The 72,089-nt window shown below is 38.3% G+C and overlaps 1 protein-coding gene across 2 annotated transcripts; it reads left to right on the top strand.

Moving 5' to 3' along the window:
* The first annotated feature begins 11,609 nt into the window (after window positions 1–11,609).
* Window positions 11,610–37,955, top strand: LOC140830147 (ALBINO3-like protein 3, mitochondrial). 2 transcript variants are annotated; one of them, XM_073193434.1, is made up of 14 exons: window positions 11,610–12,162; window positions 12,723–12,829; window positions 23,498–23,625; window positions 24,299–24,370; window positions 29,240–29,341; window positions 30,098–30,157; window positions 33,926–33,991; window positions 34,407–34,454; window positions 35,877–36,053; window positions 36,143–36,198; window positions 36,272–36,389; window positions 36,576–36,665; window positions 37,410–37,519; window positions 37,645–37,955. In XM_073193434.1, exons 1-14 carry the CDS (start codon window positions 11,864–11,866, stop codon window positions 37,802–37,804), a joined length of 1,593 nt encoding a protein of 530 aa, XP_073049535.1. In that variant the 5' UTR covers window positions 11,610–11,863; the 3' UTR covers window positions 37,805–37,955. The 2 variants fall into 2 exon arrangements, with proteins under 2 accessions (XP_073049535.1, XP_073049541.1); XM_073193440.1 differs by lacking the exons at window positions 11,610–12,162; window positions 12,723–12,829 and adding exons at window positions 17,409–17,532; window positions 22,717–23,310.
* Window positions 37,956–72,089: the final 34,134 nt, after the last annotated feature.

The raw sequence follows: 72,089 nt of genomic DNA, 5'->3' as shown, positions 1-72,089 counted from the left end.
AACGTCTCTCAGGAAATATTTTCATAAAGAGAATATCTACTCAGGCCCTGATAGATTCAGGAGCCACCCATTCTTTTATCTCGGAAACGTTCGCCAGTCACTTGAATATCAAGACAATTGGACTCGACGTGAATTATTCAGTAACCGTCCCATCAGGGGAAGAGATGTCAGCTACTAGCGTGGTTAGGGATATTGATCTAGAATTGCACGGCCACCTGGTGTATGCTGATTTGATCGTCTTGCCGATGCCAGAGTTCGACATTATTTTGGGAATGGACTGGCCGACAAAGAACAGAGTTCTGATTGATTTTCAGAAGATGTAGCATCCCGAAAATTTAAAAGTTCACGCAAACCACATGCGCAAGTTATTAATTCCTTTGTGTTTCAATTAATTGTTTTAATTGCATAAATTAATTATGTTGTGCATATGTACATGTTTAAAATATATTTTTCTACATGATTGCATTAAAATGTATTTTTAAAGGATGTCCAAGTTGCGATCGAGGAACGGAGACCGATGGCTGAAAAACGTAAAAATGTTTTTATTGGTTAATTGTTTTTAATTATTTAAAATATGGGTGATGCTTTTTATTATTTTTGAAAATAAGGGGTTTGAGGTGAATTTATACGCCGGGACGTAAATTTTATCGATGTTGGATTTTCAACAAAAATACGAACGTTTTAGCAACCCGACTAATAAATTCACAAACTTATTTAAGCAAAATTATTTTTAATATTTTAATTAAGCACTAATGGGCTATTCGGCCTAATTTATTTTCCTAATAGGTCTAAAGCCTTGTTAGTGACTTAATTAGTATAAAATATACAAATCCCACCCCAAAACCCTACCATTGTACACGCCTCCTTCTCATTAAAATATTCAGAAACTCTCCCCACCCTAGACACGGCACACACGAAATTTTGGGAGGAGAAATCAAGCAAGGTTTGGAAGAAAAGCATCCTAAGGTCTCCTATGTCAAAGTTTCTCGCATCGTCAACGTTAATTCGTGCGTAAAATACGCAAAGGCACGCCATATTCTCCTTTTACTCATCATCACACCATATTACATAACTGTTTATGAAATTGCATGAAAATAAGTCACATAATTCACAATTTTCGCAACTATTCATATGCATGTGTTTAACTCTTGTTTATGGATTCAAAATCATGTTTATATGATTTTTAAGGGGCTACGATGAATTAGGATATGAATAAGCATGTATTTCAACAAGTTTAAAGGTCTAGAATAGCACACAAAAGCAACAAAACGCTGCACGACATGAAAGTTTAAAGCTGGAAACCCAATTACGTGATTGTGTCTTGGGGGCTTGGTTAAGGGGAAAGGTGATGCATGGCTCGGTTTGGCTAGATCAGGGCTAATCTAGGGTCGTGGTTGGGTCAAGGGAAGATTCCTAGCCACGCTAGGACTCGATACAAGAGGCTGGGAAGGAGTCCTAGCAAGCTAGGACTCCAACCCGTGAGTTCCAAGGAAGTGGCGCAGATGTGCAGCAGCTTGTGCAGGAGAGATGGCTCGGCTTGGGGGCTCTGGGCTGGGCTAGGTCGACTCTTTAGGCTCATAGGATGATCCTAGTTAGGGTGGTTTAGGGTCTGGTTGGCTGGATAGAAGGCTGGAACCAGAAACGTGTGGGTGTACAAAAGTGGGTCTCATGGAGGGGCTGTAGGTGTTCGGCCTTAGGGTGTCAATCAGGGGCTGGACCAGGGCTCTTGACTATAGTTTGGGACATGTATTAGGGTCCTAGGATGAGTCTTGATGTGTTGGTTTATGGGCTGGATGGTCGGGTAGAGCGGTGGAACCAGAAACTCGAAAGCTGCACAGAAGTTGGCCTCATAAGAGGGCTGTCAAGTTTCTGATTTTTTTTGGGGCTTGGGCGCTTGTTCTGAGTAAAAATGGGCTTAACCATGGGCTTAATTTGTGTCTAAGGGTAACGTCTAGGGCCTGGTTCGGGTCCGGTTCGAGTCGGTTTAAGCATGAAGTGGTTAGAAACATGTATGTCTCGTTTGCTCAACGGTGGGTTTTTGGGCTGTTTCTGCAGCTTAGGTATGGCTTCGGTTTTGGAGCTTAGGGTCAGGTCCAATGGGTTCTAATGGTTCAGGAGGATGCCTAGAGGGGTTGGCTAGGGTTTGGCTAGAGGTGGCTCGGGCATGGCTAGAGTAAATTAGGAGATGGCTCGGTGTGTTCGTTAAGCTGTCAAAAAACGAAAATAATAAAGCTAAAATTGAATCCATGGGTCCACGGGTGTGGCTCATAACTTGCAAGGGTAGAATAAATCATAAAATGCTATGTTTAAAATTTGGGATCAAAATAACGAGTTTTGGATTTATTCGGAATTTAATCGCCGCACGAAACACTAATTAACCAGTTAAATGGAAAGTCTAGTTTTAGGCTTCATAAAATTATGAAAATTTAGGTTTAAGCTTAAATAATTATTAGAAGCCTAAGTTTTTAATTTGGAAATTTTATTTTAAGTTTTGGTTTAATTCGGGATTAAAACGTAGTAATACGACTTATTTAAGGAATTAATTAAAAGTCATCGATTTAAGCCAAATAAAAATATGGAAAAATTCATGTAGGCTTAAATAATTATTTGGGACATGTTAGTGTCAATGAAATTAAGAAAATGTCTAAAACGGGAAATTTTACATCCAGAGGTAAAACAGTCTTTTTACACCTAGAAATTAGTAAACTCATGGCAGTGTCCTAAATGCTATTTTATATGCTAATATGATTATTTTCAATGATTATGGATGTTTATACGTTAATATGTCAATTCTAAATGTTTATGGATTTTTAAGAGGATATGTTTATTGATTTATGATAATATGCGAAAACGTTTATTTTAAATGTTTATGATTTAAATGTTTATTTTAAACATTTATGATGTAAAAATGTTTATTTTAAAAATGTTCATGGATGTTTATGATTTTTAATATGTTAAGTGATGATTTTTAAATGTCTATGATTTTTATGATTTAAATATGGACATTTAAAAGACATGTTGCATGCTTGGTTTCAAAATAAAAATGATATTATATGCATGTTTTTATTAAGTGATGATAACATGTTGAAGGACGTGAAGGAATTGTGACTACTACAATATGCTGGAAATATCGTGAGGGTTATGGTCCCAATGGGAGCCCGACGATCGTGTTTCCGTTGATACGAATACGAATATGATGAATATGATTGGAGATGTCGTGAGGGGAGAAGGCCCCAGAGGGAGCCCATTTATGGGAAAAGGCCCAGAGGGAGCCCCGACGATCGTATTTCCAATTCCATGATATGTTAATACGTAGGCCAGGGCCCAATTGACCGGTGAGAGTGTTGCTGGTGTCCCCCGCCGCCCAGTACTGTGGTTACATGTAGATGGATCCATCGCCCAATACGTTTAAGAATACGAGTCACAATCACGATCTGAATTCAACTAACACGAACATGAACATGAATATGAATATGAATATGAATATGGACACGAATATGGATATGAATATAAATATGAATATGTTTATGTGATATGTTTATGTTTATATGAAAACGTTTTTATGAAAATGTTTTTATGCATCATGAAAATGTTTACGAAAATGTTTATGTTTATGCATCTTCATGAAAATGATATTTTAAGTACAATTATTTTTCACTGTTATATGTTAACTGTATTACGTATAATTCGTTATCAAGAATATGACGTGTTGAGTCTTTAGACTCATTGGGTGTGATTGATGCAGGTGGTATTGATTATGAATATGATAATGGAGGTTTTGATGGTTGATCTGGCTGGACTGAAGGTGCACATAACCCGAGGACCAACGCTAGTTTTTCGCACTAGTTATGATTTATGATTTTGAGTTATGTTAAAGATATTTTTTCGACGTTTTATTTGTGAGTGGTTTTTGAGAGGTTATATTATGGGTTATACTTTTCAAATGTTAGATGGTTGATTTATTTTAAAATGATGTCAAAAATATTTTATGTAATTTTTGGTGGTTCGGCCGATGCTAAGAGAGGTTTAAAAAAAATTTTCCAGTACTTTTTAAGAAAACGAATAGCAGATGTTTCAGAAGAGGTCAGTGTTGGTTAGACCGCTGGGCATGGAGCAGTTTCTTTTTGAGCCAGCCAGAGGGAGAAGCTTCCCCCGCATGGTTTCGTGCGTGTAGGCGAGAACGCTGATTTCCAAGGGGTGTCAGGCCTTCTTGGCCAGTATTACTTCAGCGCCTGATGTGCCCACTCCATCTTTATCTGAAGTGCCAGTAGTCCGAGATTTCCCAGACGTCTTTCCAGACGACGTCGCAGGCCTTCCACCAGATAGAGAGGTAGAGTTTACGATCGATCTCATGCCAGGCACAGTGCCAATTCTAAGGCACCGTACAGATTAGCTCCAGCAGAGATGTTAGAACTTAAGCAACAGATCCAGGAGCTCCTAGACAAGTAGTTTATCCGCCCGAGTTTCTCACCGTTGGGCGCGCCAGTACTCTTTGTGAAAAAGAAGGATGGGAGCATGAGACTTTGCATCGATTACCGTGAGTTGAACAAGGTAACAATCAAGAACAAATACCCACTTCCTAGAATCGAAGACTTGTTTGATCAATTGCAGGGAGCCGCCGTGTTCTCTAAGATAGATCTCCGATCAAGGTATCATCAGCTGAAAGTGAAGGATGCAGATGTCCACAAAACAGCCCTCAGAACCAGATATGGGCATTACAAGTTCTTAGTAATGCCATTTGGATTGACAAATGCTCCAGAAATCTTCATGTACCTCATGAACCGAGTATTTCAGCCCTACCTGGATCAGTTCGTCATCGTGTTTATCGACGACATTCTCATATACTCCAAGAGCCATGAGGAGCATAGCCAACACTTGAGGACAGTCTTACAATTTCTGCAAAGTCGCAAGTTGTTTGCGAAGTTCAGTAAGTGTGAGTTTTGGTTGCAGAAAGTAGCGTTTTTGGGGCATATAGTATCTAGCAGTGGAATCGAGGTGGATCCAGCGAAAGTAGCAGCTGTCAAGGAATGGGTTGAGCCGAAGAATGCATCACAAATCCGCAGCTTTTTGGGTTTAGCTGGTTACTACCGTAAGTTTATTAAGGGATTTTCATCCATAGCAGTGCCACTCACTTCACTAACCATGAAAAATGCCAAATTTGTGTGGAGTGATGAATGTCAGAAGAGCTTCGATACGTTGAAGCAAGCTCTCATTTCGGCGCCAATGCTAGCCATGCCGACGGGACAAGGTGATTTTGTGCTATACACCGATGCATCTAAGCTCGGGTTAGGCGCAGTATTGATGCAGCAGGGTCGGGTTATAGCTTATGCTTCCAGGCAGTTGAAAGTGCACGAGAAGAACTACCCGACGCACAATCTTGAGTTAGCCGCCGTTGTCTTTGTACTGAAAATTTGGAGACACTACCTATACGGCGAGAAATGCCAGATTTTCACCGATCATAAGAGTCTCAAATATTTCTTCACGCAGAAAGAGTTGAATATGAGACAGAGACGGTGGTTGGAACTTGTGAAAGATTACGACTGCGAAATTAGCTACCATCCGGGAAAGGCTAATGTTGTCGCAGACGCTTTGAGCAGAAAAATTTCCGTCATAGCTCAGTTATCAGCACAGAGACCTCTTCAGTCTGAGATTCAGAAGTTTGGTCTAGAGATTTATCGTGAGGGCAGAGCCCCTAGGCTGTCTAATCTGACAGCCAAATCTGATTTGCTAGACCGTATCCGAGCAGGTCAGTCTTCAGATGAGCAGTTACAGAAATGGAGACTGAAAGATGAGGCCAAGGGCAGTGCTTTGTACACAGTGTCAGATGGAATTGTGAGGTACAGAGGTAGAATGTGGGTGCCTAGTGTTGGTTCGATCAGACATGATATTTTGACAGAGGCACACGCATCTCCGTATTCTATCCATCCAGGAGGTACCAAGATGTATAAGGACTTACAGATTCTGTATTGGTGGCCAGGGATGAAGAGAGACATCCGCAGGTTTGTGTCTGAATGCCTCACTTGTCAGCAGGTGAAGGCAGAACATCAGAGGTCAGCGGGATTGGTTAATCCACTCCCCATCCCAGAGTGGAAATGGGAGAACATCACGATGGACTTCGTCATTGGACTGCCTAGATCAGTCAGGGGCTTTAATGACATTTGGGTTATAGTGGACCGACTCACCAAGTCAGCACATTTTCTACCAGTGAAGACGACCTTCTCCATGACGCAGTATGCGGAGCTTTATATCCGGGAGATAGTCCGTTTGCATGGGTTCCCAGTTTCGATTGTATCCGACAGGGACCCGAGGTTTACGTCGTCCTTCTGGAAGAGCTTACACGCAGCCATGGGAACGAAGTTGCTTTTCAGTACAGCTTTTCACCCGCAGACAGATGGTCAGTCTGAGCGAGTGATTCAGATTTTAGAGGATTTGCTAAGAGCCTGCATGATTGATTTTCAAGAAACTTGGGAGTCTAGACTACCTCTAGTGGAGTTCACATACAACAACAGCTTCCAAGCATCCATTGGTATGGCTCCCTATGAGGCGTTGTATGGAAGGAAGTGCAGGTCACCAGTTCATTGGGAAGAAGTTGGTGAGATAGCAGAACTTGGTCCAGAAATAGTTCAGCAGACCGCAGCCGTAGTAGCCAAGATTCGGGACATAATGAAGACCGCCCAAAGCCGTCAGAAGAGCTATGCTGATAAGAGAAGGAGAGATCTCGAGTTTTCCTTCGGTGATCACGTATTCGTCAAGATAGCACCCATGAAGGGTGTGATGAGATTTGGGAAAAGGGCAAGCTGAGTCCGAGGTTCATTGGGCCGTTTGAGATTTTGGACAAAGTTGAGACACTAGCCTATCGTGTTGCCCTTCCGCCGAATCTGGCCGGGGTGCACAATGTGTTCCATGTCTCGATGCTGAGGAAATATTTGGCTAATCCTTCGCATGTCCTGAGTTACAAGCCATTACAGTTGGCTCCAGACCTGTCCTATGAGGACAGACCAGTCCAAATCCTAGACAGGCAAGAGCGCAGACTCCGGAACAAAGTGACTAAGCTAGTCAAAGTTCGGTGGCTAAACCAATCAGTGGAAGAGGCCACTTGAGAGTCAAGAGTCAGATATGCGACTTCGCTACCCGGAGTTGTTCAGTAAGACTTAATTTCGAGGACGTAATTTTTATAAGTGGGGGAGGAACTGTAGTGCCCAAATTCAGTACACGTATAACCCATGCATTTATTTAATTAGTAAATCATGTAATTAATTTGAAAATGAGTTTTAAGCTATGCATGATTTATTTGAATGCATTATTTTAAATTATTTATGTTTATGTGATGTACATTAAAATGTTTTTCAAGTTTCATGTTTCAGGCGTTTATACGAGGCGGGATCGAGGAGTAGAGACCGAAGACGATATTGGCAAAATTTAAAAGGTGGTATTTTATTATGAGTTGAGAATGTGGTATTTTAAATAATTTATTTAGTTTAGCATTTTAAAGCTTAATTTATGTATTTAGTGATTTAAGAGTTTAAAATTTTAAAAATTAGCATTTTATGTGTGGTATTTTAATCAAGGGATTTTATTAGGAGTGTGTGGTAATTTTCACTATTCTATTAGCTTGTAAGGGATTTTGAATTTTTAATTACCTTGCTAATTATTGATTAAGCAAGTTTCTCTCCTAATTAACACTACACACCCACACAAACCGTATATCACACACACACACACTTTCACAGACACCTAATATCGGCTAACACACACACACAAGACTAAAAATCAGATTTTTAATATTTTGAGAGATCTAAAACCTAGGGTTCTTGTTCCAGAGGCAGCCGCCCCCTTCCCTTGTCAATTTCCAGCAAGTTTGATCGATTTTATTCCAAGAAAACGTGTCACGTTCGTCCCGGATCAACCTCGCTTCCTTCTCCGCTTCGGTATCGCCGTTTTGGTAAAGTTATCATCAAAAGGCACGTATATTCTATTCTTGATGCGTCGATCACGTCATATTATGCGTGCGTTGTTATATATGCTTAAAACATGTGTACGATGTGTAGAAGTTTGAGCAATTGTGTTGGGATCACTTTCGAAACCACTTTAGGGATCAAAAATCACGTTTTTACTGTTCTGGTTGAAACTGCGAATTTTCAGTCGAGATTTTGAGAAAACGTTCAACAAGAGAATTGTATAACTTTTTGATGCCTTCGATTTGGTATAAAATTCGAAATTTTTGGACAAAAATCGAGTGAGTTATGGAGTTTTTCGTGGAACTGCTCAAACTGCGACTTTTACGAAAATTGTGCTCTTGAAGTTTTTGTGTTGCAGGCTTCGTTGGAAATCGACGGGTGATCGCTGCTGCATATAGGTACTTTGTTTATGATGTTGGGATGGTTATTAACGTGTGGTTTCACGTCGTTAGGCACCAAGTTGAATTAAGCATCGTAGGAAGAAAGTTGGTGTCGAAATCCGAATTGTGTTGTTGGTCGTGGATTGTTACTCCTGGGGTTATTTTTAATGTTCACTTGGGTTTGACATAATGCCTTAGTGTTCTAAGAAGTGTCTCGTGGTGTCTATTCGTAGTCCGTACGATTGAGTTTAGGTGTTAAGCATATCAGGTTCAGAATTTTCACGTGTTGGCACGTCCCGCAGGTACACGGACCCGGGGACGGACCCTGGCACGGGGTCCGTGCCTTTGCTTCTTTTCGGTGCCTTTTTAGAGTCTAGACGGACCCTGACACGGGGTCAGTGTCCACCTTTCCTTTCGAGTCTTCTCACCCGAGTCTACACGGACCCCTACACAGAGGTAGGCACGGGGTCCGTATCATTCACAATTTTGGGAAAAATCTTACACTATGCTTGGAGGTTCGATGTCTTGGTTTAGTACAATGGTTTACAAGGTCGAGTCATGGGAATTGTAGAACGTCCTAAGGGATTAAATGAGCTCGTAAGTAAGTTTGATTAATACGTCTAAGTTATTCAAGTTAAGTTTGTAAACTTAAGTTAGTATGTGCAGCAGCGACGGCCCGATCGAAGTCCAACGAATCCCTCAACGCCAAGTAAGTATGTCGACGTGCAATGAAATATTTTAAGTTTTTGAGGTATGCTAATTGTCTCGTGACCAAATTATGAATGTGTTTGGAAGTCGGTGAACGTGGCCGAGGACCTCTCCGCCCCGTTCAATTATGAACGGGTTAGATCGTGGTTGGAAAGCGTTAATTATGAACGGGGACCAACCAGCCCGTTAAATTATGAACGGGGATCTCATGTATGTGGCAGTGGATACGTCCTCTGTCAGCCCAGTACTGTGGTTTGTCTGATCAGGCATTTATTATGTATGGGTCACTTGCCTTGAAACATCATCTACGCAAAATGATGAAGTTATGTATGTTCTAGTATGCAGTATGTTTATGACAAGTTTTCACGTTATGGCACGTCTATGTTATGTATGTATGTTCAAGTTTTAGTACGCAAATTTATGTTCAAGTATGTATGTTCTAATTTAAAGTTGCATGCGGTTTTATTATGTAGTACTCGCTACTTCCCAGTTTATACGTGTTGAGTCTTTAGACTCACTAGACTTGATCGATGCAGGTGAGTATGTTGATGAGGAGACAGGAGGTGGCGACCAAGGGGCATGCTTGGACTGAGCGAGATGCTAACCCGAGGACCGCAATGTTTATGTTTTTATGCAAATGTTAAATTACTCTGATTTCATGTTTTGAGGGAAAAACTTTGAGCAAACCTTTTGTGAGCAATTTTATTCTAGTTAATTTGAACAACCATGTCTTATGGGGGACTTGGTTGAGATATTTTATGGCAAACTTTGAATGTTATTTTATGTTTAAGAAAATTTTTAAATTTTTCCGCAAATTTGGAGTATGAAAAGTACGGTACGTTACAGGCGGTTCTGCCATGACGGTTCTATCAAAACTAGGCGGATCTGCCCAACTCTAATTCATACTTTGCTATAATCAATAGAGTAAGCATATCAATATCAACTATTTCAAGTATCAAATGCAATAATCATTCAGTATGTGATTTTGGGAAACTCAAGTCAAAACTAACTCGAGTTGTGCAATTCCGAATCAACATTTATTTATACTTTCTTTCTGTCTTTCTGAATCAGTCGAAGTCTCGAACGCGAAGTCTGTCAATAGTCAGTCTGGCAATGACAATAATGACGAATACAATATCAATATCCCAATCAATTGATACTGGATATAATCAGAACTAAATCACATTCTGTTCCAACGGCATAACTGCCCAACTTCAATATACCCAGCAATACAAATCGACACATATCAATTCCTGCAACTCATGATCAATAACGATACACATCTGATATCATATCTCAACCCAATCAACTCTGAAATTCATAACAATTCCATAATCAGTCTGTTTTTCAACCTGTCTTTGATTCTACGATGTCTAACATGTCAAGAACATTATATATGAATCATATTCGATTGTGACAACATCATAATTTCAAGACATGACAAAACGTAACAAAACTTACGTCCAATTATAGCCTGCGTTGATAGGAATACAGTACCGAAGTCGGATTCAAATTCGGACGGACGGATTTCTCACAAAAGGCGTAAGGATTTTTCACTTCTTTCTCGTGTTTCCCTTTCTTCATTTCTTCCTTTTGTTCTGAGGAATGAAGTTTGATACGTTTATATATATATATCCTGCATGTTGTGAAGCTAGGTGGCTCATTTCTTTGCGCAACACGTCTCGCGCATATGCGCGACCTATCTCGGTGCATATGCGCGAGACCATATGTCTCGGCGCGTAGCAACACGGCAGCTCGCGCATATGCGCGCCCATCTTCCGTGCATATGCGCGAGGTTCTCTGGAATTGGCACATGGCCTCTCGCACAGCTCGCGCATATGCGCGACGCCTTCCGCGCATATGTGCGAGGTTCTCTGGACGTTGGTAACATATGCTCGCGCAGATGCGCACACTTACTTCGCGCAGATGCGCGGGGTCTTCTGTCCACCTCGCGCATGTGTGCGCATCATGACGCGCATGTGCGCGAGAGCTATGATCCTCGCACATCAAATCTCACACGCAATCTCATTTTGCGTCTCGGTTAGCCTTTTATAATCGTCTCGATTAAAAATCAGTAATCGTAATTTAACACGATATAAAATCTTGGGCATTACAACATATGTTAGTCTCAAGCTCAAACGATCTTTATCTTTATTTTAGAGGGCTGAATCGACTAATAACCTATTTAGAATATATAATATGTTTTCTAATGAGTTTCACGATCTTACATTGAGAGTCATACCTCATAATACCCATAACATATTCTAAAAATTTACCTATGCAATCTGCATGAGTATACAAATAAGTAAATTCAATAATTATATAAAATCTTAAGATGTTATTAAAATAAATATTGTTTTTATATAAAAATCAATAAAACTCGAGCCTCGGCCCACCTAGTCTAATGTATGTTTCATGTTTGCTGCTACTATTGCATAGTTTCATCCTTGATAAAATAGATTTGGACAGAAAGTATACAAATCTCAGGTAATAACATAAACGAAGAGAGTAACCTATCCCAGTTTGACGTGGAAGTTGTTCATTGGGTTAATTTGAGTGTTCCAGCTCCTTCATCCAAGAATGAATATAGAAATGACAAAACTCACACAAGTGATAATTGTGTAAAGAAAAAATAATGCAGTTTGTGAATTTTCGGATGGTGTCTGATTATTATTCGTTTTATGATATAAGTATGGATAAATAGGGAATTTGACAATTTTGCAGACAAGTCTAAATTTTTAGGTTTAATTGAATTCCTGGAAATCATAAATTTTCCATTCTGCTGATGTAAGAATTCACGTCTTCATTTTCATAACAATGGTGGCGCCGTCGAGTCGACTCCTATCAAAACTCATCCGCCGCCCTCCGCCGCCGCTCTTCCGTTGCCTCTCTACTTTTACTTCTTCGTCATCTCCTTCTTCACATCACTTTGCCCCCCGCCACCAGCTAAATCATGTTTGTGGACATCACTTGCGGCCTAGGTCTGACTTGCTTCCACCTCACATTTGCTTTTCATTTTGTCGCCGAATCTCAACTCAACCGGAGGAGCCTCTTCTTCCGATTCAAGCCTTGATTTCCTTGCTGGATGGTTATCACGATCATACCGGCCTTCCTTGGTAACTACAGACCACCACCGTTTTATGTTTCATCGCTAATGCATTCTTATTTATCTGTTTGCAATTAAGTTTCTGGATGACACGTTCTTTTATTGTGTAACACGTACATCAGCAATATTCTATACATTTTTGCTTGAGAATGATCTGTCATCGTGTTGCTGGACTTGCGCGGCAATACACCCTCTACTTTTGCTTTCTCCATTGCATGATTTGCATCCCCTCTTGCTACTTTCGCATTCAATTTATTTTGGAAGAATTATTGTATGATCACCATTTTTAGCTTTTCATTTGTCTTTGTACTTATAGATTCTAGACACACGCACTCAGTATGTAAGTGAAGGGACCGACTCAATATAGTATATGGGTGGGGGGGCATCTTCTGGTGTTATTTCTAATTGTATTATGCAGTGACCATTGTCTTTATTATTGAGTATAGTGTTTTACCTTTACCTATGCATCTTATTAACCGGGATTTATCATCTAATTGCCATAGTTGTGTTTAGTACATTCTACCTTATAGATAAATAATGCATCAATTGTTTTTTTTTTTTTTTGTGCAGGTGGATTATAATCTCCTCGTCCACACTGGCAATGAGAGTGTTATTGTTTCCCTTTTTTGTGTTGCAACTAAAAAAATTAAAGAGGATTGGAGAACTCTTACCCAAATGTGAGTTTTATACAAGGGGGGTGGGGAAGACCGTAATGGTTTTAAAAAAATTAAAAGTGAGATCAAAATTAATGTTGGTTGAGACCTTGTTATGCCTAGGAAAATCAGATTTTGTTTAAGAAAAATTATAGCATGGATGGCTTCAACGAAAGCCGGTTAAGAGAATAGATGTGTGGAAAACATCAATTTAATAGAATAATAAAAATATGGAGATGATTTGATTCTGAATATTCCTTTAGGTCACTTTCAAAACACAACAGAGTGTAATTCCCAGTTAACCGCTTAGACACCACTCACTTTGTCTAAGCCTAAAATACTCTCTGCTCATATTACTTAAGGTTCCCTTCTTAATCTTTTCGCTTATGAAATGACGATCGACTTCAACATGCTTAATGCGATCATGATGAACTGGATTCTTTGCAATACTTATCGCAGCTTGATTGTCACAGTTTAGTTCCATTTTTTGACGACAATCTAATTTCAATTCTTTCAACAACCTTTGAATCCATATACCTCGCAAATTCCATTGACCAAAGATCGAAACTCGGCTTCTACACTGCTCCTTGCCACCAAGTTTCTTGCTTCGCCATGCGACAAGATTACCCCATGCAAAAGAGTAATATCCAGATGTGGATCATATGTCAGTAGGTGATCCTGATCCTGCCTAATCAACATCACTGTATAAATGTATGTTTCATGTGACAGTCTTACGAACTATAGTCCCTTTCCTTGGGACCCTTTTATGTACTTCAATACCCGGGAGACATCATCCATATGTTCTTCTGTTGGATTGTTCATGAACTGGCTCAAGACGATTACAAGGTCCTGTGTGAGATAGATATATCAGCTTGCCCACTAACCTCATTATCTTTCTTTGTCGACAGTTGGACAATCGTCATTCTTTCCAAGTTTTATATTTGGATCCATAGGAGCATCAACATACTTGCATCCCAGCATCCTTGTTTTTTTCAAAAGGTCTATAACATATTTTCTTTGAGAAACAAAGATTCCATGCTTCGATTTGGCCACTTCCATTCCCAGTAAATATTTCAATTGCCCTAGATCCTTCATCTCAAATTCTTTTGAGAGTTATTGCTTTATTTGGGCTATCTCCTCTTCATGGTTCCCAATAATAACAATATTGTAAACATACACGATGACAACAAAAATCCTGTCTTCGTTGGAGTGTTCGACAAACATTGTGTGATCTGATTGGCACTGCGTGTATCCATTTTCTTTTAAGACTTTGCTAAACCTGTGAAACCAAGCTTTGGGGGATTGTTTCAAACCATGAAGTGATTTCTTCAATTACAGACTTTGTTGGCAGTAGTCTTGGATTTCAATCCCGGGGGAATACTCATGTAGATTTCTTCATCTAGGTCTCCATTCAAGAAGGCATTTTTAATATCAAGTTGGTATAGAGGCTAGTCTAAATTTGCAGCAATGGAGAGAAGTACCCAAACTGTATTTAGCATTGCAACTGGTGCAAAGATTTCTTGTTGATAGATCCCATGTGTCTAGTATACGTTTTCGCTACTAGTCGTGCTTTAAATATTTCAACGTTCCCATCAACCTTATGCTTGATTATGAAAATCTTCCAGATAGAAGTTATGTGATCTGCCATGTGTTATTCTTTTCAAAGGGTTGTATTTCATCAAAGGCAGCAACATTCTGTTTCGGATTTTGGAGAGCTTCAGTGATGCTTGATGGAACTTGTACTTGGTCTAAATTAACAACAAAGGCTCGATACGCAGGAGAGAATAGATCAAGAGAAACAAAGTTACTTATAGGGTGTTGGGTGCATGGTCTCACCGCTTTTCTCAATGCAATGGGTCTATCATCAAGGTCATATGACATTAGATAAATCAAAATTTGGCGTACCTTGATTGTTTTCCAGAGGATCTGGTATCAAGGGATTACTCTTGATTTGAAAATCGTGTGCATGTACGTGGAGAGGCTTCTTGCGACAATAAACATGGTCAAAAGGTACAATATGATGTTCAGGATATGGCTGGGATTCATTTGGTGGGATTGTGTGTATATGGTGTGTTTGGAAGTCAATTGGTATATTGAAGAGTTCCAGATTATGAGGTTTATGTATAACAGGATCCCCTGAACTGAGGAATGGGAAAAAAATAGGTTAAGTCTCATTGAAGTTGACATCCATGGAGGAGTAGAATTTCTCAGTAGTCCGAGAATAACACTTGTATCTTTTTTAATTAGATGAGTACCCAAGGAAGATACATTTGACAAATCGGGGATCAAGTTTGCGACGATGTTGGGAATGGATGTGTACGAAAGATGAGCAACCAAAGAATCGCAAGAAATGTTGTGAAGGATATGTGAATTTGGGTAAGATTTGAGGAGAGTGTTAATGGGTGTTAGGTATTTAAGGACTCGAGAAGGCATTCGATTGATAAGTTAGGTTGCTTTGAGGACGGCTTCACCCCAGAAATGATGAGAGGCACATTATTAGTGAACATGGGTCAAGGAACGAGCCACCTCGAGTAGATGACTATTCTTGCGTTATGCGACACCATTTTGCTGAGGGGTGTCAACGCAGGAGCTTTGATGGATACTTCCCCGAGAGGCTAGGTAATCTTTGAGGACTGAGTTAAAGCAATCTCTAGCCCGATCAATGTGCAATATTTGAATGTTTGTTGAGAATTGCGTTTAGATCATAGCGGTAAACGTTTTAAAAATAGTGGAGGTCTCATTCTCATCTCTCATGAGATAAACCCAAGATAAACGAATATGATCATCTACAAATAATAAGAACCAACGTGTACTTGTTATGTTTTTCACTTGACGAGGACCCCAAATATCGCTATGGATTAATCCAAAAGGTTTGGACGGTTTATATGATTGTGGTCTGGACAATGTACGAGCATGTTTTGACAATTGACAAATATCCCAACAGAAAAATTTAGAAAATGAATATAGAAATAATTTGTTGATGTATAAGAAATTCGGATGACCTAAGCGATAGTGCCATAACAATATATCACTATCTTTATTAGTTATAAAAACAGAAATAAACTGACTGGAGATACTGGAGGGTGGAGACATTGGGGGAGACTTCATTTGAAGAAAATACAGGCCCGCACAACGATCAGCATTGCCAATCATCCTCTCCGAGGCTAGATCACCTAAATTGGTTGAAAAAATGGTAGAGCAAGGCATATATTTATTCAACATATTGAATGATAACAGATTACAATGTCAGGAACAAACAACACATTATGTAATCATAAATCCTGAGATACCCAAACTGAACCGGAGCTAAGTACTTTTGTAAACGACCCATCGGCGACCCGAACTGATTTCGGACTACAAAATGGGCTATATGATGTGAATAAATGTCGTTGGCCTGACATATGATCTGAAGCACCAGAATCGATTAACCCACATTGTGATAAATCAGTGTGTACTAGTAAAGCAATGGGAATATCACCCTGGATTGCTGCATTACCCGTACCAATAATATCATTTGGTGAACGTGATAGTTGTCCAAAGAGCTTTTGATGTATGTCCAGTTGCGCTTTTGTGAATGGCACCGATGAAGAAGACTGATCAGAGGTAGCAGCACCAGTGAGGGCACGACGTTCCCTTGCTGGCTTCCAATCCGCTGGCTTCCAATCTATCTTCCAGCAAGTGTCGATATTGCAGGTTGGTTTCTTGCAAACATCACACCAAGACTTCCATTATTCATCTTTCCTTTAGACGTGTTTGAAGGCTGTCCATTTTCACTCCTTGATGGGCAGAAACATTGCTGGAAGAGGATGGGAATTGTCGATGAAGAGCGAGGGCAGAGCTATCTGAGGATGCGGAAGTGTGCTGTGATGAGCCCATCATTACCTTGCATCTACTCTACTCCTGGCATATCTCCAAGAATGCAGAGCGTAGATGTGTAATGGCTTGGTGCTAAGAACTCGTCCTCATGCATCATAAAGGCTGTTATGTAAGCCCATCAAGAACTTGAAGACACACTTGCTTTCAATAATTGATCTGTAGAGTTTCTCGTCTTTAGTGAACTTCCAGTCATGTGCTTCAGTTAAATCTATCTTCTGCCAATGGCGTGTGAGGGCAGAGAAGTACTTAGTTACCGTGGAATCTTCTTGACGCAGATCGTGAATGGCCGATTCAATGACAAAGAGCTCAGCCGTATTATCTTTGTAAGAATAAGTTTCTCGTGCTGCTCCCAGATTTATGAGGCAGAAGAGTACCAACAAAAAAATTTCACTGATTTCAGGTGACATGGAATCGATCAACCATGACATGACGCGGCAGTTTTCTGTCTTCCACGACTTGAACTTGGATCGGTAAATTCAGGGCATGACATCGAGTCAGTGAGGAAATCCTCTTTGCCACGGCTGCAGATGAATATTAGCACTGACTGCGACCAAGGTAGAAAATTCAGGCCATTAAGTTTATGGCAAGTGATGGAGATGCGAGACGCGTTGCCCAGTGTCTGGGTCGTGATCGCCGGAGAAGCAGAATCTGAAGTGAAGGCCATTCCATATTTCGTCATTGACCTCCCCCGAATTCTGATACAACGTGGGTTTTGTGTGAGTGTACACAAAGAGGAAGAAGTATTCTCTTACTTTCTTCAAATAACGAAGGCAGCTTACAAATAAATATACAAAACATTAGGAAAGGAATCAAGGATAAAGCCCTAAACTATCCAATATTTTAGATACAAAGTAAGAGATAAAAGTCTATGACAAAAACTTGTGTAAGACGGTCTCATGGTCGTATTTTTTTAGACGGATCTCTTATTTGGGTTATCAATGAAAAAATATTACTTTTTATGCTAAGAGTATTACTTTTTATTGTGAATATCGGTAGGGTTGACCCGTCTCACATATAAAGTGTTGAATTGCAATGCAATTGATATTCAAAATGATGAGAATAATTACACTTGTGTATTGTCCTAATTATCACTATACCTATTTATAATCTAAACATCACAGATAATTATAGTAATAATATCTCTAATTGCTAATTACAATAGTTACCATAATACAATACAAACATTTCCTTATTATTCCCTACAATCATGCTGAATGATTGTCTTCCATTTGATACCATTGTCTTCCATTTGATACCATTAATCAACACTCCCCCTCAAGATGGTGTGTGTATATCTGTCATACCCATCTTGCACATGAAGGGGTGGAAAACTTTAGCACACAAGCCCTTAGTAAAGACATCTGCTAACTGGTTTCCAGAATTGGTATAGCTGATTCTTAGGGCTTTGTCATCCAACTTTTCCTTGATAAAGAATCGATCAATCTCAACGTGCTTAGTACGATCATGTTGAACCGGATTATTGGCAATGATTATAGCTGCCTTATTGTCACAATGTAGCACTAGAGGCTCTTCTTGAAAGAGTTTAATGTCTTGCATTAGCTTCTTGATCCATAACAATTCACACACGCCTTGTGCCATAGCTCTATATTCAGCTTCGGCACTTGATCTAGCAACCACGGTCTGTTTTTTGCTCCTCCAAGTAACTAAATTTCCCCCGATGAAGACACAATATCCAGAAGTGGACCTTCTATCATTAGGAGATCCTGCCCAATCCGCATCAGTGTATGCATTTATTCTCAAATGTCCATTGTTTGAAAGAAGGAGACCTTTCCCAGGGCTAGATTTGAGATATCTTAGTATCTGGTAGACAGCTTCAAGATGTGTGGATCGAGGCCGATGCATAAATTGACTTACTATGCTTACTGCATAGGATATGTCCGGCCTTGTGTGAGACAAGTAAATCAATTTCCCGACCAATCTTTGATAGCGATCAATGTCGACCAACTTACTGCCGTCTTCTTTTAACTTGTGATTTGCTTCAATTGGGGTATTCGCTGGTTTACAGCCTAACATTCCTGTTTCCTTCCGTAAGTCTAGGACATATTTTCTTTGAGAGATAAATATACTCTTGTTTGATCGAGCTACCTCTATTCCAAGGAAATATCTTAGTTTGCCCAAATCTTTGATCTCAAACTCGGTGGCCAACTGTTTCTTTAGTCTCATCATCTCTTCTTGATTGTCTCCGGTCATTATTATATCGTCCACATATACAAGGAGGATGGTAACCTTACCATTGAGATGTTTGATGAACATCGTGTGATCTGCATTACTTTGCTTGTAGCCAAGGGTAGTCATTGCTGCACTAAACCTTCCAAACCATGCCCGAGGTGATTGTTTCAAACCATAGAGGGCTTTTCTTAATCGACAAACCTTTCCTTCAGTTTTCTGACATGAGAAGCCTGGAGGGATTTCCATATACACTTCTTCTTCCAATTCTCCATGTAGAAAAGCATTTTTCACATCAAACTGTTGTAGGTCCCATCCAAGATTAGCAGCACAAGACAAGAGGACCCTCACGGAGTTCATCTTAGCGACCGGAGCAAAGGTTTCTCGATAATCGATCCCATAGGTCTGAGTATATCCTTTGGCTACCAATCGGGCCTTTAACCTTTCAATAGAGCCATCTGCGTTATGCTTCACAGTGTATACCCATTTGCATCCAACCGGGATTTTACCCGAGGGTTTGTCAACAAGCTCCCAAGTCTCATTTTTTACCAAGGCCTTCATCTCTTCTACCATGGCACCTTTCCACTGAGGATCATTGATGGCTTCTTTCCATCCTGTGGTATGGAGACAGAATGCAAGGAAGACAAAAAACTTCTATATGATGGGGTTAGTGATTTATATTAGACAAAGTTAGAGATGGGATGTTGAGTACATGACCGAGTCTTTTTTCTAAGAGCTATTGGAAGATCAAGGTCATTATACATATCATCTGAAAAGGTCTCAGAGTTACCTGATTCGACAGGAGTCGAGTCCGGGTCCGACGGTTGGCTATGCAGAGTGGCTTCATCCTTTTTTCTGCGAGCATATCTCAGCAGATTAGGTAGATCCAGTTTTCCCTTTTCGGATTGGGGGGCTTGATCTCTATCTGAGATTGTTTCAATATTCTGATATTCCCCCTGATATTCCCCTGACCGCGATTTCCATTTCCAGGCAGTCCAGGAAAGGTTTGCTCAGTGGAAGGCACAGTCACTTGTTCTATATGATTGTTATTGTTCCCCCCTAGCACAGGTGACGAGGTGGGAAAGAAGGCTTCCATTTCTCGGAAAGTAACATCCATAGAGACATAAAGCTTTCTAGTTGGTGGATGGTAGCACTTGTACCCTTTTTGTGTGGTCGAATATCCAACAAATATACATTTCAATGCTCTAGGGTCCAGTTTTCCTCCAATATGTTTATGTACAAAACATACACACCCAAAGATTTTAGGAGGGACACTGGAGAAATTAGTACCTTGAATAATTTCCAATGGACATTTGAAATTCAAGGTCCTCAAAGGCATGCGGTTGATCAAGTAGGCCGCTGTGAGAACTGCATCACCCCAATAGACTTTAGGTACATTCATTGTGAACATGAGAGCCCTGGCAACCTCAAGAAGATGTCGGTTTTTCCGTTCAGAAACCCCATTTTGAGCGGGTGTGTTGACACAGCTTGTTTGGTGTATAATTCCATGAGTGCCTAAATAAGATTGAAAGTTCTTTTCCATATATTCAGTACCATTATCGGTACGTAGAATTTTCACATAGACACCAAATTGAGTGTTAATCATTCTATGGAAAGACTGGAAACAAGCAAACACTTCATTTTTTGCATGCATCAAATAGACCCATGTCTTCCTACTGTAACAATCAATAAAAGTTACAAACCACCTATATCCCGATAGAGAGACTACCGGGCTTGGTCCCCAAACATCAGAGTGGATTATCATAAATGGTTCTGAACTTTTATTATTAATGGAAGGATAAGAAGTTCGAGTGTGCTTAGCTAGTTCACAAGCATCACAGACTAAGGTCTCCACATTACACTGCTGGAATAAACGAGGAAAAATGTTTTTTAAAACATAAAATGAAGGGTGCCCTAATCTTCTGTGCCATTGAAGGATTTGGTGATGAGTGGAGTCCGAATCACTTATCAAGGCATGACTTTTGAAACTAGATCCTCCAACCAATCGGTATAGACCATCGTTCACTCTACCATAGCCAATCGTTTTCCCCGTGCTCAGCTCCTGTATAATACAATGAGAAGGGAAAAATTCAATTTTACAATTCAAATCTCTGGTGAGGGCACTAACAGACAGAAGGTTATGTGAAAAGCTAGGGATATGTAACGCTAGAGGTAAATCAAGTGAAGAGGTGCAATTGATAGAACCTTTTCCGATTATAGGAGATAAAGATCCGTCGGCTATACAGACTTCATCACTACCTGAACACAAAGAATATGTCAGGAATTTTTCACGAGCATCAGTCATATGATCAGAAGCTCCAGAATCAAGAATCCATGAATTATTATCGACACAATGAGTATATTGGGTTGTATGAGCAGATGGGCGTGATATACCTGTGCGGGCAAGATGAGAGGAATGAGTGGAAGTGGCATTTATGGTACCAGGAGATTCAATTCTAGCCATAAGTTGCCTGAGGGTCTGTAACTCCTCGTTGGTTAGTCCCTTGGAGGGTTTTTCTTCACTCGGTTGCTCGATATGGGAAGCTTCATAAGCATTAGCATAAACATTAGCTTGAGGTCGTGAACTACTAAATCTTCCACCCCCGCGGCCCCGTTTAGGACGGCCATGGATACTCCAGCATGTGGCTTTAGTGTGATTTGGTTTCCCACAATGTTCACACTTTTTCTCATCTTGTACTTTACCTCCTTTGCTTGTATTTCTAACAGCATTATGTTTTGTGGTGTAATTATGTGAGTCAACAAGCATGCCTGATCCTTCATTAGAGATAATTGGCATCATAGCATTTCTTCTGCTTTCTTCTTGTTGCACAAGTTATATGTCTGTCGTAAGGAGGGAAAAGGATCTTTTCCAAGAACCTGTACTCTGATTTGATCAAAGAGATCATGCAGCCCTGCTAGAAAATCATACACTCGTTCTTTTTCGACCAATGTATGAAACTTTGTTGCATCAGCTGGGCATGAGGCTTGAAAATCTTGATAATAGTCAAGTTCTTGCCACAAACTGCTGAGCTCAGAAAAGTATTGGGCAATCGTCATCTCACCTTGTTTGGTTTCATGGATCTTCCTCCGCAGTTCGTATATTTGGGCATCATTTCCAAACTGAGAATAAGTCTGAGCAGTGGCCTCCCAAATTTTTTGTGCCGTGTCCAGCAGAAGGTATCCACGTGCGAGTTGTGGTTGCATAGAATTTATTAGCCATGACATAACAAGCGAATTCTCAGACTCCCATCTGGAAGTATCAGTCCGATTCGATGTAATTTTTCCATTGATATAGCCCTGCATACCTCTGGCTTGAATAAACAGCAAGCAGGAGCGCGACCACACGAGATAATTTGTTCCATCAAGTTTGACAGGACTGATCTGCAGAGAAGGATTATCATAAGTGGTGGTAGTCTTGCTACCAGCACGTTCATCCATAGAAGATTCCTCCTTTCCGTCAGACATGGTAGTGATGGAGACTGTCTTGTGCAGCGGTCCTTTCAACGCCGACAGCGATCAAGGTTAGTAACCTGTTCAACGCCTAAGAGCCCCTCGGAGATGGCTCTGATACCATGTTGAATTGCAATGCAATTGATATTCAAAATGATGAGAATAATTACACTTGCGTATTGTCCTAATTATCACTATACCTATTTATAATCTAAACATCACAGATAATTATAGTAATAATATCCCTAATTGCTAATTACAATAGTTACCATAATACAATACAAATATTTCCTTATTATTCCCTACAATCATGCTGAATGATTGTCTTCCATTTGATACCATTGTCTTCCATTTGATACCATTAATCAACATAAAGATTCGTGAGACCGTATCACAAGACACCTACTCAAAGTCTATTTATCTAACAGCTTATCCTAATCCAACCTTATCGAAAATTTAACACCTTTCATTCAATACTAAGCTTTTTTCTTTTGATTTAATTTGTTTTGTTTAGTAGTCACTCTTAGACGATCTTTTGTCGTAATCGGTCAAAACACTTGGCTGTCTATATACACCTTAATTGATCTGCTCTTTGCTGTACTTCGCCATTGCAATGTCGTAACTAATTGTTTGAAGACTTCTTAACTGACTTGTCACTCTTGGCTGGTTGAGTTAATATGAGTTTGTTATCATACAACTCTTCTAAGATAATATCCAACAAATTCCCTCTACTTTGTTATGCTTTTATCATTTCATATGTGCTACCTGTTTATGAATTTTGCCATAACCTGGGATATAAATTATTATTTTTATTTCTGCTGATTTGATGGCCAACTTACTTAATTCTATCCTTATTCCCTTCATGGAATAGGTAGCCTGGAGTTAGCCTTGTGGCCCTTATCATTCATGGTCCAGTATTAGTGTATTATGTAGGAAGCCATTGCTACTTTTAAATGTCAAGTCACTATGAGTCATGGGTTTGTGCCCCCACTGTACGTGACATCACAATTTTATCTTTCCTACGATTTGTTCTATGAAACACTGTCAATTTAGTAAAAGCAAGTGTGTTTTTTTTAAATTATTTTTTGGATCAGTATTTGGTATGCATATGATTTTTAGAGTAAGCCATATTATTCGCTGAAGTGGAACTTATCACCCTTTGTTTTCTGCATCTCATAGTACCCCCACCATTGCCACCACCTCTATCTGGACGAAGTTTTAAAGACCAAATTACCTTTTTTTTGAAAGAGAAACAGGCTGCTGGATGTCCTTCATTCTTTTGGTTCTTTGCGTCATTTTCTGTCCAGGTTAAATACCTCTTTGTTAGTATTTCATATTTGCTTGTACAGTAGTGAAATTTTGTTTTATTAGCGTTCTATATATCTAAAGTATATATTCTATGCTGTGTGAATTGTGATGTGAGGCCCCAAGCCCGGTTTAGTTATTAACAAGCAACTTGATTAGTTTTAATAGATAAAGATATGGAGAATATTTTCTTTTTAATTATTAAGGTCCAGTTAAAACGCCTATCATTTTTCAATATTTAAATTATTATATGTAGATGTATGTAGTTCTGCCTCGATGAATAACAGAAATAAAGTATCATCCAATGAAGTATTCATGCCAAAATGTGGAATTTTTTAAAATACTTGACCATTATGTGGATATGTATCAAAATATAACATAATATCTTCCAAAAACGGCATGGGATACAATCTCAAAAATAACACTCTCTATCCAGGATCCTAGCGCGGTGAAATTTTGTCGATAAATATGTACAGTCTGAAGCCTGAATAGATGATACACCGATAAATTCGGTTCATGTGTTTAGGATACTTACTTACATTTGTTTTCACTTTTTTGCTTTATGTAAGAAAATTAAAAATAATTTTTAATGGAATTTTTTTCCTTTTTATGTTTGTCTACTTGAGCAAATTGGATGCATCTCAACTTTTCTTTCCATGCTTTTGTAATTTGCAGGTCCCTTGCTTTCTCTTGTGGATCATGAGTATTCGGAGAATGTCATTGGAACATCATTCTGGTTTTGATTGTGTAGGTACTTAGATACTAACTATATTGTTGGCATGAAGTTTGTGTTGTCATGATTTGACTTTTTGACTCTTAATTTTTTCGAAGTTGGACGCTTCTCACGGTGGTTCTGGAATATTTGCCTGTAGAAGCCTCCATCGTTGGCCTATATTGATTTAGAAGAGGCTCTAGATTTGCCTAGTTGTCTTTTTCCATAAAATTGTCTTGTGTGTTATGTTTCTGAATTTGGATCTCGTTAAGGGACAACGGACAGTGAATTCCTCCCAAGTCAGAAAGACCTCCTTTCTTCTTGGCTTTTCGTCCTGTACACCATATGATGATAGTTGTAGTTGAGTCTCGTTAACAAGAGAACTCGGATCTTTTCATGAGAATTTTGAGAAAAATGCAGATGAGCGAGGTCCAAGGCTATCCAGCAGGCGAGCAGGCGGTGGAGGCGACCGAGGCGGTCAATGATTTTAAAATTCTTGTCAACTGTCGAAGTCAAATAATTTAAAAAACCAGTCAAAGTCAATCAAGTTAAAAAACCCTAGATATAATAAAAGCATATCTCACTCTCTTTTAGTCTCTTGTATTTATTTTTGTTTTCAAGTGTCCTCCACCATCAGCCACCACCTGCCTCAAATCGCCTTCAGCCGCCGCCTCCATCAACTACCACTTTAATTATTTTGTTAGTTCAAATTTATATATTTATTTACACTTTGTCTAATTTATATTATATTGTAGGAAGCTTTTTTATACATAAATATTATTTAATTATATATATTACATAAAAAATTATGATTATTTGTAATTACATTGCATAATTATATATAATTACCTATAAAAAATGGCTAAAAAATTCAACCGCCTAGGCGGGCAGTCTATTGCTGTTTACAGCATGGATGCTGTTGCTTTATTCACTCACGCAAACTTGTTTAAATACACAAGACTACATCTTACTAAATAAACAAAAATAAAACAAATCTGGAGGATAAACTCCTCTTATTCCCATCCTATTTTTTTTTTTAATGAAAATTCATTAAAATTAGGTAAAAGAGATGTCTAGTACAAATACACTGGGAATACCCAGGAGAATCATAAAGAGCGATCTAAACCACACTAGAGCAAACAACAATCATAGAAAACATAAAACGCAATTTAAACGATGAACCAACAATCACAGTAAATTATCCATCATGTCTATCGAGTTTGGTAGGCTTCTTAAAACATGAATCTTTAACTTCGCGATTGTTCCAGCAATATTCGGCACTTCATTCTCGAACATGACCCTATTTCTTATGCTCCAAATATGATAGACAGTTGCAGCTAGCGCCACACACCTCATCTTATTCAAGCTCGAGCTACCACGATAAACTCCCCAGAACGCCGCAAGGACCGATGTAGGAGAGCCCATCAACTTTTTCATTCCAAGCCAAGATCGAATAGCAGTCCAGATTGCATCAGATAGCTTGCATCTGAAGAACAAGTGATTGGCAGATTCATCATCGGTATTGCATAGAACACACGCTTTATCACTTAAGTAACCCAATCTATCTCGAGTAAGCAACTTCCGATGTGCAAGCAACCACAAAATGAACCTATGTTTCGGCAGTATGCATTGCTTAGACACTATAGGTTTCCAAGGCCAATTTACCCATCTACCAACGAGGAAATCATACGCTCCTGATAGGCCCCTCGAACAACCGAACCATTTTTCCAATGCCCTAGCCGCAGAATGTTTAGATCCATGCGCAGCTAGTATCTCATCTCGGATTGCAATAACCTGTTTGATGAGTGGTGAATGGTCTCTGCACCATCCCCAACTCCACACATCAGCAGAATTGCAATAAACATGATTTATCCATTTGATCCAAAGGCAGTCTTTCTTGATATGAATGTTCCACAATGTTTTTGCCAACAAAGCTTTGTTCCATGCCTTTAAATTCTTCAACCCAAATCCACCCGCTTCAATTGGTTTACAAAGTGAACTCCACGCGATCGGTGGATACTTGGACGTCCAAACACAACTCCGACACTTGGAGTATATACTATCGATAACACAACTTGGAAGCGGTAGAATAGATAACCAGTAACACCCAACACCCTGAACAACTGACCTGATAAGCTCAAGCTTCCCTGCATAAGAAAGCGACTGTCGAGGCCAGGAAATTATCTTACTCGAAATTGCATCCACCAGAATGCTAAAGTCCGCCGCCCGAAGATATTTCGAAGCAAGGGGTACTCCCAAATAACGAAAGGGGAGATCCCCGCAAGTGAAGCCTGTAATGTCAAGAATTTCCTGTCTCACTGTATCTGTCACACTTGCAATGTAAGCATTAGATTTTAACAGGTTCACTCTGAGCCCAGCCATATTACCAAACTTATTCAAATAACTCATGAGCATAGCAACACTATAACCATCACCCCTCGACAATAGTAATAGATCGTCTGCATAAGCTAAATGGGTTATACCCAAGTTGCGGCACTTAGGGTGAAAACCGAATCTAGTATCACGAGACATTCTTTTTAATCCACTAGAAAGGATTTCAATGCATAAAGTGAATAAATAAGGTGAAAGAGGATCACCTTGGCGAAGCCCTCGACGGCCCTCGAAATGCCCATGAAACTGTCCATTGATCACAATCGAGTAAGAAGTTGTTGACACACATTCCATAATCCACTTGACAAAAACCGATGGAAAATTGAATTCAACAAGGACTTGCCGTAAGAAACTCCAATCCACCGAATCATACGCCTTTTGTAAATCAATTTTCAGCATACATCTTGGAGACCCACGCTTTCTTGCATATTTTCGAAGGAGTTCTTGCGCCAAGTGTATGTTATCTACGATTGATCGGCCTTCAATAAACCCCGCTTGTGCTCCATCAACCAAGTGCCCCATTACTTTTCGCAATCTGTTAACAGTTTTGCCATATTAGCATCCGTGTATGAGTGAGACATCGGTAGAAAGTGTGCGTACTTGGAGAAACGGTCAACCACGACAAAAAGCACGTTCTTCCCATGAGAAGAGGGAAGTTCTTCTATGAAATCCATTGATATATGAGACCAAATCTGCACCGGGATAGGCAAGGGCTGACGTAACCCCGCCGGTTGAAGATGCTCCACCTTACTACGTTGGCAAATCAAGCCTTGGCGTCACATGCCAAGCCAATCGAAATCATTTGCAATCCTGTAGTGGGCCTTTTGATATCCCTCATGACACCCGTTGTCAATCACTTCGATGATTCTATCGGCGGAAGAAGAGTTTTCCGTTAGGTAGACTTTCTGCTTGCGAAACAGTATACCGGTCCTGTATTCCCACGGCCCTTGCAGCTTCCCATCGAGCACCTGTTGTATCAACACCTTTGATTCCTCGGATGCGGAGTACTCCTTTTGAATGTCTGACAATAAGTCAAACTGAGGCATAGAAATCGCGGCCAACTGTCTCAAGCTCCTCTTTGCTTGACAAAGCATTGGCCATGATATTCATGCAGCCCTTCTTGTATTCAACACGGAAATCAAAGCCAAGCAAATTTTTGACCCATGTGCTGCTCCAAAAGATACTTCTTGCTGTAATGATCAGTTCGAACCTTCATGCGCTAGGTTTAGCCATCCCAGCGTGTCCGATAGACCATCAAGTTAGAAAGATCTCCTTTCTCGTTAGCCTTGTAGTTGAGGCTCATTAACTAGAGAACCTCAGATTTTTTCAAGAGAATTTGGAGAAAAATGCAGATTGCTTTATTCATTCACGTAAACTTGTTTAAATATACAAAACTCCATCCTAACTAAACAACCCAAAAGATAGAACAATTCTGGAGGATGAGTTCCTCTTATTCCCATCCTAATCCAATACTCGACGGAAGAATTAAAAATTAAACTAAAGATAACAAAAAAAACCAAATCCTAGCCTATCCATTCCGCATGGAACGAAATCAGAAATTCTGATATCCTACATCTGTCTCTTGAAATGGCCATGAGCTCGCCGCGTGTCTGTATGCGGCACGGTATCATATGAATTCTGTGCTGCGTCCATCACATTGTGCCTACCAGTTTTGTCCTCCACTAAATTTCATTTCAGTCCCCACCCCCCCACCCCCCCAACCATTGAAATATTTATTGATATAGTTTATCAGTAACGGTTTTGAGTGTCAAGTTTGTATGCCAGAATCTACTTTTGGGTTTTGATGTGCCGTTAAATGTTTTTATTGAGCAGAAAACGCTGAAAGTATGATAATGAGCATTATTATAAGTACCTAAAACTCGGTGTGAATGGAGAAGGGATATGAGAAGCTCTAAATCATTTTAATGTAACTCCAATTATGCTGATAAATATTTTGTGTTCCCTCTTCCTGTTTGAACCTTTTTCTTGTCTCTACTTCTAGCTTTGAACCAAAGTTGGCAATTGATTGGGATCAAGACTCGTCTCTGATGAACTTATATTTGTGCTTGGCCTTATAGAAAGCAAGCATCTCATTCGAGGGTTTTGTAGATATATAATATAAGAAAACACACAGGTTTAATAGTTATAGTATCTAAGACTTTTAATTAATTAGAAAAGATCTTGTATTATTAGCTTGTTTGATGAGCCCTTTGGGTATTCACCTACTGGATCATAATATATAAGGCTTTGGAATAAAACGATATCAAAACCAAGAAGCCATCGAGACTTGCACAATGAATACTCCCTCTTTGTCTCTTCTATACTACACCGTTCTCAGCCACGGTATCACTATAGGCGAGAGCATATGTTGTGGTCACGTATCTATTTGTAATTTTATTTTGTAGATGTCTTATATTACACTCTTAGTTGATTGGCATCTACAAATCATTTATTATTATTATTTTTTTTGGGTTTTTGGGTATCTAACGAAACAGTCTCTCATAATCTTACAGGGAGGAACTCTATGGTTTCAAAACTTGACTGAATATTCAAATGGTGTTTTGGGTCCCATTTTCCCTTTACTCATTGCAGGATTGCATTACAGTAATGTTCAGGTACAAGAACAACCAACATTTGCAGGCTGTATTAACGTGATTATTTTCATTGTTTTTGGAATACAATGTCTATTATGATTTAAGAATCAGTGTCCTAAGATATTGTCATTTTCTTTGCTATGACAATTTTTTTTTTCTAGATGATTTAATTTATGCTACCATCAGAATGTTCTTTTTTCTTTGCCATAATAGTGCTTAATAATTCTTTGGCATGGGTCATAAATTTATGTCTTTTTTCATTGGATCTCTGTGCCAGTATAGTAATTTTCTCACCTTTAAGTTCTTCCGACTTTTTAATTCTCAGATGGATTTATTAATTATCCTTCGCGTTTTTTCTGTTTTGTTGATCTTTTTATCACTGATGGAAGACATTATTTCCAGCTATCTTAAAATGAGATGAGCACATTTAGGCCCAGTTGAAAAACGTAACAAAAAAGAGTGAGGTTTACACTCGATGAGATCTTTGCTATTTGATTTCATAAACTAGATCTATAAATGACATTGCTTGGTGAAAGCAGGACCGGGCTCATCTGCTTCCCAAGATGTGCCATCATCGCTTCAGATCCTTTTCAGTTTCTCTGTCACCCGTTTTTCTAACTTCTTTGTTGTTCAAAACAGAATCTAATAACCTTGATGTTGCAAAATATGGTAACTTGTATGGTTTCTTTTTTGATTGAATCTGTGAATTCCTACATAGACGTATGAGTTATTTTGCATTTTAATGGGCATGTATTGAGTCATCTCTTTAATTTTTAGATATCCATTCAAAAATCATCGTTTCAAGAGTTGCCTGACACCTTAGGATCATTAGCAAAGGTATGTTCATAAACTTGTGCTTGTGCTTTCTTCTCCCTCCCTATTTCATCCTATTTAGTGACCTTTGCAACTTAGCCTGCTTGGTCCACCTGTCTAAATTTTTTCCAAAAAATAAACTCAACCCAATGATTATCAAAATTAAATTCAATCTATCGATTATACAAGGTGAAGCAGTTATGACAGTCACTTCAGCACTTAAATCCCGCTATGATAAGCGGACATGGATAGGATGCGACATGCTAAGTCCACATGCACTTATGATTCACAGATTCAGCCTTTAAGGTGAAAGTTCTATCGATAACTAATAACCACATTAGAATGAGGAACCCCACCATATCTCCAGCATATTGGACCTATATCCTCTGTGTACAGCGATATGTTGTTTTTTTAAAATTAGATTATCCAACTCGTCGTGGCCATTTCAAGTCATGTATGATACTGCATTGGCATGTTTTAGGAGTATCCATGCATTCTGGGGACCTGGTAAGTTAAATGTAGACACATGAATATTTTCAGAAAGATGTGCAGCTGTCCCTGCCATTTGTACCTCTTTCAATCCAACTCCTGGATAATGAATTTTTAACCAAGTGAAAGTATTTTGTTGTTCTTGAAATGATATATTTCAAATCCATGGATTTCAAATATATTTTTGTTCTTTAGTTAAGTTTTTTTTTTTCGATAGGAAACTAACTTTATTATATTAGAAATGGAAATTAAAGTACAGGCTGATGAGTAATTCGCAAGCAAAGAAAAAAGATTAACGATAAGAAAGATAATTAATGCAGAGTCATCTTAATCTATCCACCTGCCCGTACAAATTTCCAATCCCTAATCAAATCTAAGATGCACAAATGATTATACTCTTTCAAATATGTTGTCCAAGTGGCGACTTTGAACTTGATCTTCTCCCAAACATCTTCCACTGAATGTGTACTATCCTAAAAAATTCTGCTATTCCTTTCCAACCATAACGACCAAAAAACACTATGAATAATCAAAACCCAGAATTTGGATATTCTGTTCGATGTGCAACACCCCAGATCCATTGTGAATTGTTCTTTTGCCTTCCTCGGAAGCACCCATTGAAAACTCATCTCCTTTAACATTCTCATCCATATTTCAGTCGAAAATGAGCAGTGTAAAAGTAGATGATCTTGACTCTCCTCTTGCTTTTGACAAAGACAACACCATTGCGGTCTTATTACACATTCCGGCCACCTTCTCTGCACCGAGTCACAAGTTGGTAACTTTCCCAAGGCCACTGTCCACGAGAAAATCTGAATCTTTGGTGGGACATTTACTTTCCACATATTATGAAATTGAGAGAATAATGGAAAGGTATCAACTGGGAAAAAAGAATTGTAAAAAGAGCAAACAGAAAACAAACCCGACTGATCCCCCAACCAGATTCTATAATCCTCAATACCCGACTCCAGTCTAACTCTATCTAAGACGCCTAATAGAGTAATAAACTCACCTACCTCTACCTCATTCAATTCTCTTCTGAATCTGATAGGTTTATTTTTTGATAAGCAAATTTGAAACAAAGCCGGGAATCTTATCTTAAACAAGACTCCCCCCTCCCAAACATCCTCCCTAAAACGAATAAGATTACCCTCTTTTGGCACCACCCTAATCAATTGATGAAAAGCTGGATACGAGCGAGATATAAATTTCCAAGGACTTCTGAATGTCTTATTTCCGGCCAAACCCAAATCCCACCCATTGACTTGAATCCCATATATGCTCTGAATGACCTTTTTCCACAACGTTCCCCTTTCGACTGAACCCCTCCACCACCATTTCCCCAGAAGAGCCTTATTTTTTAAACAAATGTTCCCCAACCCCAGTCCCCCTCTGTCCTTTGGCTTGCTCACCTGATCCCACCCGACAACATGACACCGTTTTTCCCCGTCTGGGCCATCCTACAAAAAATCCCTCATCAACTTTTCCATTCTTTTAGCCACTTGAATTGGCACTTTAAAAAGAGACATAAAGTAAGATGGCATCGCACATGAAACCGCCTTAATCAATGTAAATCGGCCCCCCCTCGATAAGAACGACTTCTTTCGGTTTGCTAATTTCTTAGACATTTTGGCTATGACAGGTTCCCAAAATTCCATATTCGTGGGGTTTCCTCCCAAAGGTAACCCAAGGTACTTAATCGGCCATATTCCTTTTTGGCAACCGATTGTAGAAGCAATGTCGTCGTCTTCCTCTTCCGAACAATTAATTCCCAGCACAACAGTCTTATTGACATTCATTTTGAGGCCTGAGTGAATACCGAAAGATTTTAAGATATTCGCAAATTTGATCTATTGTTTCATTGTAAACAATATTCAATGAAACAATAGAAGTAATTGAAACCCATGAATTTCAATTTTTTTTTTAAGAAACTAAATATTATTAGATTAATAAAGTGGTAAGTCTACCAATAAGATTACAAAGCAAGTGGATGAGCATCCACGAAATACGACATCTACCTACAACAATTAATCGTTCAACATAAAATGTAACACCAATCCCTCACAAGATCCGAAATAAGATAATTCCGAAACATTGGTAAGCTAGTCGTCCATGTCGCCACCCTGAATCTAATCTTTTCCCATACGACTTCTCCTGATTCTTCTTTGTCGTTGAAAATTCTGTTGTTGTGTTCCATCCAAATCGACCAAAAGACACAGTGAATTATTATGCACCAGAATTCTTTAAACCCCTTTCCTGTGAGAGATCCATGTTCCAAAATAAACATGTCTCTTGATGATGCTGGAAATATCCACTCGAATCCCAAGTGTTGCATTACCTTGACCCAGATGCTCGTTGTGAAAGCACAGTGAAGCAAAATATGATCCTGACTCTCCTCGTTTTTCTTGCACAAGTTACACCACTGTGGGCGCAAAACATGATTAGGTATTCTTCTCTGTAAGTTGTCACAAGTTGGCAATTTTCCCAAAGCCACTATCCAAGAGAATACTTTCACTTTTTGTGGGATAGGTACCTTCCAAATGTTATGATAAGAAGGAAAAATAGGGTTAGTACTAATCGGAAAGAATGATGAGTAGAAAGAACTGACAGAGAAAACATCGGATGAGTCTCCTAACCAAACCTTGACATCCCCAGACCCCACACTCAGAGATACTGAATCTAATACCCCCAAAAGAGCAGTGTATTCTGCCAACTCGATTTCATTCAACCCTCTCCTGAACCGAACATCCCACGAAATGACATCATTACCTTGAGTACTCGACACCGAGAAGAAATGAGAAATAGGTTTATTTTTTAATGAAGATAGTAAGTAAATGTGGGGAAAAACAATATGGAATGGCAATAAACCCATCCACCTATCTTCCCAAAACCTAATGAGATTCCCCCCCTTAAGCACTGTACCAATGAGTAAATGACAAGTCGAATGGGATCGAGAAATAAACTTCCAAGGGCTTCTGAAAGTCGTGTTCCTTGCCACCCTTACTTCCCAACCATTTTCATGAAATCCATAGATGCTACCCACAACTCTTTTCCAAAGAGAGTTTTCTTCCACGGCGCATCTCCACCACCATTTCCCTAACAGTGCCTTATTCCTTAGATGAATCCTCACCAAGCCTAAGCCTCCCCTGTCTATGGGTTTGCACACCTCATCTTCTCAAGTGCACCCCCTAAGGTTTACTATAAGTTTCAGACTAAGCAAAAGAAAAATCTCGATGAGTTTTTTTTCTTCCGTAAGGTGTATTAAATAATGATGATAAATGGACTGCATTATTTGCTTTGTAGGGCTACGCGTTTTATCTGCAACTGCTGACACTGCCAATTTTGTTCATCACGTTCAATGTTCCCCAGGTAAATGGTAATCATATCTTGACCCTTTCTTAGATCAGTAGGGCATACTGATACTATCTCAGAAATGAGCTCTTGATATATTCATTTATTTTCTTTTCGTTGTGTTAGTTTGGAGGGTTGTTTATGAATTAATTAGTCCAAGTTTCAGGTGGAAATTACTGAGTTTTGCTAATGTAAATGGATTACGAATTCATCGTGTTATTTTTCCCATCATGGAAGGTTTTCAAACATGTGACATCTTTTTCTTTTAAAAGAGTATCATAAAATGGATGAATTTCATCGATCAAGTGGTGTGACAATGACTTGCATGACTTAATTAGACCCTTCTGCATCTTATAAAGAGTATGTCCTGAATTATTTCATCTTCCTTATCGTAGTTTGTTTCTTTGAAATCTCTCTTTTTCATACTTTCCAGGGAAGTTTGGTATACTGGTTTACCAATAGTTCACTGACTTTGATACAGGTTGGTACTTCTATTTTAAAAATTAACCCCAAGATGTTTAAAATTCAATTGATATTTTTATCTTTCCATGTCTGAGAAAAATATCCTGTTATATTAATGTATTATACTATTATCCATTCTGTAACTATATGTTTATGTTTTCTAGCGACTCTTCATCGAACTTGCCTAACACCATTGTGTATCATTTTTTTATTTCTTAGAATTTTGATACTAACCGAGCAAATCTTCACTCACGTCACATCTCTTCTGGTTTACATTTTCTATGTTACTCATTTTCCTATTACAATTTTAATTTTATTTTGTTCCTCGTGGCAACCTTCTCTAGGCGTTTTTTTGTGTGACTTCACTAATGTGGTACTTTAAACTCCACTCCTAAAGGTTTTGGTCAGTCAAGTGTTCCACTTTGACCTGAAGCAATTACAGCGTAACCAACCCAAGTTTGTTTCTATGGAAGTTTCAGTGACTACTTGACATCCAGTGCTGGAATGTTACTCTTAACAATAAAAAAATTAAAATCTTTCCCAAACACCAAATATATGCGACTTATGATATTCTAGACCAGTGATAATGATATTCTCGTATGCTTCTGCATCTTCTTTTCTCTCTCTGCTTTTAGTGGTTCTAACTACTTGTTTTCTTTTTAAGTTGATTATTGTACTTTATGAAATAAGAGACCTTTACTTGGTTTATTAATTCTATTATAGAAACTTGAGCTGAAATTTGGGAGTTACATTTGAGTTTTGCTGACTAGAAACAAGTATTTGTACTTTTCCTAGGTAAATGATCTTTAGTACCCTTTGTGAAAATCCAAAAAAAAAATCACAAAACCATCTAATGTAAAATCAATTATTTTTAAAATCAGATTCTTTTGTTCCATTTGTGAGGGTGTTATGCCTGACTTTTAAAAACATATGTTTTAGAAAAGTCAATTTATTTTACCTGTCGGGTTTTATGTTTTGTTAAATTTTCACAAAGGTGTTGAATGTAATTTGTCCTGCTTTTCCCCTAGAATATGTAAAGTCATCCATCCATGCCCTTGAGTTCTAGTGGAAATGGAAGTGGAAGAGCAAGAGGAAGTGGAAGAGAGCCTCTACGTAATTGGCAGATAGAAGGCTGAACTGTTTACTTACATGAATGGGGTAACATTTGCATGAGCTAGGTAGTAGAAGATGAATGATGGTATGATGAAAGATGGGATCTGGTAGTGAGGAAAAGTGACATTCAGATATTTAAAGTTAATTAATGAAGAAAGAAAAGGTGTGGTGCATGAATTTAATTATTTTTCACCTTTCAACTACTTTCTATTTCCTTTTCTTTTCATTAGTCGATCAAAAAGTGTGAATTATTTGAATGCATGGAATAGGTGTTTGGTTTGTATTTGGAAGTACATTGGGTTATCCAAATTTTTTCTCTTTTTTACAGAAATTATGTCTCAAAAATCCTAGTGTTCTAAAGTATTTAGGGCTTCCTGTAAAGAAAGCTTCTGCAACAACTCCAATCAATGACCAAAGAAGCAATAATGAAGGACCGGAGATATTTGTGTCAACAAAGCAGGGAAAAATCTCTGCTGAAAACTTGTCTCCAAAAGAACTGGTTGCTGTGAGTGATGATGCTATGCCACAATCCTTTAGTATGCTTCAGTTTTTTGTCAAAATTTCCAAACAACTTATCTCAAGACATTTTGACAGTTCTCAGTCAAAGTTCTAACTGACGGCCATAAAGATGTGGCAATTAAATTATTAAGGTAATAAAAATCCTTTGTTCTTGGGATGACTGCCCTCCCTTCTAATGGTTATGCTTGTAAAATACAACTGCAGACTCGCTCTTAAAAAGGATCCTGGATGCACAAGGGCTTTACTTATCATGGGGCAGACACTGTTGCAGAAACAAGAACTTGTTGAGGCTTCTGTGTATTTAGAAAGTGCTGTTTCAAAGGTCTTGTTCCATTTTAAAGTCAATTTACCTATTTTATCCTGGGGAGGAGAAAGATAATGGATAATGTGTTCTATTTTGGTTGTGCTTCAATTTAAGTTTTGAATCTTATGATAGTTTTCTTTTAGCTAATAATGTGTAACTTCTATTTACTGTCTGACTTGAGGATTGGCTCAAACTTTCATTCAGCTTCTTGTTGCTGGCCATCCAGTAGAGGTTGAAGAACTTGATCTTCTGATTCTTTCCTCTCAATGGGCTGGTATTGCTTGCATGCGGCAGGTAATACAGAACAATGCTTATTTTATACTTCATATTTGTATATTTTGTTCCCCAGAGTGAAGGTGATCACAACGGCTGTTATTTTCATACATGTAATGAAAACTTTTACCTAGAAAAACCAGCACTTGTGGGGTAAAAGGGGATTTCTGTCATTCTGTTGTTCCATAAAAGGCCCATGTTACGGTTTCCAAAATTATCCCAAATGTATTGCGCACATGATTAATAGTGATATAGCTAGTTGTGTACAAGTTTGTGTAACTATGTTAGCAAGAGGGAGAAGTGATGATATGATGTCACCATGATAATGTACAACAGTTCTTGTTGTTAGCTGCTATATACTCATCCGGAGAAATTTTCTCTTTTGGTTCATCGCCAACAAAAAAAATCAATTATGATTTCTAAACAAGAAAAGTTGGTCTGATGAGACACTACAAATGTTATCGGAATCATTTCTCAGCTGCTAAATCTTCAGTCATCACACCAGCCTCGAGAAAATCATTCTGCACTGTCACCATTAACATCATTTATAAAAGGCGGATAAAGGTATTATAGATAGCTTTATGGCTTCCGACGGCCTAACTTGCAATAGTGCTAATGTGGTTTCTATTCCTGCAATAAGGATCTTGGATTCGACGTAATTGTGTGTTGACCCAATCACTTCATGTATCCAGTGGGTTTAAATTGTAGTACCATTTGGGTACATTTTTTCTTGTTTCCACTTCAACTTTTCAGTCACTTGTGCAGGGAAAAATGGACGAAGGTCTTTTTCATCTGGAAAGACTAGCGCAGCTGAAAGAGCCTGAGGATTTGAAGACTAAGTCCTACTACTACGACGGTTTGATTATTTTGGCAAGGTATGAGATTGATGTACAAATAAAAAATAAAATTTCAGAACTTTTACTTTTTTAAACGTATTTAACCAAGCTAAATTTGTTATTTGCTTTTTGGTGCCTAACAACCGTTCCATGTAACTTGGCAGTGCTTTACTGAATATGGGACGCAAAGCTGAGGCCTTGAACCACTTGAGCAAAGCCGCTGCCTATAATCCTGCTTACCATGTGTATTTAAAACAATGTGAAGAAGACTCGGATGATTTTGCCAATCATCTAGCCAAGGGGTACGAGAGATTCGTGAGCTAATTGCAGGATACTAGTTTGTATACACAGATATATATCTCAGTACGAGGCTCAGGGCTCAGGGTATTCTCACTTTAAAATTCTAGAAATCCCAAAAACTAAAATATCCACTCCTTACTCAAGTTTAAGTGAAGACTAATGAATATTTCATTTATTCAGGCTTCTTTTTATTTATTATTCGTTAGATTTTCTTAAAACATAAATAAAATATGAAATTTTCGAGTAGTCTTCCCTTGAAATGATGGATGTCTAAAGTTTTAATTAAATTTCAATATAGTTCTAATTTGTTTAATAATTAAAGTACAGGAATATTTGGAACTCATAACAATCTTTTAGGTTTCAATTTTACCTCGACAATTATGTCATGATGCTCTTAAAATAAAAGCTATCCATGATGGATAACTCATGTGACCATGCCATTTTTGCTGGATTGATTCCTGGTGGAGATGTTAAAAACTTGTGCTTCAAGACCATTGAATCTTCACGGAACTAGGTGCACTGTTCGTGATTTGGGATTCGTTGTCAGGTGTATTTTTTAGCAAAGATGACTTCTGAGTTTTGCCATAAATATTGAAATTTTTATTTACGTAGGGGAAGCTGAAAATGAGGTTCGGTGAACCACTGCACCTGAAAAATTATTGCATTGATTTCTGTACCATAAAAAACGTGGACAATGAGCAAAATTCTTGAATTCTGATTTTATTATATTTTTCAAAAATTATGTATTGTTTGTATCGATTGCAATAGTATTGGTGGAAAAAATATATAAAATTTAGGGTCAAATTTGAGATATTGAATTTGTAGAAGTCAATATTGTAACGTATCGAACTTTTGCTATTTAAAATTTGCGTAAAAATTAAAATTTTCTTGGATAAACATGAACATTCAAAATTCGATAAAATAACTGTACGTCTCAATCATTTGTCACGAACAAAGGTCTAAAAATAGAGTTTGACAAAAGTGTTTGAACATTTTCATAAAAACTTAAAAACATGACGGTCTTCGGGTTTAGCCTCCCGCTCAGTCCAAGCCTGCTCCTTGGTCCCACCTCCTGTCTCCTCATAAACATTCTCACCTGCACCGATCAAGTCTAGTGAGTCTAAAGACTCAACACGTATAAACTGGAGATAATAAGTACTACGTAATAAAATCACATGTAACTTTAAAATAGGACATACATACTTTAAACTTGAACTGGTAAGATAAAACTTGAACAAACGTACATACATACTTAGACGTGCCATAATCTTTTCTTAAACATGCTTGCATACTTGAACATACACGGCTTCATCATTTTGCGTAGAGGATGTTTCAAAGCAAGTGACTCATAACATATTTCGCCTGATCAAACTAAACCACAGTACTGAGATGACAGGGACGTATCCACGACCACATACATGATATTCTCGTTCATAATTTAACGGGCTGATTGGTCCACGTTCATGATTTAACGCTTTCCAATCACGATCTAAACCCGTTCATAATTTAACGGGGTGGAGAGGTCCTCGACCACGTTCATCGACTTCCAAACCCATTCATAATTTGGTCACAAGACATTTAGCATACCTCAAAACTTAAAATATTTTCTTGCACGTCGAACATACTTACTTGGCGTTGGGAGATTCGTTGGAATTCGATTGGGGTCGTTGCTGCACATACTAACCATGAATTTACAATACTTAACTTGCATTGCTTAGACGTAGGTACACATGCTCACCACCAAACTCCATAAATAACTTAAGACGTTCTAAAACACTCGGGAATTGACCTCATTTAAATCAATGTACTAAACCATCACAAGAAATCCCAAAGCATAAGTTTAAGTTTTCCCAAAACATGAAGTACACGGACCCTGGGTCCGTGCATTGGTCTGTGACGCGATCCCGCCCACGAGATCTTAGATTTGTCCCGATTTTTGAAACAAGTAATCAATACGTGTGATAATCGCCTCTAGATCACGCGGTCTAGCAACAATTAATCAATGGTAGAAACAATCGCGTTCAAGAGAACCTCCAAAGAACCCGTCCTTGGCAACCCTCGTGAAAATCGATAGACGAACGACAAAACAATCCACCTTTGAAAGTTCGATTTTGAAAACACCGAAGTGTATTTGAGAGAAAATCTCACAATTTGATATCAAATCAATAATGAACAAAAGTTAAAAGTTTACATGGTAGTCTAGCTTATATATAGGTAACAAACCCTACCTATAGAAAATTGCATATTTAAAGATATCAAATCTACTTGCCAAAATAATTAAAACTCTAAAGAAGGAAAATCTGCGCGAAAATCGTATGTGACACGGACCCCGTGTAGAGGTCCGGAAGGGTGTCCGTGCAGGCACGGTATTTCTCGTTCTCGAATGTAAGGGACACGGACCCCGTGTACAGGTCCGTGTACACGTTCGTGTAGCCTCGGTCATCCTCTAATTGATTGTGATGCAACCCAAACCCTTCGAGCCTTGTTTCCAGGCTTTCATTGGTTGTGTGAAGAGCAACATTCAACATCTTCAAGCGTACTATCAGGATTGGTTCTTGGAACGCATAATGGCTGGCTAGATTCATATCAGTCCGTGTGTGTGCGCAAAGAAAGTACCAACAAAAGGAAGGGACACGAACCCCGTGCCCGTGTTCGGCTCCGGGTCCGTGTAGACTCGGTAAAAATACACTTTGAAGGATATAAAGGCACGGACCCCGTGCCCTGGTCCGTGTGGGGCTCTGTGTGCTCTCGCAAAAAGGACAGTCAAGAAGAAACAAAGACACGGACCCCGTGCCAGGATTCGTGTTCGGGTCCGTGTACTCTCGTTGGACGCGAACTCACGAAAATCTTGGAAATGTCATGCTTACATTCTAGACTTGTTCGTACGGACCATGAACCGACACTCGAGACACATCCTAGCATGCCAAAACATAGAACCAACTTCATACAAGCACCCAAAGCAATGACGTCCACATTACGACACGTACAATTCAAAAACGTGGCAATTGACACCAAATCGGTTCCTACGACTTCTAGTGTATTCGAGTGCCTATCAACGCCGAACGACATGTCAAATAACAACCCAACATCATTATGATCAAATCTACTTGCCAAAATAATTAAAACTCTAAAGTAGGAAAAATCTGCGCGAAATCGTATGTGACACGGACCCCGTGTAGAGGTCCGAAATGGGGTCCGTGTAGGAACGGTGTTTCTCGTTCTCGAATGTAAGGGACACGGACCCCGTGTACACGTCCGTGTAGCCTCGGTCATCCTCTACTTGATTGTGATGCAACCCGAACCCTTCGAGCCTTGTTTCCAAGCTTTCATTGGTTGGATGAAGAGCAACATTCAACATCTTCAAGTGTACTATCGGGATTGGTTCTTGGAACGCATAATGGCTGGCTAGATTCTATCAGTCTGTGTGTGTGCGCAAAGAAAGTACCAACAAAAGGAAGGGACACAGACCCCGTGCCCGTGTCCGGCTCCGGGTCTGTGTAGACTCGGTAAAAATACACTTCGAAGGATATAAAGGCACGGACCCCGTGCCCTGGTCCGTGTGGGGGTCCGTGTACTCTCGCAAAAAGGACAGTCAAGAAGAAACAAAGACACAGACCCCGTGCCAGGGTCCGTGTACTCTCGTTGGACGCGAACTCACGAAAATCTTGTACATGTCATGCTTACATTCTAGACTTGTTCGTACGGACCATGAACCGACACCTCGAGACACATCCTAGCATGCCAAAACATAGAACCAACTTCATACAAGCACCCAAAGCAATGACGTACACATTACGACACATACAATTCAAAAACGTGGCAATTGACACCAAATCGGTTCCTACGACTTCTAGTGTATTCGAGTGCCTATCAACGGCGAACGACATGTCAAATAACAACCCAAAATCATATTGATGATACCTAGATGCAGCAACAATCACCCGTCGATTCCCAACGAATCCTGCCACAATAAAATCTAAAAAAACACATCAATACATAATTTTCTAAAATATGCAGTTTGATCAGTCCCACGAAAAATGCCATAACTCACTCAATTGTTATCCAAATATTTAAAATTTTATATCAAATCGAAGGTATCAAAAATTTATACAATTTTCACGTTGAATGTTTTCTCAGATTCACGACTGAAAAATCGCAGTTTTAAAAATGACAGTAAAAACGAGTTTTCAGATCTAAAATTATTTCAAAGGTGATCCAAACCATTTTCCGCTCAAACGACGAACGCCACACATATATTTTTACGCATAAAATAACGCAACACGTAATATGACATGATCGATGCAGCAAAAGAAAGATTATACGTGCCTTTTGATATTCAAAAATACCGTGACGACGATACCGAAGCGGGGAGAGATGCGAGGTTGATCCGGGATGATCGTGGCGCTAAAATCTTGGAACGAAATTAAAGAAAAGTTGCTGGAAGGTTTGAAGGAGAGGGGCGGCCGCTTCTTAAATGAAAACCCTAGGTTTTGCACTCGCAAAATAATAATAATCTGAATTGTGATAGTGTGTGTGTGTGTTTTACGGTTTAGTGTGTGTAAAAATGTGTAAGTGTGTGTGGGTATGTGTAACGTGTGTGTGGGTTTTTAATTAGGAGAAAGTAATTGTTGGAAACTAAATTCTGGAGTTTGACAAAAACATAAATCAATCGATTAAATCATCTAATACGCAAAAGCAGATTCGGCAACTGGACTTATCAACTGAAATCAGTTAACACAAACTGATCAGTTGAGAACTGATCAGTTAAAACATTCAGCCGAAAATATTAAAATATCTCAACTGAAGATACCTCGGGAAAGATCATATCAGCAACTGAATATGGAAAGTCGCACCTCGATCACTACGGCATAGAACAATGTGTTTCGGCTATTGCATTTAAGACGCCGTATCACAATCAATGAAGAGAACATTGCCCAAAGAAATATTGAAGAAGCAATCAACGGATACATAAATTGAAAGTTACCGTTGAAAGACAAAGTCTATAAATATGACTAAAGAGCAGTTGAACAAAAAACGATCTATCAATCTCAAACTTGCTATTACTCTGTCAAAATCTCAGCTCACTCTTATTAGACTTATTCGTAGCAATCAAGGCTACAAATTGAGCAAACTAGCACTCTGTAATATTGATAATTCAACAAGTGCTAAAGTTCAGTTATTTACAGAGATCATTGTATTATACTAAGAGTTTCAGTTTAGACAATAGATAAGTCCTAACTGAAATGGGTCTGTACAAGTGTTGTACTCGATCAAAGTCTTTTAGTGAATATCCTATCCTTGAGATAGAAGGGGTGACGTAGGAGTTATTCAAATCTCCGAACATCCAGAAACATATTGTGTTGTCTTTACTGCAGCCTTTCATTTTCAGTTAGATATTCTATCTTTCAATCAGTTTATTTTCCACAACTGCTTATTCAGTTTAACTGATTGTTATTGACCGACGGGATATTTAGTTCAGTTTGTAATAAAACTGAACTACCTTTTTCAAAGAACTTTTAAATTCATAGAAGTGTTTATTCAACCCCCCCTTCTAAACACTCCTTAGTCAATAACCGATCCTATCAAGTGGTATCAGAGCAAGGCATATCCTATCAAAGACTATCTATACTCAATCTGATCACTATGTCCTCATTCAATAAGATTCCTATGTTCTCCAGAGAAGATTTCGATGATTGGAAAATAAGAATGCAGGCTCATCTAGCTGCACAAGACGATGACATGTGGTACGTTATAAACGACGGACCCATGAAGATTTTGAAAGCAAACACAACTGTTGCTATTACTGAAGGGGCACCTCACCAAATTGAAAAGCCCAGAGATGAGTGGACTACTGAGGACAAGAGAAAGGCAAATCTAGACAATGTCGCAAAAGACATATTGTATAAGACACTGGACAAAGTAACGTTCAGTAAAATCAAAATGTGCAAAACCGCCAAAGAAATTTGGGAGAAGTTAATTCAACTTTGCGAAGGCAATGAACAAACCAAGGAAAACAAACTTTTAGTTGCTGTGCAGAAGTTCGACAACATCAGAATGAAGATTGGAGAAACAATGCACGAATATGATGAAAGAACCAGCTGTATCATCAACGAACTGAATGCACTTGGAAAAGTGTATACAAATAAAGAAGTAGCGTTGAAAGTAATCAGAGGACTTCCCAAAGAATGGGATGTCAAAACTATGGCAATGAGGGAATCAAAAGATCTGAACAAAGTTGAACTTCGTGATTTATTTGCTGACCTGAAAGCATATGAGTTTGAACTTCAAACAAGAGAATGAGAACCATCTACCCCAGCAGCAACTACTGCCTTAACTGCTGTTAGAAGTGAACCAACTAGTTCAGTTGAGAAAGCTGCTGATCAACTGAGCAATGATGCTATGTCACTATTCATTAAGAAATTTGGAAGATTCATGAGAAAAATCAAGGAAATTTTCAGAAGAATTATCAAAGAAACAACTCTAGAGAAGAGTCTAATGTATGTTACAATTGTGGCAAATCTGGTCACTTTATTGCTAACTGTCTCAAGCCGAAAAAGGACAATCAAGTCTCAACTGAAAGAAAGAAGAAAGTGTATGAGCATAAGAAGAGATCTAAGGACGACAAGAAGCCTTACAGAAAGAAACATGAAGTACTCCTAGCTGAAGATAGCAAAGCCAAATGGGCAGAAACTGACAGCAAAGAGTCAGAACCAGAAAGTTCTTACAGTTCTAGTGAGGATGAAGAAGAAGTAAAACGTCTGATGGCTGATAACATAGAAGATCAATCAAACTATCAGCAGGTATTTGATTTTAGTTCAACTGATTTTACAAGAGAAGAACTCATATCAACTCTTCATGACATGGTCAGTGAGTATCAAAAGCTTGCCTTATCATTTGAAAAAATCAGAGCAAAGCAAGATGATCCCAAAGACAATAAGACAAAAACTGATGAATCAGTTGATATGTTGAGTCTGAGAAGGGAGATTGCTGAACTCATAAATGAAAGAAGCAGGGATCAATTAATGATTCAAAAATTGTTGCTTGAAAATTCAAAGCACAATGAGCTTATTCAGGCTTGGAACAAATCATCTAAAGCTTTAACTAATATACAGAATTCTCAGAAATCAGTTGAAGATAAAACTGGTTTAGGATTCTGTAGTAAAGATGATTCGTCTTCCCAAGATACTCAACCAAAACTGAATATGAACAAAGGGAAATATATTCACTTTGTAAAATCAGTTATGGTACAAGAACAAGCAGAGTCGAGTAAACTGATTGTACAAGCCATCTCAGAATATGAATAAAGGAAAGAGATGTGGGATTGGGTATAATCCAAAAAGTAAGACTGACTCATGGAGTCAGCAACTAAAAACTCTTAGCAGAAAATATTCAAATGGCTACTCAAACTACTACAACAGTAAGCCAGTTCAGAAAAGATATCGGTTGAACAAGCAGTTGAAAAAGGGCAAAACACATGTTGTATCATCCACACACCATACACAAAGCACAAACAGACAAGGAAGGATCATATGGAATACAGCAACAGGACGGTCAGTTAGACTGATTCAAGTCTGGATTCCTAAAGGACTAATCAACTTTAGACCCAAATAAAAAGGGGTACCAAAATCTTATTTTGTGTTTAATTGCAGAAAGTAGGTACAAGCATTGGATCAATATGGTATTTGGACAGTGGATGTTCACGACATATGACAGGAGATTCAAATTTATTATCTCAACTGGTCAAATACACTGGTCCAAACATCAGTTTTGGGGATAACTCCAAAGGTAAAACTGTGGGTAAGGGTAAGCTTATCCATGGTAACTTCACCATTAATGATGTTTTATTAGTCGAGAATCTTAAGTATAATCTGATAAGTATTAGTCAGTTATGCGATAATGGATTCTCAGTTCCGTTTGACAAACACTCCTGTTCAGTCAAAAACTCAACTTAAGAGATTATTCTAACTGGCAAAAGGTGTGGAAACACCTACAAAGTCAGCTGGAATGATCAACCTTATACACCAGTATGCTTTATTGCATCTAAATCATCTCAAAACTGGTTGTGGCATAAAAGGTTAAATCATTTAAATTTTAAATCCCTTGCTTATCTGAGTAAGCATGAACTTGTAACTGGTTTGCCCAAAATAAATTTTTCAAAAGAAAAAATTTGCTCAGCATGTCAGTATGGAAAACAAGTACGATCCTCTTTAAAAAACAAAGGCTTTAAATCTTAATCCCGATGCTTAGAATTATTGCACATGGATCTCTTTGGTCCAATACCAGTCATGAGCTTAGGGGGAATGAAATACACCTTGGTGGTCGTAGATGACTTTTCAAGATTTACTTGGGTTATATTTCTCAAATCCAACTGCACAACTGATTAAACTCTTCAAAAGACTTTTAAATGAAAAATCAGTTGGAATTGATCGAATCAGATCTGATCGAGGAACTGAATTCATCAATCAAACACTTTCAAGCTTTTTAGAAAATACTGGAATCAAGCATGAGCTCTCAGCAGCAAGAACACCTCAGCAAAACGGTGTAGCTGAGAGAAGAAATCGGACTCTTAAAGAAGCTGCTAGAACATGCTTGCTGATTCTGGTATTTCTCAAAGATTTTGGGCAGAAGTAGTAAACACTGCATGCTATACTCAGAACAGACTGATGATTAATAAAAACCACATGAAAACACCATATGAGATCTGGCATGGAAGAAAAAGCATTATCACTTACTTCAAAATATTTGGCTGTAAATGCTTCATTCATGATAATGGTAAAAATTATTTAAAGGCTTTTGATGCAAGATCTGCAGAAGGAATTTTCCTTGGATATTCATCAGTTAGCATAGCTTACAGAGTATTTAATAAGAAAACCTTAAATGTTGAAGAATCTGCACATGTTGATTTTGATGAAACAGCACTAATTGATAAGCCAACTGATCAAGTTGAGCTAGCTGATCAATTTACAGATATCAGTCTGGAAGATGATGACTCAGACGAAAGTCGTAATAATCAAAATATCCTTCATACATCTGAACCTGAGATATTGGATCAACCAGCTGAATTAGAAGCAAATCTTGACAATCATTTAGTGGAGCAAACTAATGTGAATCAGTTAACAACTGAATTAGCTCCAACTGAAACTGAGAACATTCAGTTACCTAACGAAGAATTTGCTGACAGTGTAGCAACAAATGCTGAACTTAGATGGAAGAAATCACACCCTCCAGAACTGGTAATAGGTAACCCATCTGATCCAGTAAGAACAAGAAATCAGATGCTCAATCTATTTACTCATTCAGCTTTTGTATCTCAATTAGAACCAACAAAAACTGACGAAGCTCTTGCTGATCCGAATTGGATTAATGCAATGCAAGAAGAGCTAAATCAGTTCGTTCATAACAATGTCTGGAACTTAGTTCCAAGACCAGCTTTTAAAACTGTTATAGGAACAAAATGGGTGTACAGAAACAAACTAAACGAAGATGGTTCAGTTGTGCGCAACAAAGCAAGGCTAGTGGCACAAGGATATAGACAAGAAGAAGGAATTGATTATGATGAAACATATGCACCAGTTGCAAGACTGGAGGCAATCAGAATATTTCTTGCCTATGCATCCTTCAAGAACTTTAAAGTTTATCAAATGGATGTGAAAAGTGCATTCCTAAATGGCCAATTGCAGGAAGAAGTCTATGTTGAACAACCTCCAGGTTTTGTCGATCATAACTACCCTGATCATGTCTATTATTTGAACAAAGCGTTATATGGTCTCAAACAAGCTCCAAGAGCTTGGTATGAAACCCTTTCAAAATTCCTAACTGATCATGATTTTTCTGTTAGGATCAGTTGATAAGACTTTGTTTAAATTTTCGAAAAATGATCATATCTTACTTGTTCAAATTTACGTTGATGACATTATTTTTGGGTCAACTAACCCCAAATTGTGCAAGAAATTTTCCAAGTTGATGCAGGATAAGTTCGAGATGAGCATGATGGGTGAGCTGACATTCTTTCTTGGTTTACAAGTGAAGCAACTGGATTCAGGAACATTTATCAGTCAAACCAAATATACCAAGGAATTGCTGAAGAAATTTGGCATGGAATCTTGTTCAGCAGCAAGCACTTCAATGAGCTCATCAGTTAAATTAGACACTGATCAAGGGGGAATATCAGTTGAGACAACACTATACAGAGGTTTAATATATTCATTATTGTACCTAACTGCTAGTCGTCCTGATATTATGTTTGCTTTATGCATATGTGCAAGATTTCAAGCTAACCCTAAGCAATCACACTTTTCTGCTGCCAAACGTATCTTGAAATATCTTAAAGGCACGGAAAATGTTGGATTATGGTACTCTAAAGACTCATCTTTCAATTTAGTTGGCTATTCAGATGCAGATTATGCAGGATGCAAGCTTGATCGGAAAAGTACAAGTGGATCATGTCAGTTTCTTGGAGACAGACTGATCTCTTGGTTTAGTAAAAAGCAAACATCCATAGCAACTTCCACAACTGAAGCAAAATATCTTGCTGCTGGAAGCTGCTGTGCCCAATTACTCTGGATTCAGCAACAATTGAAAGATTATGGTGTTGATGCAAAGGAATCACCAATATTCTGTGATAACACGAGTACAATTGCTATTACATACAATCCAGTTCTTCACTCCAAGACTAAGCATATAGATGTCAGACATCATTTCATCAGAAATCATGCACTAAAGAAGAACATCAGATTAGAATACGTCTCAACGGAACAACAAGCAGCAGACATCTTCACAAAACCATTACCAGAGGCTAAGTTTTCTTATTTCCGAAATATTCTTGGTTTAATTGATTTATCTTAAGATATTATTAGTAATATAACTTCACTAACAGAATTAAGTACAGAAAATAAGAACACAACACATTGAGAATAATATTTCACTAAGAATACCAACGTTCCCAATTTACAGAAGAAATCATAGATCCAACTGTATCGAGCCATGCCCTAACCCAATCATTCAACTCATAAATTCGAACTCCAGCAAATGCCCTTGACTTTGAGATCTTATCAACGACATGCCACTCCTTCCATAGCATTGCTTCTAAAAGACACTTGTCTTCAACCAAATCATTAACATGTCTAACCTCAAAACGAGCAAGGTATTTCAGTGCTCTTGCTTCCTGAGCACGAGTAGGAATGACACCACTGTCACTCACCATCTTCAACTCATAAATCTTTTCCCAGGTTGTCAATACCTTCTGAAAGACATATCTTTCGATTTTTCTTTTAATTTCAGTTAAGCGAGGAGCTGACTGATCAGTCACATGAACGTGAGTGCTACTGCATGCATCAGAATCAGACATGTTGAAATAGTTTTGAACGGATGTGGAATCACATTTTATCACTATCATCTCATTTATAAGAAAAATGTGTTGAAGAAGTTGAAGAATCACAAGTCAATTAAAGCGTCTTTCACATTTACCGAGGACATTTAAGATATCAGTTGATCATTGTCAACTGATAACAGTTTGAATTTTATTAGTTGTTTCATTATCAGGACATTTAAGATATCAGTTGATCATTGTCAACTGATAACAGTTTGAATTTTATTAGTTGTTTCATTATCAACTTATTAGTTTTTCATCAGTTCATTTGTTTACTTACCAAAACTGATGACTGTTAGCATTTCATTAGATCATATAACAGATAATTGTGTGAAGCAATAGAACAAAACGATGCAATAAATATTTTATTCATCCATATATATTTGAAAGGATTACATTATCATAAGTTTCCTTCACACTAGCTATCCACATATTCATCCAAACAGCTAGTGCTGAGGACTGAAGTTTTGCAGAAACCATGTGAAGAAGCGATGCTGTTAAGAGTCTCCAACTCCTTGCGCAGCATCAGCTCATAGAGATGGCCTTCCTTGAAGGCATCCACCTCTGCAGAAATCTTTAAGTGCTCTCGCACTTCTCTCAGTTGGGCCATCCGCCTGAACGAAATAACCCTTCCTGAGTTATACAGGAGCTCGAGCTCCAGTAATTCTTCCCAGTAGGGAAGACTAGCATAGAACACTTTGTCTTCTATAGCAGCTTTTTGTGCTTCCAGCGAAAAAGGATCAACGTTTGAACTACTTGCTCCTGCCATCTTTGAGTATTTTTTTGCTGATACTTGTGACTAACTTCTCTACTCTTATTTATAGGCCAGGTCAAAGAAGATGAAAGGACACTCCTTTAAAAGACGATTAAAAGCCTTGGGATATACTTAATCAGGATTATTTTATTTAATGCATTTATTTAGGGGGAATGAAGGTTTAAAAAGTTAACTGAGAAGACAGTTGTTAGTGAATTCTCAACTGAAAAGAATCAGTTTTTCCTAACTGATCGTTCAGTTGATTATTCAACTAATCTTCTCATCAAAGTTAAATAATTAAACCTATTATATTCCACATCAAATGACATGACTGTCTTCTCTGGGTGATATGCAGTACTCAGACTCAAGGTAGTGCCCAAAGCTTGCTGAAAGCTGCCCCAAAATCTAGATGTAAAACGAGGATCTCTGTCACTAACGATACTCACGGGCACACCATGAAACCGTACAATCTCCTGAATGTACAACCGTGCCATCCGATCGAAAGTGAAATCTCTGTTATACGGAAGAAAATGGGCAGACTTAGTAAGCCGATCCACTACCACCCAGATAGCATCTCTATTCCCCACAGACATAGGCAAGTGAGTCACGAAGTCCATCGTGATATGCTCCCACTTCCACTCCGGAATAGGAAGATTCTGTAACAAACCTCCGGGTCGTCGATACTCAGCCTTCACCTGCTGACAGACAAGGCACTTGGAGACATACTGATAAACATTACGTTTCATACCTTTCCACCAAAATCGAGTCCTCAAATCCTTATACATCTTGTTGCTCCCTGGATGAACACTCAACTTGCTACGATGAGCCTGGGACAAAATCTCCTCCCTCAAAGTGTCATCTTCCGGTACAACAACACGACCAGATAAGCACAAAAGACCCTCGGACTGATAGTGGAATCCAGAAGTATTATCTCCATCAGCCAACCGAGCTAATTTCTGAACCTTAGAATCAGACATCTGAGCATCTCTAATCCGAGAATACAAAACTGGCTCGGACAAAATAGTAGCTATACGGATACTCTCTGTTCCCTTCCGATGCTTACAATTGAATCCCATCGAATAGAAATCCTGAATAATCCCAGATACAGCACAAGTCTGAAGAGCAGATAACCTCACCTTGCGACTAAGAGCATCGGCCGTGAGATTCGCAGATCCTGGATGATACTTGATCTCACAATCGTAATCCTTGAGTAGATCCATCCAACGACGCTGACGCATGTTCAACTCAGCCTGAGTGAACAGATACTTCAAACTCTTATGATCAGTGAAGATCTCAAATCGCTCACCATACAGATAATGGCGCCAGATTTTCAAAGCAAAAACGATCGCTGCTAATTCCAGATCATGAACAGGATAGTTTTCCTCATGAGGCTTTAACTGTCTCGACGCATAAGCAATCACATGCTCATTCTGCATCAGAACACACCCTAGTCCCTGTAAAGAGGCATCGGTGTAAACACTGAAACCACCAGATCCAGACGGTAAAGTCAAAACAGGCGCAGATGTCAAACGTCTGCGAAGTTCCCAGAAACTCTCTTCGCACTCTGATGTCCACTCAAATGAAGCATCTTTCCGAGTGAGCTGAGTGAGTGGCTTAGCAATCTGAGAGAAGTTGGCAATGAAACGGCGATAATACCCATGCTAATTCATGATGAATTTCAGTTTATAACGTGTACACATTTTTAACCGCTCATTATTTTACACACAAAATTACAGTACACGTACACATATTTTTACTCAACATTTTACTGGACTGACACGTGTCCAAGAATTCAAACAGTCATAAACATTAGTACTATTTCCCGCTTCATCTCAGTTTTTCTTTACGAGAATCTTATCTTTCTAAAGAACTCTCAATTCTCCTAATTTTTATCCTGAGAAATATCAGAATTTCTAATACTTTCAAATGGCTAACCAGATTCCAGCACATCTTTTGAACGCCATGGCTATCAACTTCAACTCAATTATGACCATTACCGACGCTGATGTAAAGAAAGTATTTCAGCAACTGGAATCAGCAGGCTTAAAATCCTTTCTGGGTCTCTACGCTCAGGAAATTTATCCCAAAGAGCTTCACGACTTCTATTCAACAGGATTCATCAATTCTGATGAAAACATTGCTGCTACCATCAATAACAAACTAATGATCATCTCTGAAGATTATTTTGGAAATTTGTTTTCACTGCCTTCTGATGGGCTAGCACAAATTTCTGAGATCAAGGCATCGGAAATCGAAGAAATGCAAACTTTACTCTCTGCAGATGGACGGAAAATCAAAGTTTCCGATCCCAAGAAGGAGTTAAAGCACGAGGTGCAACTGCTGGCAGATATTGTAGCCAAAGGGCTTTTGGCGAAGGCTGGGTCGTTTGCTGCTCTGACTCTGGAAAAGTTTCAACTCATCACCATAATCATGATTGGACGACGAATCAACTGGAAGCATCTTCTATTCACTATTTTGAAGAACATGTTCTCTTCTGCTAAGCAATCCAAAGGTTTTGCTGTCCAGCTCAGTTATCTGCTGAAAAACCAAGGGTTAATTGCTGATGATTCTGACCGATTAACAAGATTCAAGGTATTCCATGCTAAAAACATTCTACCATCCAAAACCAAATTAGATCTTTCCCCTGAGAAATTCATCAAGATCAAAAAGGAAATTGGGATGGAGCAGACTGCTCCCAAATCAGTCAAAGTTGCCAAGAACTTGACAAAGAAGAAAGAGTCAAAACGCAAACTGACTCTCAGTGATTCTGATAGTCAGAAGAATCTACCTCTTCAAATTGTCAAGAAACCAAGGACACTAAAGACTAAATCAATTGATCGTGTTAAACCCACATCCACTGATCAGGTAATGGATACAGGAACTCAACAGCCAATCCAGGATGTTTTCTCAAAGGAAGTTTCAGTTGCATCCTTAACTGAGGATCAGTTACCGTTATCCTCATTACTGCCAAACATCACTGCATCAAGCAAATCATCAAAACTTCCAGGGGTCAAAGCACCACTGATTAGTATCTCACCTTACTCTTCTTTACCATTTGCCAGACCCACCGGAATAATACTCAGAGAAAATATTGACGCAACTACATCAGGATTAACTATTCCACACATTTTAAGTGACTCTAAGGGCAAGAGTAAACTTCAAGAAGAACCCAGGCCCTCAAATGCAATTCAGACTCATATTGACCTTATCTGGCAAGAAGTCAATACATTTGCAGCAGAGAAGCACCAAGTTTTTGAGAAATGAGTCAATTTCAGAGTTAATGTTTTTGCTAAGGAACTGCGCAATAAATCAAAGTTGAAAAGATTTATTGACCTAGAACGATTAGTGCTCAAAACAGTTAAGGCATCCTCTATTCAGCAAGCTTTGCAAAGGAAGAAATATTTCTTTAACTTACATCGGGAACAAAAGTTGCAGCAAATAGTTGCTGAACTCAGGCAAAATTTTAATCCCCTTAGTCCAACTGCATTCAACGACAAAGCAGTCTATGCTCAATTGGAAACAGATCTGATAACACTACAAGCAGAAATTAAAGACTGGGAAATGGGTCAAGAGCTGATCATCCCAGAGATGTCTCAAAAAATTGCTGAAGAAGCTCCAGCTGATCATTCAGTTGGAAACCCAGTCACGGATCTTGCTGGTTCTTCATCTCAACCAGAAGGTATTTCATCAATTGCTCCATCTTCATCCGACACAGCACCTACAACTAATATTCCTAAGATGTATTCTGAGGCTGAGCTGAAATTGGGAAACAGTTGATGAAATTATTCAGTCAGTTGTTCAGGAATTTTCCACAGTTGATCACTCTGATGATCAAATCAATCCGGAGGTTACTATTGAATCTATACAAACTGATCTATCTACTGATCCGGTTCACCCCACTAATGAGGCAGACACTTTAATCAATCATCCTGTAGAGGCACCAACTTCAGTGCTTTTATCATCTGCTGAACAGAATCCTTCTTCACCATCTCAGGATTTAGATGATATCACTGCTGATGATATTCCAGTTCAAGGAGAAATAACTGAAACTGATATTTCAGTTCAAAATGTTATTGAATCAGTCTCAACTGATCAAACTTTGGTCATTTTTGAGCACATCTCTAAAGAACCAGGAATATCTTATCAGTCTCCTCCTTCATCTTCTTCAGATGTTGCACTTATTTTGGAAGAAGTTCAGCATCTACAGAATAATATGGAGCAAATGATCTCTACCATCTCCAAAATTCAAAACACACAACTATCTCACACTCTAAAGCTGGACCATTCACATGCATTCAACTTAGAGAAAATGAATAAACTTCAAGCCAATATGGACTCTCTTATCCAAACTGTAACAGATATGAAGAAGGGACTCATCAACTCTTTCTCTACAAATCAGGATGTAAACAGTCAAAGAATTGGACGACTGGAAACCTCCATTTCAAAGAAGATAGAATTACTGCAGACTTCTTTCACCACTATGGCCACCAGTATCTCCTCAGATGTAAAACTTCTATCCATCGATGTTAGAAAACTCTCAGACAGAATGGAGGTATTTGACAAAAAGGGGGAAAGCAGCTGAAGCAACTGATATCATTTGTCCAGTTATTTTATGATTCAGTTGTGCTGAAGAATTAGTTGAAGAATTAATCAGATTATTATTATCAACTGATATCATTTTCTCAGACCTTATATTATCTACAAGGAACCAAGCTATTCTATGATTCAGTTGCGTAATCTATTTTCAACAAAGAGCTGAGTTAAATCTCTTGGTTTTGTCAAACACCATAAAGGGGGAAATTGTTGGAAACTAAATTCTGGAGTTTGACAAAAACATAAATCAATCGATTAAATCATCTAATACGCAAAAGCAGATTCGGCAACTGGACTTATCAACTGAAATCAGTTAACACAAACTGATCAGTTGAGAACTGATCAGTTAAAACATTCAGCCGAAAATATTAAAATCTCTCAACTGAAGATACCTCGGGAAAGATCATATCAGCAACTGAATATGGAAAGTCGCACCTCGATCACTACGGCATAGAACAATGTGTTTCGGCTATTGCATTTAAGACGCCGTATCACAATCAATGAAGAGAACATTGCCCAAAGAAATATTGAAGAAGCAATCAATGGATACATAAATTGAAAGTTACCGTTGAAAGACAAAGTCTATAAATATGACTAAAGAGCAGTTGAACAAAAAACGATCTATCAATCTCAAACTTGCTATTACTCTGTCAAAATCTCAGCTCACTCTTATTAGACTTATTCGTAGCAATCAAGGCTACAAAATGAGCAAACTAGCACTCTGTAATATTGATAATTCAACAAGTGCTAAAGTTCAGTTATTTACAGAGATCATTGTATTATACTAAGAGTTTCAGTTTAGGCAATAGATAAGTCCTAACTGAAGTGGGTCTGTACAAGTGTTGTACTCGATCAAAGTCTTTTAGTGAATATCCTATCCTTGAGATAGAAGGGGTGACGTAGGAGTTATTCAAATCTCCGAACATCTAGAAACATATTGTGTTGTCTTTACTGCAGCCTTTCATTTTCAGTTAGATATTCTATCTTTCAATCAGTTTATTTTCCGCAACTGCTTATTCAGTTTAACTGATTGTTATTGACCGACGGGATATTTAGTTCAGTTTGTAATAAAACTGAACTACCTTCTTCAAAGAACTTTTAAATTCATAGAAGTGTTTATTCAACCCCCCCTTCTAAACACTCCTTAGTCAATAACCGATCCTATCAGTAATGCTAAATTAACTAAATTAAATACTAATTAAAAGTTAACACATACTAATTTAATCAAATTCCTCATTTAAAATGATGACACACTAATTTTAAAAGTTTCAAACTCTTAAATCACTAAATAATTAAATTTAGGCTTTAAAATACTACCACTTTAATAACGTAGTTAAAATACCCCAACCTCAACTTAAAATAAAATACCACATTAAAATTGCCAAAATCGTCACTGGTCTTTTCCTCGATTCCACCTCGAGTAATCGCCTGAAACATAAAACTTGAAAAACATTTCAACGTGCATCACATAAACATTAAAATAAATCATGCATCGCTAAAATCATTTTAAACTTAAATAAAATATTTAATTATTTAATTAATGCATGGGTTATACGTGTACGTCATGAGGATATCAGGTCATATGCCCATCCACTGAGCATGTATCAGAACCAATCGAATCTCTATCAAATCAATGCTCGAGCTGATACACCGGCCTCACTCAAGTATAAGAGATAATCGTATGATAGCGTCGGCAAAGCGCCATCAAATCCTAAATCTCAATCAATCAATCACCGGCGCCATGAATGACTATGTTTTAAGGGTCACGTAATGCCAAACATAGCATCGTGCTCACATGATCCAAGGATCATAGTTCAACATTGATGTCATGTATCGATGTATGAATAAAATGATGTGTGTTAACAAAATATTTATGTTATACATCGTTATCCAATCATGAGTGTCATGTATGCCAAATGAAACAAAAAGAAACTTACCTCAAAAGAACGCTCTCGACGCGAGGATTCCGAATATATAATTTGTTTCGCGTTTTAAAAACGTTACGAAATGGATGCGGACGATATAATTCGAGTTCTTCGTGTGTCTCTCGAAGCGTCAAAGGAAATAAAGACAGAATTCATTCTTATCAGGCTTAAATTTTGTGCAGCTGAAGTACTCGCGCTGGGGCGCACAAGAAATCACGCCCTAGCGCGTCAAGTTCTGTCCAAAGAAAGCCTATAGTGCCGCGCTGGGGTGGTAAAGAATATGCACCCTAGCGCGTTGCGTTCTGTCCAGAATACACGTCAATGTCGCGCTGGGACGGTCAAACAATGAAGCCCTAGCGTGCCATGTTCTGTCCGGAATGCTAGGTGTCGAATTAGCAAAACTGATCAACATGAAAGTTGTAGATCTATTATTGGTTTTCATTTGCCACCAACCTCACTCAACTTGAGAATCGGACTCAAAAGTTTTGCTTATTTTCCCAAAATGTGTCAGTGCAAGAACTTCAATGCACACGATACAATTCGGGATATTTTTGTCCCTATTTCCAAATGGATTTGGACAAAACTCAAAACATGAAAGTTCTAGTACTATGTATTAGCTTTTCAATGAAATTGGTTTCGTTTCCTTTGGACTAATACTCAAATAATTATGCTGAAAACTATCACATGTATCACTTTTCTATTGTGTTTTAGCATATTCATCAAACACACAAATCAAATACTACTACAATCATTCATTAACAAAACATATTTTCTCTAACAACATGATAATCTAATGAATTATCGATAATCAAGGTATGATTTACAAAAATACGACACGCGGTCCTTACATACATCCGCCTGAACGGGCACATGTCTAGGCACCATGGCTTGTACTTGTGCCTGGTCATGAGTAGTTCGTTGCATCTCCAATTGTCTGCTCACCATGGACTTTTGCTTGTTGTTGGAGTAGTTGAGCAAAGCGATCTATTGGTCGGGGCACACTACCGTCACCTTTAGTTACCGGTGCCTTGCCCTTAGACGACTCTCCCTCATGCACTTTACGTTTGGGTGGCATTGTCACTTAGCCTACAAGTAGGTCACATAAAATCAATTTACTTAACACAAACTATGGGGTATAAAGATACTTACTTGCCGAGTTTCCCGTGTATGGATGAAGTGCAATGTCTTTGTTGTCTAAGAACCGTGGGCTCTGATGCCATATAAAGTGTAACACCCTTCTTCTATGCTTGGCGTAGTTAATGATTGTTACACTCATAATTAAAAAAGAGTTTGATAGATATACCTATATCTTGTAACAATCCAATCTATGGACACTAGTGTGATGGTTTATAAATATTTTGACATGATATCCCTATATTTCAGACGATCCAATAATCCAAGCAATAGTTAAATTCGTATAACATACAACAACGTACTTATATAAACATAAACGTGTCTACAACAACATGATCACAAGACAAATGTTTCGTCCACAGTGTTTCTCAATCCATTATACATACGAACACACACCTTCATCGTTATACATATTGACATAGAAAATGTAAAACTTGTTTCAAACCCTAACATAAATTCAAATATAATACATATATGCGGAAACCTTGACGATAGCATGTCCAGGTTCTTGTCGAGGTAAGACACTTCACAAGCATCCATCGGTGAACCGACATCCTATTCACTTTCGTTACCTGATCATGTAATACATGAGCTACGTGAGATAAAACTCAGTAAATTGGCATTTATACGTATCAATACGCATAAAAAAAACATACATATCAAATCGTGATCAACAATGCATTCTTAAATCATTTCATATCATATATACATGCATAACATGTAAACAAGTTCCTTTTTTTGTACTTGAGCCCCATTTGTTGACCTTTATTGATGTGTTTACTTTATTATATAGCTACTACTGTGCTGACCGTTAGAGTGCCCTATGATAACCCCACGATCCATGAACACATATTGACCAATAAGTTGGTGGGCTTAAAATCACTCATGATGTCAACGAGCTCGTATATCATATAATAACATGTTTCATTCGTTTCGTACTGATATAGGTGGATTTTACTTGTTTTTCATGTCATGTTTTGTCGCATGGTGTTGCATTTATCGTTTAGATTGCATGCATTTTGTCATATTTTAGAATAAATTATGTTTTATTGTTAATCATGTATCTCGTTGGTGAAAATGCAGGAGATTCATACAAAACTCAAGAAAAAGAGAATTTTTGCGAAGGACGTCCGCCCGAGCGCACATTTATGTCCGCCCGGGCGCTTGAGAGCTTGAAAAAAAACCAATTTCTGCGAAGACCATCCGCCCCGGCGGAAACTTATGTCCTCCCGGGAGCGCCAAAGAAGAGAGAAAAGAGAAAATCTGCGAAGACCATCCGCCCGAGTGGAAACTTATGTCCGCCGGGGCGCACTCGTTATTTTTGGAAAGATTTTGGGCGATTTCTTCCCTTAATTCTGGATGGGAATGATAAGGAAGGGATCATTGCACGAAATAGGAGATCACTCAGACTTCATTGAGAGCCTTCACAAGCTTTGGAGAGCACTTTGCGCCTGAAGTTGAAGATTTGAAGATTTTCGGGCGTCGTCTTTGCGATTTTCGTCACGCCTAGTATTTCTGATCTAGTTTCTCTTCTTTAAACTTTGTTTTGTTTAGTTTTAACATGAATTCGAGTAGCTGAACTTTTAATATTTGTTGGGATTTAAGGGGATCCTACCCCAAACTTTGATAGAATTAATTTACATCTCGATTTCTGATTTGTTCTTGATTATACTATTGTTTTATCGTGTTGTTAGAGCGTAGCTAACTGTAACAACGTTTTTATATTGCGAGTGAGTTCGAGAGAATAACTTGTGATAGGAACGAATAGTATAATCCGTGGATCTACAATTTGCATAGATATATGAAATTAGATACGCGCCGATAGTCATAGTCCTAAGGGTCGAAAACTAGGGGATTTCATAGATCGAAATGCGATTCACTCTTGATAAATAATTAAAGACATTTAATTACTTCATTGAGTAGAATTAGTTTGGCATAGCTCGAGAGAGTGTGTTCAATTGAATAAGAAATCTTGTCGGAAGCATATGATCATTATCGAATAAATTAATTAATTAACGAGGGGTAGGTGAACCGATATTCCCAAAAAATTCATTTCTTATTGAATTTTACTCAACCATTTTAGACATTATATTTCATTACTTGATTTTGAATAATTTTTGTTTGCATGTTTATTTGATTTTAGTAGTAATAAAACACCCAATCACTTTTCGTTGCTAAATATCTAATAACTGGAAATAATAATTGTTAAATACAGTCTTCAGTGGAACGATACTCGTACTCAGGTACATTATACTATTACTTGACATCATGCACTTGCGATTAATTTTTGAGCATATAAAACTATATTTTTATTGAGGATTCCACAGTGCAAGTTTTGCTCGATCAAGTTTTTGGCACCGTTGCCGGGGACTGTTAATCTACAATTTTATTTTCACTTATTTACTTTAGCATTATCTGTTTTATTTTTTTTGTTGTTACTTTTGATTTCTTCGCAAGTATTTCTCTTGTGCATGCTCAGGTCTCTACAGTCTGAACTAGAGATATTCGATCCCGAGATTGAAAGAACCTTACGCAGGAGGCGACAACAGAGAAGGCTTAGAGACATAATGAACAGGAACGAACGTGAGGAGGAGCATCACGAAGATCTAAGGGTCGAGGAGCCAAAGCGTATACCCATGCTTGAGTATGCACAACCATCACTTGATGGAGCACGTCCAAGCATAGTGCGACCGACTGTCGGGGAAAATCAGTTTGAGATCAAGCCAGCCATAATTCAAATGATCCAAAACACTGTCCAATTTGGGGGAAATGCGCTAGATGATCCAAACACTCACATCGCCGACTTCTTAGAAATTTGCCATACTTTTAAATTTAATGGAGTTTCAGATGATGCTGTTAGACTACGTTTATTTCCTTTCTATTTGCGTGATAAAGCTAAATCTTGGTTAAATTGTTTGCCTGTAGGGTCAATCACAACTTGGGAAGACATGGCCAAGGCATTCTTCTTGAAATACTTTCCTCCATCGAAAACCATGAAGCTGCGAGCGGACATAACCACCTTCTCTCAATTTGAGCAAGAGTCACTCTACGAGGCTTGGGAGCGCTACAAAGACTTATTGCGAAGATGCACACATCATGAGTTGCCTCTTGGGTTAGTTATCCAAACTTTTTACTATGGTTTAATTTCATCTAAACGAACCATGATAGATGCTGCGGCCTGCGGAAATCTGTTGAGGAAAACGGCGAAGAGGGGTATGAGTTACTAGAGGAGTGGCTACTAGCAGCTATCACCCTCAATTTGAGAGGAATACTCCGCGAAGGAATGCAGGAGTACACCAGGTAACTGACTTTTCCGCTGTCACCGCACAATTAGAAGCACTCAACAGGAAAATAGACAGCATGAACGTAAACAGGACAGCGATGCGCCTGCAAGAGATATTTTGTGAAAAATGAGGAGGAGAGCACTATGTTAAGGACTGTCAAGACAGTGGTCCTTTCTATGTAAATGAGGAGGCACCAGTGAACCAAGTGGGAGTCCGAAACCGTCCAAGGAACGATCCATATTCGAACACATACAATCCTGGATGGAGGCAACATCCCAACTTCTCATGGGGTGGCCAAAACAGTCAGAATCGACCACAGGGAGGACAACCATATGGAAAACAACCGATGTACAGATCTGATCCTCCTAGAGAAGAAAAGTCCAACCTGGAACAAATGATGTCTAAGTTTATTTCATCCACTGAAACTAGACTTCAAAACCAAGATGCATCGATAAAAGGGCTCGAGAATCAGATTGGACAGTTAGAAAAAATTATAGCAAGTAGAGAGCCAGGCACCTTGCCGAGTAACACCGAGAAAAATCCAAAAGAGCAAGTGAAGGCCATCGAGTTGAAGAGTGGGAAAGTTTTAGAGTCAAGAGAAAAAGAGAAAACTCAAACATTGGATGAACAGACTGAGACATCTAAAGGTAAGTCTTCTAACACTGCACCAACACCCACTGCACAATCAAAAATTGTTATTCCTCCACCTTTCCCCGCAGCATTGAAAAAAGAAAAACTAGATGCACAATTCGGTAAGTTTCTTGAGGTATTTAAAAATTTGCATATCAATATTCCCTTCGCCGATGCTTTAATGCAAATGCCTAGTTATGCTAAATTTTTGAAGGATATCTTAGCAAACAAGAGAAAATTGGAGGATCACATGACGATAAATCTAACTGAAAATTGCTCTGCTTTGGTGTAAAACAAAATCCCACCGAAAATTAAATATCCAGGGAGTTTTTCTATCCCTTGCATGATTGGTGATGTTTTTCCTAAAGCTTTATGTGATCCTTGTGCGAGCATAAATCTTATGCCTTTATCTGTATTCAGGAAACTTGTATTGGGCGAGCCTAAACCGACACAGATGTCCTTGCAACTAGCTGACGGATCTGTGAAACTTCCACGAGGAGTCAAAGAAGATGTGTTGGTGAAAGTGGGAAAGTTTACATTTCCTACAGATTTTGTGGTGCTTGACATGGAAGAGGATAGGGAGATGCCTTTGATTTTAGGGAGACCATTCCTTGCAACTGGCAAGGCCGTGATTGAAGTGCAAGAAGGGAAGTTGAGATTGAGAGTGGGGAAGGAAGAAATCACTTTTAATGTTTTTAACGCTCTTAAGCACCCACTGCACACTAATGATTGTTTTAAGGTTGATTCATCGGATTCACTTGTGTGTCAATTTGTGCAGGACGCTATGAAGGACCCATTGGAAGCCAAGCTCACTACGGGATTGAAGGAAGATGAACTTGATGAAGAAAAACCTGCAAGAGTGGCATACTGTAACGCCAACCATCAATGGAAGAAGCCAGAAAGGATGAAATTGGAGGACATGGGAGATCAAAGAGATTTGACCACTCAAAAGTCAAGCATTGAGGAACTGCCAACATGTGAGCTAAAACCACGGCCTCCACACCTGAAGTACGTGTACTTAGAGCGTACAAAGCTAGCACCTGACAAGCGCATTTGAGAGGGGAGTCACTTTTGTCCCTTCTTTTTAATTCTTGCATTTCGTTTAGATCTTTTTTTCTTTTTTTTTTTGTTTATTTCTATTTCTGTTGCATGTTTAGGTCATATTGCATATGTTTTGTTATGCACTATCTGTCTCTTTTCTATCGTCTGTTGCATTGGGGACACTGCTCGACTTTAGTATTGGGGGGTGGATGGGTGTTGTGTTATGTGCCATTCTTTTTCTTTGTTAGTTTTATTTGTTGGCATTTTGTGTTTGTCATTTTTGCATTGGTGTGTCAGCCGACAGTGTTTGAAGTAGACTTGTTAGTCAAGGATGATTAGGAAGTGATGAGACATGCCCTGTCTGTCGTGTATTCGCACATTTTTAGCACATACTATGGTAAAGGTATAAAGTTTTATTTAAAACATTGAACTCTCTTTGCACAAAAGTTAGAACTAGAAGCATGCATGATAAGATGGTGAAAATTTAAAAACTAAAGTGGGGAACAAAGATGCTTGAAGGTGTAATTTGAACTTGAAGACATTCTCTTGAATCGAGGTATCTATCAGCATCGAAAAAAATAAGAAGAAGAAAAATATGGAGATGTAAGGTGTGGGGGAGCCGAATAAAGGAATGAAATCCTATTCCTGGCTAAAGTTGGAGATGTAAGGTGTTGAAGAGCCGAATAAAGGAATGAACTCCTATTCATGGCTAAAAATGAAAAACACATGAATTTGAATCTGAAATGAAGAGTTCTAATATAATCCTTTCATTACTGTATTCTTATTTAAAAAAAAAGAGAAAAAAATAGTTGCTGATGGATACTGAGTACAGAGGAATAAAGGAGAGTGATATTTACACTAACAGGCTGATTTAAATATCTTACAATGGTTGAGAATGGATCCCTCTATCATGTGTGATGCTAGGACTAACAACACACACACACGTTCAGGCTTTATTTGAAACGATGTCTAGACCAAGGGAAGTGCGAAGAATTGTGCTTTTGTGTTGATTGACAAGGGAATATGTTGAGTTTCGCTGAGGCTAGTTGATGACTATGAATTCACTGTCGAGCTAATTTATGTCATGTTCCATTCTGTCTTGTCACCTGTTTTGCTTGAGGGAGAGCAAAAGGTTAGTATTGGAGTGTTTATATAGGTGGATTTTACTTGTTTTTCATGTCATGTTTTGTCGCATGGTGTTGCATTTATCGTTTAAATTGCATGCATTTTGTCATATTTTAGAATAAATTATGTTTTATTGTTACTCATGTATCTCGTTGGTGAAAATGCAGGAGATTCGTACAAAACTCAAGAAAAAGAGAATTTTTGCGAAGGACGTCCGCCTGAGCGCACATTTATGTCCGCCCGGGCGCTTGAGAGCTTGAAAAAAATCAATTTCTGCGAAGACCATCCGCCCGGGCGGAAACTTATGTCCGCCCGGGCGCGCCAAAGAAGAGAGAAAAGAGAAAATTTGCGAAGACCATCCGCCCGGGCGGAAACTTATGTCCGCCTGGGCGCACTCGTTATTTTTGGAAAGATTTTGGACGATTTATTCCCTTAATTCTGGATGGGAATGATAAGGAAGGGATCATTGCACGAAATAGGAGATAACTCAGACTTCATTGAGAGCCGCCACAAGTTTGGAGAGCACTTTGCGCCTGAAGTTGAAGATTTGAAGATTTTTGGGCGTCGTATTTGCGATTTTCGTCATGCCTAGTATTTCTGATCTAGTTTCTCTTCTTTAAACTTTGTTTTGTTTAGTTTTAACATGAATTCGAGTAGCTGAACTTTTAATATTTTTTGGGATTTAAGGGGATCCTACCCCAAACTTTGATAGAATTAATTTACATCTCGATTTCTGATTTGTTCTTGATTATACTATTGTTTTATCGTGTTGTTAGAGCGTAGCTAACTGTAACAACGTTTTTATATTGCGAGTGAGTTCGAGAGAATAACTTGTGATAGGAACGAATAGTATAATCCGTGGATCTACAATTTGCATAGATATATGAAATTGGATATGCGCCGATAGTCATAGTCCTAAGGGTCGAAAACTAGGGGATTTCATAGATCGAAATGCGATTCACTCTTGATAAATAATTAAAGACATTTAATTACTTCATTGAGTAGAATTAGTTTGGCATAGCTCGAGAGAGTGTGTTCAATTGAATAAGAAATCTTGTCGGAAGCATATGATCATTATCGAATAAATTAATTAATTAACGAGGGGTAGGTGAACCGATATTCCCAAAAAATTCATTTCTTATTGAATTTTACTCAACCATTTTAGACATTATATTTCATTACTTGATTTTGAATAATTTTTGTTTGCATGTTTATTTGATGTTAGTAGTAATAAAACACCCAATCACTTTTCGTTGCTAAATATATAATAACTGGAAATAATAATTGTTAAATACAGTCTTCAGTGGAACGATACTCGTACTCAGGTACATTATACTATTACTTGACATCGTGCACTTGCGATTAATTTTTGAGCATATAAAACTATATTTTTATTTAGGATTCCACAGTGCAAGTTTTGCTCGATCACGTACCATTTTCATGTCAGGACATAGCATCTCTGTTGAACATTCATGATCTTTCATATCTAATACATAACAATGGTATATGGTGCTATATTTTCATCAATAAACATACTAACAAAGTACATATAACAATAATCAATAGAAAATATTTGAAACTCATAATATTACTTATGTATTACTTCAAGAATATGCCAATTTACTTTCAAGCATATGAACACCGGTAGAATAAAGTTTCTTGGTCCTATGCTGTAAAATACATCAATAATTCAATCAGTACCTTCATACTTAAGCATATGGTTGAAAGTTATTCTATATGGTCCTCTACATATGAAAACCAACATTTCATAGGTGAATACTTATAAACCTAGGATGCTCTTGTGGTGGAGAGTTCAATTCTAGCTTCAATTTGAGGAAGAAGAAAAGATGGAGGATCACTTGAGGGAAAACTTTGCAAATCCTTGTTTTCTCCTTGATTTTTGATAGTGAAATGGTGCAAATGATTGAAACACTCGATCCTTATCCATTTAAATCACAAAAATCATGTTTCTTACTCACATATTTATCCATAGGCGCTCGAGCGGTAACATTTTACTGCTCGGGCACTGACCATTCTACTGAAACACCAAAATTTCGGTACAGGGGAGCTAGGGCGGTAAAATGTTACCGCTCGGGCGCGCTTCTGCACGCAGCCTCGTCAGTATTTGCTAAAACTAACGTCTTCCTTTCATAATTTGGAAAGGTAGTCAACATGAAATTTGTAGCTCTATGTCTTGGATTTCATCTCGAATTGGCCTCATGTCATTTGAATATCTGAGTAAAGAGTTATACGCATTATAAAAAAATATGTCAGTGCAGGAACGACGATACATACGACACATTTTGGGGAGCTTTGTGCTTGTCTTCCACGATGATTCGGACAAAACCCAAAACATGAAAGTTGTAGCCTTATATTTTAGATTTCTAATGGTTATGGCCTCACAAAATTTGGATCAATATCCAAATCATTATGATAAAACCCTTAAGAACTGCCATACTTTTATCTCATTTCCTTCATTTCTGTACCAACTTCCATTACACTACTTTATCTACACATCTTACTATCACAATTTAGACATATATTAATTCTCAATACACCATGGACAATACATAAATCATATTCAATCTCAAAATCAATATATCAATCAATGTCAATAGGTCCATATATAATACAATGAGCATTAGTGGCATCATTCATGTAAATCAAAATGAATCGATAAGCGCATAATGCTGGGGATCGGTTAGGGGGATCACCGTTGAACTACAATAGCTCGGTTCTTGAAATATTGAACACCGATGAATTAAATCGAGTTTGGTTAAAAACCAAGCGGAAGATACTCGAAATAATCATTCGTAGAAACCGGTTAAATATTTTGTAAACCATTTAAAATATACGCAAGTTGAATGAGTAAAAATATTTCAGCTGAATCATTTATCAAACACTTGTATGCAATATTTTGGAATTTGAAGAACACATAAAATGCTTCAATAATGCATCTTTAAAACTATGGAAATGGATAAATAAATGCAATAAACAAATAGATACGAATTTGTTTATGGATGTTCGGAGATTTAAATACTCCTACGTCACCCCTTCTTCCCCTTGGGAAAGATTCACTAGAAGAATTTGATTTATACAACACTTTGTACAAACCCATTCAGCTAGGACTTACCCACTGCCTAAACTGAACTCCTAGCACTCAAGATTGTAGGCAGCACCTCACAATCAGCATATTGTTTAATGTCTCATATGCAAAGACTACATACACAAGTTTTACGTCTTTGTGAAAGACTCACTCAACTAATCTTTGAACTTCAACTCTCTTGTATATGTGTGAGTGATCGTGTGTGAGGAATTTATCAGTTACAGTGTACATCTCAAATGTATCCTCACACAAGGGCTTGTATTCTAAACTAGCTGAGTTCTTCATGCTAACTGCCCATGCTTTGAATCCACTTCAAAAGCTCTTGTTTGATCTTCAATATGTTGTATTTATAAGCCCCAGCAATGATATATACGTTAGACACAAGAACATGACCATTTGGAAAGTTTCTGTACTGTTTCTGAAATTGCAACGGTCAACTTCAGCTTGCTGGGCATTTTCCCGATTGGTCAACTCTGGTCAACTCAACTGGTCGTTCAGTTCAACTAGTAAGCAGCTGGTTCAGTTCAGTTCAGTTGGTCAACTGCTTGTTCAGTTTTGTTCAGCCGGTCAGCAGCTGGTTCAGTTCAGTCGGTCAGCAGCTGGTTCAGTTTCAGCTGGTGTGCTGAAATCAGCCTAGCTGATTTCAGCTTGTGCAAAACCAGTAGCTCCATCGTCATTTATCAGCATCGTAAGCTTCGATTCAGACTTTGACTTCTGAAGATGATTTGTAGATCTTTGTCTTATCTTTCCAACGCATACTGAATCGCTTCATTTCGATAACCGAGCTGAGAGATATGACCAAAATACCGCAGCTGCTCAAACCCAACTGATTGCTATTTTAGTGTGATCAGTTCGGTAATTGATCGATCATTTAGACCATGATAACATCCGATTTTGCCCAACTGACGTGAAATACAACTTGTTCCAAATTGAGTTTTCTGATTAGTGCATTTGGCAGATTGTCATTTGAATTATCCAGCTGGGAGATATCATGAAAACACCGAAGCTCGCCAGAAATTCAGTTTACGCAGAGTTCGGTTTCAGTTTGCTTCTTGTGTTAACAACTTCACACTTGAGTAAATATGTTACAAACACAATAACAAGTTTTGTTAACATCAAAATCAAGATTGTGAACTTGAAAAGTTCCAACAATCTCCCCCTTTTTGATGATCACAAAACTTGGATAAGCAATCAACTCAATCCTTCGTAGAAACCGATTAAATATTTTGTAAACCATTTAAAATATACGCAAGTTGAATGAGTAAAACTATTTCAGTTGAAGCATTTTATAAAACACTTGTATGCAATATTTTGGAATTTGAAGAACACATAAAATGCTTTAACAATGCATCTTTAAAACTATGGAAATGATAAGTAAATGCAATAAACAAATAGACACGAATTTGTTTATGGATGTTCGGAGATTTAAATACTCATACGTCACCCCTTCTTCCCCTTGGGAAAGATTCACTTGAAGACTTTGATTTATACAACACTTTGTACAAACCCATTCAGCTAGGACTTGCCCACTGCCTAAACTGAACTCCTAGCACTCAAGATTGTAGGCAGCACCTCACAATCAGCATATTGTTTAATGTCTCATATGCAAAGACTACATACACAAGTTTTACGTCTTTGTGAAAGACTCACTCAACTAATCTTTGAACTTCAACTCTCTTGTATATGTGTGAGTGATCGTGTGTGAGGAATTTATCAGTTAGAGTGTACATCTCAAATGTATCCTCACACAAGGGCTTGTGCTCTCAACTAGCTGATTTCTTCATGCTAACTGCCCATGCTTTGAATCCACTTCAAAAGCTCTTGTTTGATCTTCAATATGTTGTATTTATAAGCCCCAAAAATGATATATACGTTAGACACAAGAACATGACCATTTGGAAAGTTTCTGTACTGTTTCTGAAATTGCAACGGTCAAATTCAGCTTGCTGGGCATTTTCCCGACTGGTCAACTCTGGTCAACTCTACTGGTCGTTCAGTTCAACTGGTCAACAGCTGGTTCAGTTCAGTTCAGTTCAGTTCAGTTGGTCAACTTCTTGTTCTGTTCAGTTCAGCCGGTCAGCAGCTGGTTCAGTTCAGCTGGTCAGCAGCTGGTTCAGTTGGTTCAGTTTCAGCTGGTGTGCTGAAATCAGCCTAGCTGATTTCAGTTTGTGCAGAACCAGTAGCTCCATCGTCATTTATCAGCATCGTAAGCTTCGATTCAGACTTTGACTTCTGAAGATGATTTGTAGATCTTTGTCTTATCTTTCCAACGCATACTGAATCGCTTCATTTCGATAACCGAGCTGAGCGATATGACCAAAATAACGCAGCTGCTCAAACCCAACTGATTGCTATTTTCGTGTGATTAGTTCGGTAATTTATCGATCAGTTAGACCATGATAGCATCCGATTTTTCCCAACTGGCGTGAAATACGACTTGTTCCAAATTGAGTTTTCTGATCAGTCCAATAGGCGGATTGTCATTTGAATCATCCAGCTGGGAGATATCATCAAAACACCGAAGCTCGCCAGAAATTCAGTTTGTGCAGAATTCGGTTTCAGTTCGCTTCTTGTGTTAACAACTTCACACTTGAGTAAATATGTTAGAAACACAATAACAAGTTTTGTTAACATCAAAATCAAGATTGCGAACTTGAAAAGTTCCAACACATAACAAACGACATAAACACATTAATCATTTGTAGGAGTAACCAGGCATTACGTAATGGGTCCTAGATGGGGTTGGCAAGGGTTGGAAAAGAATGTAAGAGTGTTGAACTAAAATTGGGTTACAAGGGAACTAGGGTTTTGATTTTTGGTTCTTCAAGGGTGCAGGCATGTGAGAAGGATTAAAAGGCATCCAAGCGACCTAGGAGGGCTGTGGGATGGTGCTAGATGGGTTAAGGGGTGGCTAGAGAAAGGACAAGGGTTGTAGGCGTGAGGCTCAGCCGCGCGATCATGAGGGGCACAGGTTTGAGGGCTGCGCGTGTATCGACTGTAGGGCTTGGTCCAAAGAGGTCTCTATGGTTCAGTCATGATCCTAGGAAGGTCGGTTAGGGTCTGGTATCATTTTTTAGGGGCTAGGATGGAAGAACATGATAATTGGTTGAGGATAGGGTTTAGACAAAGGGTTCTGAGAAATTCTGTAGCTTGCTAGGCGTTTCCGAGGGATCTAAATGGCTTGAATTGGGTTGCATAAGGTCTAGTTAGGTGTAGTTAAGCAATGAAGAAAGTTTGGTTAAGTTTCAGGTTGGTTCGGGTTAAAACTAGGACTTCAGTTTAAGTTTTAAAACGAATTACGAATTTAGCAAAGAGGCTTAAATTTATGTCGAAGAAATATTTATGAGAGTATTTTAAGGTTTTATGGTAATTTTGGATGGATTCGAGTCGAAGTTTTAAGGTCCAAGGGTAAAAGGGGAAAACTAGGGCTTCAGGAGCAAAACAACCATTTTACACCTGAAAAATATTAGGAGTCCTGGCAGTGTACTGAATACTGTAATGAATGTTAAAATGTTTATTTAGTAAGGATATGGAATTTTATGATGAAAAATAATAAATGCTAAAAGACGTGTTTCATGTTTGGTTTAAAGGGAAAATAATATTTATGCATGTATTTTATAAAGTGATGGAAATGCTGAAAATGTTTTGAATGAAATGACTTAATTGTGACGGTAAGGAAATGGGGATTCGTGAGGGACAAAGCCCTAGTGGAACACGTTTACAGGACAAAGGCCTGTGGAACCCAACACCGAATTTCCATAGTCCAAGGCCTAGTAACGGAAAAGTAGTTGTTGGTGTTCACGCCAACTATAGGCCAAGACATATAACGGAAAAGTGGTTACTGTTGCCTCACCGCCTGGTACCATGGTTACATCTGAGATTGATCAATTTGCCGAAAGATGAAAGGATTATCACAATGAATGAATGAATTTGACCCAAAAAGAAATGTATATGTATATGATGAAAGGAAAAGTATATGATGAAAAAAAATGTTTAAGTTCATGTATGTTCATGAAAAAACTATTTTATTAAAGTATTTTCACTGTTGCAAGTGGATGTATACGTGTCACTTGTTACTATGGTTAAGGTTTGTTTAGTCAATAGACTCACCAGATGTGAATGATGCAGGAGAGGTTTTACTGTTGAGACAAAAGAGTTGGATGATTGAATTGGCGGGACTTATGGTGCACTAACCCGAGGACATTTGCTTTTTTTTCCGCACATTAATGCTTTTATAGTACTTTAAAGATTTTCATGACTTTTGGAAGTAAGAGTGGTTTTTGAGAGGATTTATGGCGTTTAATGAACAATTAAAAGATACATTGTGGGGACCCGGACGCTAATCATAATCGTCATTGGGACTAATTAATCAATTTTAAAACAGGGTATAAATGTTTTTTTTTTAAATGCGGAACGTAGTGACAACAATCTAATATACAACTCAGTATATAATAAAGTACAAGTCTTGTACCGTCTACAAATCAGTAAAAACTAAGGTTCAACAACTACTATCAAGTGTTCAAACCCTATATACTATCCAAGTCCGGAGCCTCCACTCTAATCACGATCTCTCCTCATCTCCTGGACCCTGATCATGTCCCACCTGTTGTCAAGTACACATACAAACAAGACAACAGCCGGATAACTCCGGTGAGAATAAATCCCAGTATAAATCAATGAACATGCAATCATATAATTAATATAAAAGCATGAAATATATCACAGTAATACATATCAAATCAGAAATGTAATCAATATCAAACTGTCGACAATGCTCGTGACTCCACGACTCAGAGTAGACTCAACCTAGCCTAGGGATCCCGACGTCCAGATGTGGTAATCCTATATCGACAAACAGTAATAGAAAAGACTCCAGTTCTATCCAAGTCGATATAACCAGACATCCAGTGTCCAGACATATCCGTCATAGACTGTGGTCTATCGCCAATACACCATCTTGCGACATCGTGCAATGTACCTGTGGTTACCTGCCACTATCAGGTACTTCTGTCACAAGATTACTCGTCTAATGCATGTTCCTATAAATCCATAGAACAAGCATTTAATCAAATCATTAAACACAATGATAAACAATTAATAAGTATGTGATTAGGGAAACTCAAGTACATCTTACTTGAGTCGATGTCCCAATACCACATTGACTTATACCTTTCGTTTGCGGTTTCGGTCTGGAATCCAAACTCTGTCAATCCCTCATTCTAGCACTGGCAATATCAATGATATCATATCAATATACCGTTCAAATCAATACCAATCTGATCAATCATTCAATTCTACGGTATAATCGCGAAATCCCGGTATTCCAGTCAATATAACCTCACCAGACAT

Source organism: Primulina eburnea, chromosome 1, assembly GCF_022965805.1.
Source record: "Primulina eburnea isolate SZY01 chromosome 1, ASM2296580v1, whole genome shotgun sequence".
NCBI lineage: Eukaryota > Viridiplantae > Streptophyta > Magnoliopsida > Lamiales > Gesneriaceae > Primulina > Primulina eburnea.
Note: the sequence above shows the minus strand (reverse complement) of the source record. Positions and strands in the feature narration are given on the sequence as shown.

Coding starts and splice junctions, on each gene's coding strand:
- LOC140830147 (XM_073193434.1), top strand. CDS start 11,864: ATGGTGGCGCCGTCGAGTCGACTCCTATCAAAACTCATCCGCCGCCCT. Junction 29,342..30,097: donor TGCATTACAGTAATGTTCAG/GTACAAGAACAA, acceptor TTTAATTTTTAG/ATATCCATTCAAAAATCATC. Junction 33,992..34,406: donor TCACGTTCAATGTTCCCCAG/GTAAATGGTAAT, acceptor CATACTTTCCAG/GGAAGTTTGGTATACTGGTT.